The sequence below is a fragment of the Neofelis nebulosa genome, chromosome 15, assembly GCF_028018385.1.
Source record: "Neofelis nebulosa isolate mNeoNeb1 chromosome 15, mNeoNeb1.pri, whole genome shotgun sequence".
Lineage (NCBI taxonomy): Eukaryota > Metazoa > Chordata > Mammalia > Carnivora > Felidae > Neofelis > Neofelis nebulosa.
The window spans coordinates 17,841,394-17,913,087 of NC_080796.1; the positions used below are offsets into that span (position 1 = coordinate 17,841,394).

The 71,694-nt window shown below is 47.8% G+C and overlaps 1 protein-coding gene across 1 annotated transcript; it reads right to left on the bottom strand.

The window, feature by feature from the left end:
• Window positions 1–24,475: 24,475 nt before the first annotated feature.
• On the bottom strand, window positions 24,476–50,848 carry DPT (dermatopontin). Its single transcript, XM_058700034.1, has 4 exons — window positions 50,505–50,848; window positions 38,748–38,873; window positions 28,601–28,708; window positions 24,476–25,672 (listed from the first exon to the last, which is right to left on the bottom strand). Exons 1-4 carry the CDS (start codon window positions 50,807–50,809, stop codon window positions 25,606–25,608), a joined length of 606 nt encoding a protein of 201 aa, XP_058556017.1. The 5' UTR covers window positions 50,810–50,848; the 3' UTR covers window positions 24,476–25,605.
• Between the last annotated feature and the right edge of the window lie 20,846 nt (window positions 50,849–71,694).

Genomic DNA, 71,694 nt, shown 5'->3' on the forward strand with positions numbered 1-71,694 from the left:
TCTTGTCTAATGAGTGGGTCCTCTTGACATACACAGGGGACCATGAGATTTTGGAGAACCAGCAGAAACACTTCTAGGTTGGACCTAAATGGGCATAATTTACCCAGAAACACCCCCAAAAACCAGGTTGTCAGCTTTCCCAGATTCTACAGACAGGAAATGAGCCCATAGAGTTCTGAGGCCGCACACACGTGCTCCTCTTCCAGGAGGAGGAATGACCCGGAGGATGGAGATGTAACCCCGGGGGCTCAGGGTGATGGAGCAGCTGCTGAGGGCACAGGGTGGGGGCCATGGGGCTGCTGTGCAGGGGTAGGAGGTGATGGAGCCGTGCACCCAGACGGTGAAGCCTCGAGCCACAGAAGACTCTTCACAGGCCTTGTAACCTACAGGAATTGTTCTTGTTGGGTGTTGAACTCTACTGAGGCCAGTGACCCCTTAATTCCTTCCATTTTCTCCCTTTGGGAGTGAGAATACTTACCTGACACCTGTCCCACTGATGTATTTTGGAAGTAGATTTGCCTTGTAGTTCAGTCTATACCTAGAGTCTCTCGCTCATACCTGACTCAGATGACTTAGGTGATGAAACGGAGGCCCTTTTGAGCTGATGGTATTTAGTGAAGACCTTGGACGTAGAGTTGATGTCGTCATGGGTTAAGACTTTGGGGATGTTGGGATGGAGTGAATATATTTTTTCACAGGGAGTGGACATGAATTAAGAGACCAGAGGGCAGGGGCGCCTGGGTGGCTCAGTCGGTTAAGCGTCCGACTTCGGCTCAGGTCACGATCTCACGGTTTGTGAGTTCAAGCCCCACGTAGGGCTCTGTGCTGACAGCTCAGAGCCTGGACCCTGCTTTGGATTCTGTGTCTCCCTCTCTCTTTGCTCCTCCCCCACTCATGCTCTGCCTCTCTCTCAAAATAAATAAGCATTAAAAAAAATTAAAAATAAAAAAGAGACCAGAGGGCAGAATGTGGTGGGTTGAATAGGGGATCCTTCCCCCCCGCCCAAATTATGTCCACCCGGAACCTCGGAATGTGACTTTATTTGGAATAAGGGTATTTGAAGATGTAATGAAAACCTCTCTGGACCGCAGACTGGGGAGCGAGAAGTACTGAGTGTCCCAGTTCTTTTTTTGCAAACAGCTTTTGGAGCTCAAACTCCCAAGTGTGGGGAGTGTGCAGCTTTCTCTGGAGTGAAGCCATGGTGCGTGGTCTTGGCGAGCTGGCCCAGAGTGCGTCGCACGGTGTAGACATCTCTGGTGCACACCGGGAGAGAAGTCCCCTTCCTGGAGTACTTTTGGAAGAGGGTTTATTGCGTCCCCAGGGATTAAAAGATGCTGCAGGGGCCCACCAAAGGCTTTCCATCAGCAGGGTGGAGAGGGTCTACTCCAGAGGAGGGGAGCAGGTCCACACCGTGCCAGCTCCTTTAAGACGTTGGGTTTTGAATCCCAGCCATGCGCCAAAGAGAAGGCACAGAATACTTGTGGCACAGGGCGATCTGGCTGCCCTCGCTATTCTGTGAGGGCTGGTGGGAGTTGAGATCTTCGGTCTGGGAGTGAGAGGTTGGGGTGGCGCCATTCCCCCCACCCCCAGCACCAACGTGGTGGGACTTCAGAGAACAACATGGCAGCCCCCAGTGGAGGTGGGACCCGCTTCCACCAAACCCTGCCCCTCTGGGCCTGACAACTGCTTATGTCCTGGGGCAAGACTGATTCTGAGCCAACACAGCTGGCCTCCCCTTTAGACCACTATAGCCGCCACCCTCAGGGACCAACAGACAACTCATTTTTAATTTTTTTCCTCCTCCCCTTTCCTTTTGGAATCAGGCTCAGTTTCTCTCTCTCTCTCTCTTTTTTTTTTTTTTTGGCATTGTATCTTTTTTCTTGGATCAGAAGGCTTTTGTTTTTCCTTCTTTTTCATTTCTTTTTCCTTCTTTTTTCTTCTGCTTTTTTTTCTCTCTTTCCTTGGAATCCGCTTTATAGTTTCTTGACTCTCTGTTTTTGCGTGTGTGTTCCCTTTCCTTTTCTCTTTTTCTGGGATCAGGCTTCCCTCCCCCCTTCTTTTTCCAGGGTTACTTCAAACAAAAGCACATCTAGTTAAGGGTCCAAGCCAGGAGGAGCTCTGCAGAGGACTGGCCAGTGGGAAAGAGTGACCAAAATGCAACAGCAGATTGCATGCAACATACACCAGGAATGCTTCCCGAACTGCCAGGCCCTGGACAACGTATGGGCCCTTTTTAATAGAGCAGTACTCTCAGGTGTAGGAAACATAACAAGCTTTTAAAACGTGCAAAAGGTAGAAACTTAGCCAAAATGACAAGACGGAGGAATTCTCCCCAAAAGAAAGGTCAAGAAGAAGAAATCACAGCCAGAGACTTGCTCAAAACAGGTATAAGCAATATATCTGAGCAAAATTTAGAATCACAAGCATAAGACTACTAGCTGGGCTTGAAAAAAAGCGTCAAGGACACCAGAGAAACCCTTGCTGCAGAGCTCAAAGACCTAAAAACTGGTCAGGCTGAAATAAAAAAATGCTATAACCGAGGTGCAAAACCGACTGGATAGAGTCACGCCGAGGACTGAAGAAGCAGAGGAGAGAATAAGTGAAATAGAAGATAAAATGGAAAATAATGAAGCTGAAAACAAGAGGGAAAGGAAGTTACTACATCATGAGGAGAGACTTGGAGAACTAAGTGATGGAATGAAACGGAACAATATCCGTAACATAGGAATTCCAGAAGGGGAAGAGCGAGAGAAAGGGGCTGAAGGTGTACTTGAACAAATCATAGCTGAGAACTTCCCTGATCTGGAGAAGGACACAGGCATCCAAGTCCAAGAGGCACAGAGACCTCCCTTCAGACGTAACATGAATCGATCTTCTGCATGACGCATCATAGTGAAACTGGCAAAATACAAGGATACAGACAGAATTCTGAAAGCACCTAGGCACAAAATGTCCTTAACCTACAAGGGTAGACACATGAAGTTAGCAGCAGACCTGCCCACTGAAAGTTGGCAGGCCAGAAGAGAGTGGCAGGAAATGTTCAATGTGTTGGATAAGAAAAGTATGCAACTAAGAATCCTTTATCCAGCAAGGCTGTCATTCAGAATAGAAGGAGAGAGAAAAACTTTGCCAGAAAAACAAAAATTAAAGGGGTTCGTGATTACTACACCAGCCCTGCAAGAAATTTTAAGGGGGACTCTCTGAGGGGAGGAAAACAACAACAACAACAAAGCAGCAAAGACTACAAAGGACCAGATAACACCACCAGAAACATCAAATCTACAGATAACACAATGGCACTAAATTTGTATCTTTCAATAATCACTCTGAATGTAAACGGACTAAATGCTCTAATCAAAAGACATCCGGTATCAGAATGGACTAAAAAATAAGATCCATCTATACGCTGCCTACAAGAGACTCATTTTAGATGTCAGGATACCTGCAGACAGAAAGTGAGGGGATGTAGAACCATTTAATATGCTGACGGAAGTTGAAAGAAAGACGGAGTAGCCATACTTCAGCCATACTGAAGAAGGGTATTATATCATAACTATCCAGGAGATCAAACAGTTGTAAATACTTATGTCCCCAACTTGGAACACCCAAGTATATAAAGAAATTAATCACAAACATAAAGAAACTTATTGATAATAATAACATAATACTAAGAGACTTTAATACCCTACTTAAAGCCGTGGACAGATCGCAAAGCAGAAAATCAACAAGGAAACAATGGCTTTGAACGGCACGCTGGACCAGATGGACTTAACAGATATATTAAGATTTCATCCTAAAACAGCAGAATACACATCGTTCTTGAGTGTACATGGAACATTCTCCAGAATAGATACTGGGTCACAAATCAGCCCTCAACAGGTACAAAAATACTGGGACCATACCATGCATGGTCTCAGATCACAATGCTATGAAACGTGAAATCAACCACAAGAAAAAATTTGGAGGGCTCCCAATACATGGAGGTTAAGAAACATTCTACTAAAAGATGAATGGATTAACCGGGAAATTAAGGAAGAAGTGAAAAAAAATACATGGAAGCAAATGAAAATGAAAACACAACAGTCAAAACACTTTGGAATGCAGCAAAGACAGCCCTAAGAGGAAAGTACATTACAATTCAGGTCTATTTCAAGAAACAAGAAAGGTCCAAAATATACAACCTCACCTTACACCTAAAGGAGCTAAGAAAGGAGCAGGCAATAAAGCCCAAAGTGAGCAGAAGAAGAGAAATAATAAAATTGGAGCAGAAATAAATGATATAGAATAAAAAAAAAACAGTAGAAGAGATTAAACTAAGAGCTGTTTTTTTTTTTTTTTAATTTTTTTTTTCAATGTTTTTTATTTATTTTTGGGACAGAGAGAGACAGAGCATGAACGGGGGAGGGGCAGAGAGAGAGGGAGACACAGAATCGGAAACAGGCTCCAGGCTCCGAGCCACCAGCCCAGAGCCTGACGCGGGGCTCGAACTCACGGACCGCGAGATCGTGACCTGGCTGAAGTCGGACGCTTAACCGACTGCGCCACCCAGGTGCCCCTAAGAGCTGTTTTTTTTGAAAGAATAAACACAATTTATAAACCCTTAGCCAGACTTCTCAAAAGAGTGAGAGAGAGAGAGAGAGAGAGAGAGAGAGAGAGAACCCAAGTAGATAAAATCACAAATGAAAGAAGAGAGATCACAACCAACACCACAGAAACACAAACAATTACGAGAGAATACTATGAAGATTGTATGTCAACAAACTGGACAATCTGGAAAAGGTGAGCAAATTCTAGACACTTACACACTGCCAAAACTCAAACAGGAAGAAATAGAAAATTTGAACAGGTCCATAACCAAAAAGAAATGGAGTTGGTTATCAAAAATCTCCTGACAAATAAGAGTTCTGAGTCAGATGGCTTCCCAGGGGAATTCTACCAGACATTGTAAGAAGAGTTAATACATATTCTACTCAAACTGTTCCCCAAAAATGGAAATAAACCGTCCAAACTCATCCTATGAAGCTAGAATTACCTTGATTCCAAAACCAGACCACGACCCAACTAAAATGGAGAATCACAGGCCAATATCCCTGATGCATCTGTATGTGAGAATTTTCAAGAACCTACCAGCAAGTCAAATTTAACAATACATTAAAAGAATTATTCACCATGATCAGGTGGGATTATTCCTGGGCTTCCAGCCTGGTTCAATATTCACAAATCTATCAATGGAACACACCACATTAGTAAAAGAAAGGATAAGAACCATATGATTCTTTCAATAGATGCAGAAAAAGCATTTGACAAAATATAGCACCTTTCTTGATAAAAACCCTTGAGAAAGGAGTGATAGAAGGACTATACCTCAACATCATAAAAGCCATATGTGAAAGGCCCATAGCTAATATAATCCTCAATGGGGAAAAACTGAGAGCTTTCCCTAAGGTCAGGAACATGACAAGGATGTCCACTCTGTTGTTCAATATAGCACTGGAGGTCCTAGCCTCAGCAATCAGGCAACAAAAAGAAATAGAAGGCATATAGGTTGGCAAAAAAGAAGTCAAACTTTCACTCTTCACAGATGGAAAACCCAGAAAGACTCCACCAAAAACCTGCTAGAACTGACATGTGAATTTAGCAATGTCGCAGGATATAAAATCAATGTATGGAAGTCAGTTGCATTTCTATACACTAATAATGAAGCAGCAGAAAGAGAATTCAAGGAATTGGTATCATTTACGATCGAACCAGAAAACCATAAAATACTTAGGAATATACTTAACCAAAGAGGTAAAATATCTGTCCCCTGAAAACTATAGAAAGAAATTGAAGAAGATGCAAAGAAATGGAGAAACATTCCATGTTCGTGGATCAGAGCAAATATTGTTAAAATGTCGATACTACCAAAAGTAATCTACACATTCAATGGAATCTCTATCAAAATTTCACCAGCATTCTTCACAGAGCTACAACATACAATCCTAAAATTTGTATGAAACCAGAAAAGACCCCAAATAGCCAAAGTCATGTTGAAAACGAAAAGCAAACTGAGGCATGAAGATTCTGGACTTGAATCTGTATTACAAAGCTGTGATCATCAAGTCGGTATGGCACTGGCATAAAAATGCACACATAAATCAATGGCACAGAATAGAGACCCAGAAATAAACCCACAAACATATGGCCAACCAATCTTTGTCAAAGCAGGAAAGAGTATCCAATGGAAAAATGTCTCTCAGAAAATGGTGTGGGGCAACTGGACAGCAACATGGAGAAGAATGAATCTGGGCCACTTTTTAAAAAATATATAAATATATGTTTATATATTTATATATTTATTTATTTATTTATTTTTGCTGGACCACTTTCTTACACCATACACAAAAGCAAATTCAAAATGGATTAAAGACGTAAATGTGAGACAGGAAACCATCAAAATCCTAGAGGAGAAAATAGACAGCAACCTCTTGAGCCTTGGCCACAGCAACTTCTTACTTGACATGGCTCTGGAGACAAAGGAAATAAAAGTAAACATGAACTTTTGGGACCTCATCAAGATAAAAAGCTTCTGCACAGTGAAGGAAACAATCAACAAAGCTAAAAGGCAACCACCAGAATGGGAGAAGATATTTGCAAATGACATATCAGATAAAGGGTTGGTATCCAAAGTCTGCAAGAAATGTATCAAACTCAACACCCAAAATACAAGTGATCCAGTGAAGAAATGGGCAGACACTTTTCCAAAGAAGACATCCAGATGGCTGACAGACACATGAAAAGATGGTCAACATCACTCATCATCATGGAAATACAAATCCAAACCACAATGGGATACCACCTCACACCTGTCAGAATGGCTAACATCAACAACTCAGGCAACAACAGATGTTGGTGAAGATGCGGAGAGAGGGAATCCTTTTGCACTGCTGGTGGGAATGCAAACTGGTGCAGCCCTCTGGGAAACAGTATGGAGGTTCCTCAAAAAGTTAAAAATGGATATAGCCTACAACCTAGCAATTGCACTACTAGGTATTTATTCAAAGGATACAAAAATGCTGACCCAAAGGGGCACCCCAATGTTCATACAATTAACAGTGCTGTCAACAATAGGCAACTTGTGCAAAGAACCCAAATGTCCATCAACTGATGAATGGATAAAGGAGATGTGGATTATAAATATAATGGAATACTACTTGGTGATCAAAAAGAATGGACTCTTGCCATTTGCAACAGTGTGGATGGAACTAGAATGTATCACGCTAAACAAAACAACTCAGGCAGAGAAAGGCAAATATATGATTTCACTCATGTGTGGAATTTAAGAAACACAACAGATGAACATAGAGGGAGGGAGGGAAACATAAGATAAAACCAGAGAGGGAGGCAACCCATAAAAGACTCTTAAATACAGAGAACAAACTGGAGGTTTCTAGAGGGGAAGTGTGGGTGGGGGGTGGGTGGGCACAATGGGTGAAGGGCATGAAGGAGGGCACTTGTTGGGATGAGCACTGGGTGTTATATGTAAGTGATGCATCTGATGCATCGCCAAATTCTACTCCTGAAGCCAGTGCTACAATGTATATCAACAAACTTGGATTTAAATAATGCAAACACACACACACACACACACACACACACACACACGCACACTCAGAATAATGCAACAGTGAAGAATCCATTATTGTGAACTGTAAATAATGGTTGTCCACATCAGCCGTTGCTGTGGTCTGAATATTTGTGTCCGTCTTGAATTCATGTATTGAAACCTAACCCTCAAGGCAATGGAGTTAGGACGTGGTGCCATTCAGAGGTGACTGGGACGTGAGAGTGGCACCCTCCTGAATGGGCTTTGTGCCTTTACAAAAGAGGCCAAGAGAGCTCCCTTGCCTCTGGTGCCACACGGGGACAGTGGAAAGATGCCCTCCGCGAACTGGGAGTGGGCTCTCACCAAACACAGATTCCGCCAATGCCTTGATTTTGGACTCCTGGCCAGAAGAGGGAGAAAGAACTTTCTGTTGTTTCTAAGCTATTCAGTCTGTGGTGTTCTGTTACAGCAGCCCAGACTAAAGAAGTCATGGGGGGAAAAAAGCAGCAATAGCCACCCTAGAAGCTGGGTAATCTGTGTTACATGCATTTGGTACCAAAAACAGTGTTCTTTTGGCCCTGTTTTTTGGGCTGTACTTTCCCTGTGCTCTTCCATGTTGATGGCCATTGGGCTTTTATGCACCAGGTGGAGACAAGAGATTTTCAGTGCTAAAACACTTCTGGTGATAATCCTGGGCAAACTGGGATGGCTGGTCATCCTATGTTACAGAGGTCCCTACACTCCAAAAGGGTCGACGCTATTTAGCCAGTAGATAAATACAGGTTATGAGGCCCATCTTCTAAATTTGCCATAACTGTCTCTGCTCACCACGATCCTGCAATGGCTTTCCCTGGGGCTACCTTTCTGTCTCCGCTCTGTTCTTCCTTCTCCTCAGCACCCTTTTGCCTGGCCACTTATCTGAGAGGCGAAAGTAAAGCGACAGGGAGCTTCACCATGGAAAAAAAGAATTGAGGGGGTCGTCTGCACAATCGAGACAAAGAGGTTTATTATTGTTGGTAATCTGAAACCAGGGAGACGTGGGCATGGGGCGTGGGTAATCTGATCATTGCTCCCTTCTGTACATTTGGATACGTGCAAAGAAGGAGGCTGTGCATCTGAGCCAGATGCTCCAACTGAGGCCAGTAAGGAAGACAGGAAGTTTCTGAAACTCCCTGAGAAGTGTCATTGAATGGAAGAACCACTGGCTGGATCTCTAGGATTCATCTTTGATCTTCCCTTCTCTGCATCTTTTATGGAATTCTTTATTTCTGAAGGGTCCGTCTTCAACAAATGGTCCTCACCACTAATCTCCAGAAATGAACTTCCCCTTACTTCATCACTGATGATTCCCCAATCCTCCCCCTCCACTCCGGGGCCAGAGTCAGAAAGGAGTGTGGCCTGTGACCACCTGGTGGGCTATTTGAATTTGAGGTGTGGTTGGCTTACTCTACTGTTGTATGCATTCACTGTCTCTTCTAATCTTTTTCCTCCTCTGTTTTTCATTTATTTTTACTTATGGTGATTACTCACCCTCCGTCACTGCTCAGCTCCCTCCCTTTCTGCAGGTGGACAATCTAAGGAGGTATTTGGAGCTCTAGAATCTTTCGATCCAGTTGAGTGAGGGGCTAAATTTTGCCTAAGAGGTCCATTTTCCTGAGAGGCTTACACTGCAGAAAACAAACAAACAAAAAACCTGAATGGGGGAACTCTGGGAAGGATAGTTTTCTTTCAGGATTTAAGAAATTTAATATCTCTACTGATCTCGTCTTGGGAGGGGGGTAGACTTTGCCTTAATGACCTGTGGTCTGAATTTCCCCATTTTTCAATGTTGTTCATTTAGAACGTGTTCCCTAGCGAGATCAACAAGTTTCTGCAACTCTTCACATTTCCACAAAAACAAAACGAAGCAATCAAAACAAGAAGAAAAAAGTACATCTATCTCCTGAGTAATATTTCAGCTGCATCGAATTGCACCGTGACCTATGAGCACATTTCTGGAACACAGAAGTACCTCCAGGGAGGAGAAGCAGACTCTGGGTCAACTGGAAAGAGAAGATGTCTAGCAAGCCTCAGAGGTTGTGACCTTCCTCAGCCCCATTCTATGAGCTGCTCAGATCCCTGCAGCCTGCACACACGTTTTAGGGAGAGGAAGAGCTGCCGTGGGAAGGTCCAATGGTTTACCTTCAACACTGGGAGATTTTCAGTTGGGTGGTGTAAACAGAGGCAGAAATATCCAGAGCCACCAGCTGGAACTCAGGGCACCGTTTGAAAAACCACTGGGGTTGTCAAAACCATATTTTATCCGACTGTCTTTAATGGTGACTGAATCTCCCAAAGAGCCCAGCAGCTGTTTTCTTGGTGCCGCCTGGGATCCCAACCCTGAGCATTGCAAAATTGCTAGAGAAAGCCAATTAATTTGCTGCCAGAAGTGTTCTTGGTGCCAGACAAGGATCCTTGCTCTTGCGTTTCTCCAAGTTTTTAACTTGCTCAGCGGTGGTTTTCAAACCAAGATCCTACAGCAGAAACTCCACATTCCACGATTAAAACGTTTGGTGCTACCGGGTTCTGTCACTAAAATAGGACAATGGGGATGACGTCCCAATTCACAGAGAAAAACAAAATGACAGAATAGATATCCACTTGTAGCCATTTCTGCCATAAAAGTTTTGCAGCCCGTCAGCCCTTGAGCGAACAAGTAGCTCATGAAAATACAAAAGAAAACAATGACTGAATGCATGACTCTTGGAATCCTAACTCGGCCACTTATGTGGGCAAGTTAATCCACTGCTCTAATGCATTAATTTTATGATCTATAACATGGAAATTTAAAAACTTAGCTTATTTGGGGAGTTGTATGAAATTAGGGGAGATTTAGAAATCTTTATCTTGATAGTTATCTTTTTAAGTATACTTATCTTGGACATGTTACAGACTCTAGTAAGATATTTTTCCTCGTTTGTGGTCTGGAGTCACATGCATGAGTATCTCATTGTGTTTGGTTCCACTCCAAGGCCTCTTGACAGACCTTGTCAATCAAAACACTTAGAATTTTCTATTCTGCCTTGCAGCAAACTTCACTGAACAGGTTTCCTTATACATTTGCCAACACTTCCACCTTTGTCTAGGCAGACAGGAATCAATGGGCTAAGACCTAAATTTTGGATTCTGTCATTTGGTGTCCCTTCAATTACTTTGTCCTTCTTTTCTGGATAAACTCAAGACAACAGGCCCAAATGGAGTTGCATATGCTGAGCCCTGCGTCACCAAACTGAGGCTTAACTTGAGTACAGTTTCGGCTCTCCCAGAACTGGAATTTTAAACTGGGCGATGAAGAATCACCTGATCAGAGCGAGTGAAGTAATCTGCCTGATAGATCCCTCCCACACGCTACAGGAAAGTGACCTTTTCATACCAACTCACTTTTCGGCCTAGCATAACTTCCTTGTGCCCGCTCCTTTGTGGCTATGGAAGTCTTTCCTTTTGTACAGTTCCTTGGAGCTCCTTTCCATTTGCTAGAACAGATACTGGCCAATCCCATTTGATTTTTGCTCAAACTCTTAAAAATTTTAATATACCTCTGTTTCTTTTAGCGTTGGTCTCAGTTCAAGTGGCTTCATTAAGGGATGAGCATTTCCTTAGTTTAATCTCTCTAGGTGCTCAATCTTCACCTAGCTCGTGCATCTTTTCCCACAAAGACTTGTCTACCCTTCACCCCTGTTATGTTTGAATCCATCTGTTAGGTCTCGCTTAATTGGCCTTAAATCTACCTCATCTTGATTTTCTTCAGTATTTATTTCTTTTGCCTCCATATCATCTGCACGATTAGATTATGAGGTCCTTAAAGTCGGGATTCCCATACTTTTCCTTTATTTATTGTTAACCCTTGTAACTCCTGATGGAGTATGGGACACACACTTGGTGCTTAATGAATGCTTGCTTTACCAACTCTTTGAGGACATTTAGGGCATCCTAAAAGGGTTTACTCACGCCATCCCAAAGGGCAGGTAAGAATGTGGAACTACATAGGGAAGGGAAGGAAAAATAAGAGCAAGACAGAAAGGGGGGCAAACCATAAGGGACTCTTAATTACAGAGAACAAAACTCAGGGTTGTTGGAGGGGAGGTGGAGGGATGGGCTAAATGGGTGATGGGCATTAAGGGGGGCACTTGTTGGGATGAGCCGTGGATGTCATATGTAAGTGATGAATCACTAAATTCTACTCCTGAAACCAACACTACACTGTAGATTAAGTAACTTGAATTTAAGTAAATAATAATAATAAAAGAATGTGGAATTGATGCTCATAACGTATCAGCATATGGTTATGTATAGTATTTTTCACCATAACTAAATTGATCTTCACAGCAGCTCAGCGAGGAAGGGAGGAATTTGGACAGCTATCTTTATTTTACAGAGACAGACTCTGACTCATGAGAATTGACTTACTCGCCCAAAGTTGTGCAGACGGCACATTTTAGAGGCAGAATGAGGACCAGGAATCCTGAAGGTGTATTCCATACCCTCCCAATGGTGCCGCGCTGCTGCCTTCCCCGCTCAGTTGATGACATATTTCCCTACCAAACCTCCTCTGTATCTGTATGCATCTGAGCCAAGGCAGGAAGTGCCATACTTTGCCCTGGAAGCAAGAACTCTAGCGATAGATAAAGAAATTCCTTTCCAGCTTTTCTCATTGGAACTAAATTTACATAAGACTTGTGGTCCCGGTTGGGGGCAGATTGCTTGCATTTTAAGGTACAATGTCTTCCTTCAAGGAGGATGTTTGTCCTGGAATTTAGCAATTACAGTAGGTGACCAGGCTTGGAAGTCAGCTGACTAATCCTACTAGTTGCTGAAGGCAGAGAGGCTAATGTCCCTGGGCTGTACTTAGGCTCTCTCCTTGTGATATTTTAGGACTATTCTCATTCATGGTGGCACTCGGAGGAAGCAAGCCACCATCCCTGGCTTCTCGGAGTTTACCCCTGAGGACAAAAATTTACCATATAGGAGTTGCCTGACAGCTGCAAATTTGCCTCAAACATTGGACGCTGTCTTCCAGTCAAGGGGAAAAAAAAAAAGTAAAATTAGATGCTCCAAAAGATTCTCTTGCTAGTGATTCAGAGTCATAGTTTAAGGCATACCTTGAGTGTCCTACAAGAGTGGAGAATTCTGTGAACATTTAGTAAGTACATCATGCCCAAGTCGTAGCAATAACACATTCGTCAATTTAACAGAAATTGAAAAAATAAGCAAGGGGTATTGTGGAAGAGTATAGAGATCTGATGGAAGCCAGAAGGGACTAATTTGAGTACTTCTGGATGGCTAACATGAATTTTAACAGACTCTCTAATACCCAAAATACAGTTTAGTGAAGGTATAGTGCTGTTGACAAACAGGGATCCAGCATATTACATTGTACAATACTGAAGGAATGAGATAATATTAATCTTGGACATGACCATGGCTGTGTTTCACTCTTAAGTGGCTTAATCATGGTGCTTAAATCACTTGGCTAGATAAATCAGATACATTGCTTCTTCATTGCCCTGATCAGTTGCCTGATGGAACAATCCAACATATGTAATGGCTGAATCATGACAACATTGATGGTGTCTATAAATATAGTCCAGTGAGAATTATGTACTTTTCAGATTAGAAGACACATTATAGATTTCCTAGCCCAACACGTGTAAGCAAATCTGCCCTAACAGATCACATCCATAAAATCTCACGCTGGAAGGAATTTGGAAGGATGAATGATCCTGTTTGGCAATATTTGACATCTGTCCCTTGCGCGATACTAGGAAGACGTTGGGCTTCGGGGTCAGAAGATGTGAGTTTGAATTTTCGTCTGGTCTCCTATAGCTACAGAAACCTGGAAAAGTCCCAATTTCAGGGTGGCCACCTGCTCATTTGCAAAACAGGGGTAGTGAAACCCACCACACAGGTCTGTAGAAGAGGTATATGGTTATTTGTTACGTTTGTGTTGTCGACTGAAAAAGAAGTCCCTGAAAATTCAAGCTAACGGGCATTTATTTGGGCGATGAGAATTCCAATTTCAGGAGACACAGAATCAGGTAGAAACCTGACCGGTGTTCCGAGGAACGCAGAGGGCGGAGTTCTTGTCATTTAGTTCCTCTACGTAAAACAGGTCCTCTATGAAACTGGGTTAACCGGGATTGGCTGGGTTAATACACAAATGAGGATTGAAACTTGTCAAATCCCAGCGTCTCCTTTCTAAGTGAGGAATGCAAACGATTCCCATGCGGGGTGAGGAGGGAGGTAAGGCCAGGCCGAGGGCCTGCAGCTGGCAAAAAGTTTCATAGTTCCTCTGATGAAAACCTGCATGGTTTCTCCTCCCTTATGGCCTCACGACACTATTTCAAAAGAGACTTTCCTAGCTAAGCTTGCTGGCTTTGTTGTGCAATCTCCTACAGTGCTCGTGGTAATAATCATGAATCGAACATGTATGACGGCGACCAAAGCTGCCCTCCGAGATGGGGATCAATTGGTTCGGCATCTTCAATTTTAATGCATGTCTGGTAAATGAATGAAGAGACAGACAAATGTAGTGGGTGTGTCCCCTCACAGCTTGTAAGAAACTTCTTTTTTTTTTTTAACGTTTATTTATTTTTGAGACAGAGAGAGACAGAGCATGAACGGGGGAGGGGCAGAGAGAGAGGGAGACACAGAATCCGAAACAGGCTCCAGGCTCTGAGCTGTCAGCCCAGAGCTCGACGCGGGGTTCGAACCCACGGACCGCGAGATCATGACCTGAGCCGAAGTCAGACGCTTAACCGACTGAGCCACCCAGGTGCCCCCTCACAAGAAGTTTTTGATAAATGCTTTGTTGGCCAGTTGACTGAAACCTTGCCTGTTGATGGGGATTATCATGCATTGGCAAACAGTGAGACGGAACATATAACAGAATGCAATCAGCCATGTATATACTACCAATAAATGCAATGATGTTAATGTTATGTATCATTAGTTATGACAATGCATATTAAAAACTCGCTTTATGCAATTCACTGCATTTTATGAAGATTATCTGCGATTTTGTTTTCTACTTATTTTTATGATCTAATCAGATTTCGATTTGTACCAAAGGGTATTTACGAAATGGCGTCCTCGGTTGAAGACATTGGATGAAAAATGTAAGTCCCCTAGCCCTTCTGGAATATATGAAGTTTCAAGTCTGTTAAGAGGCCTGTTCTTTGTCCAAAAGATGCTTCTCTTTGCAACACTTCTCTTCCCAACCCAGATACGATTAATTCAGTACCCATGATTGAGCACCAGCTATAGGTCAATAACCATGCTAGCTACTAGGGACCCAGCAATGAATATGACACAGCCCCTGTCCTCGAGGAATTTACTGTCTGGCGATAGGAACATCATTTAAATAGTTGCCATAAAGCATTGTGGCAGAGGTGATGGTGTTCTGCACACAGTATTGTGGGACTCTCCACAAAAGCTTTCTAACCCAGCCCGCGAGGGATGAAGGCAGGCAGGGAATGGGGCAGGGAGAGTGTTGATGCTCTATGAGGAAGTAGGACTTAAACCCACGCCCTATGGGGAGCATGGAAAGTGTAAGATTAGAGGGAGAGATCACTGCCTGCTCACTCTGGCAGCCAAGTGTGCGTGGGATTTGAAGGTGATGAGGAAGGATGGACCCAAAAAGCCTGGGTAAAAAGCTATTGCTTTTTGGGAAAGATGATGGGCTTTGTGTGTATTTTTCTTTTCTTTAAAAAGAAAATTTTTTTAATGTTTATTTGTTTTTGAGAGCGGCAGAGACAGAAGGCGAGTGTAGGTTAGGGGCCGAGAGAGAGGGAGACACAGAATCCGAAGTAGGCTCCAAGCTCCACGCAGTCAGCACAGAGCCTCACTCGGGGCTTGAACCCACGAACCGTGAGATCATGACCTGAGCCGAAGTCGGACGCTCAACCGGCCGAGCCACCCAGGCGCCCCTATGTGTGTTTTTCATGGAACCATAGACACTCAGATGTTACAAGGCACTTCTCTCACCGTTTGAATACTTACATAGTTAGTAGGTAATAAATACGCACTGATGCTGGGTGCAAAAAGAAAAACAAAAACCATTTAGTCTCTGTCAAAACAGGCCGAGGCACAAGTATGACACGGGCTATGAGGTACGTGTATAATTAGGTGTTATGGCAGCACCGGCCAGGGACCTCTAACTTGCCCTGGGAACCAGAAAACACAGCACTTCAAGTCAGCCTGGGAAAGAACGTTCAGGTACAGAGTCCTCTGGGTATGGGAAATAATACAAGACAGACACGATCGCTGCAGGGAAATGGGAAAATTCTGCATGGCCAGAGCACAGGCACTTGGGGGCCAGCGTGTAACAGATATCATGTCATTGAAAGGCATGTATGTTCTGCTCGGAACGCATTTAGGAATCACAAAAGAATTTTTTTTCCAGCTTTTATTTAAATTCCAGTTCGTTAACGGACGGTGTAAGATTAGTTTCAGGGGCACGCTTTCTATGCACTACCTGGGGCTCATCACAAGCGACCTCCTTAATCCCCATCACCCACTCCACCCATCTCTACCCCTCCTCCCCTCTGGGAACCCTCGATTTGTTCTCTCTAATTAGGAATCTGTTTCTTGGTTTGCCTCTCTCTCTTTTCTTCCCCTGTGGTTATTTGCTTTGTTTCTTAAATTCTACCTGAGTGAAATCATATGGTATTTGTCTTTTTCTGACTGGCTTCTTTTACTTAGCGTTATACCCTCTATCTAGCTCCAACCATGTCCTTGCAACTGGTAACATTTCATTCCTTTTTATTCCATATATATCTATATGTCCATGGACACTTGGGCTGTTTCCGTAATTTGGCTATTGTAGATAGTGACGCTCTATACGTTGGATGCATACCTCCCTTTGAAATGGGTTGTTTGTATTCTTTGGGTGAATGCCTGGAATTGCAACTGTTGCATCATAGGGTGGTTCTACTTTTAACGTTTTGAGGAACTTCCGTCGTATTTTCCACAGTGGCTGCTCCCCTCTGCGTTCCCGCCAACAGAGCAGGAGGGTTGCCTGTCCCCACAGCCTTGCCAACACGCGTTGTTTCTTAATGTTGTTGTCAGCCATTCTGACAGGTGCGAGGTGACATCTCCTTGTAGCTTTGATTTGTATTGCCCTGATGATCAATGACATCGGGCATCTTTTCACATGTGTCTCTTGGCTGTCTTCTTTGGGGAAATGTCTACTCATGTCTCCTGCCCTTTTTTAAGTTGGATTATTTGGGGTTTGGGTGTGGAGTTTTGTAAGTGCCTTATATTTTTGGATGCTAACCCTTTATCCGATCTGTCATGTGCAAGTATCTTCTTCCATCCTGTAGGTTGACTTTTAGTTTTGTGGATTGTTTCCTTTGCCGTGCAGAAGCCTTTTTTTTTCCTTTTAAGTTTATTTATTTATTTATTTTGAGAGAGACAGATCTCTCGTGAGTGCAAGTCAGGGCAGGGCAGAGAGGGAGAGAATCCCAAGCAGACCCTGTGCTGTCAGCGCAGAGCCCTATGTGGGGCTTGATCCCGTGACCCGTGAGATTACGACCTGAGCTGAAATCAAGAGTTGGACCCTTAACTGACGGAGCCACCCCGGTGCCCCAAAGATTTTTTTATTTTTGCTTTTGTTTCCCTTGCCTCAGGCGACATATCTAAAAGGAAGTTGTTATGGCCAATGTCAAAGAAGTTACTGCCTGTATTCCCTTCTAGGATTTTTCTGGTTTCAGGTCTTTAATCCATTTTGAATTTATTTTTGTGTATGGCAAAAGAAAGTGGTCCAGTTTCCTTCTTTTGCATGTCGCTGTCCAGCTTTCCCAACACCACTTGTTGAAGAGACTGGCTGTCTTTTTTCCACTGGAGATTCTTTCCTGCTTTGTTGAAGGTTAATTGACCGTATTAGTTGTGGGTTATGAAACGATTTTAAGTAGGGCTGCAGCTTCTTGCCTTTATGTTCAGAAAGATCGTCTCCTAAGATGGCTGCATTTCCTGAAGAAAAGACTTCTTTTCTTCTTCTTCTTCTTCTTTTTAGAAGACTTCTTCTTCTTTTCCCAGGCTAAGGAGATGGGGTAGCAGTGATAAGGGTCTGGAAAAAGGTGGTAGTGGGGGAATAAATAAAACAGGTGAAGATCAAGAATTGCTTACGGGGCAAAAATTATGACCGATGAGTCCATAGTACTCAGAGCATATGTGAACGCATGGCCAAGAAAGCTGTGGGGGATGAAGGGGGGGACAAGATTCATGTAAAACCAGAAGGTGAGGCATGAGTCTGTGAAAAGAAGGAAGCTGGATGATTAGGATTAGGATTATTTTGAGGTGTGTGATAGAGGTTCCCGGAGCTTAGATGAGGTGAATGTTTGGGGATGTGAGGATGAGAACAGGGGATATAATCAAAAGAATGTGAATTAATAGTATGGGAGAGAAGGTGGATAAAGTGGCTGCCACTTAGAGCATTAGCCAAGAATGATCAACCAAGTAAGTCATTCATTCACTCCACAAATATGTATTAATCTCCAACGATGTACCAGGTATTCCTCTAGGTAAAGGGAATACAATCATTCCCTTCTGCTCCATGGGTCCCAGGGAGGAATTGACTGGCCCTGCGATTTCAGATAAGCTTGACTTTAAGTTGATCTGGTGCCCGTGCTGGCCCCAGATAGTGAAAGAAAGGGTGCCATTGGCATCCACGGCATTGACCATGGAAGGCAGCATAGCAACGTCTATATTGGAATATCGATGTTCTGGACTCAGCCAAGCCGGAGTCTGCTCTGATGTGTAGGATGTGTGCCTTGAGAAGACAATCCAACTGATGAGTCTCAGTTTTTTCATTGTAATATTAAGATAATGACAGCCACCTTGTACGTCTGCTATGAGTATTCAAATGGGGTGCTTTAAGTGCTGAGTAAGGACCTTGCTCTGAGTACGCACAAAAATAATTTTCGTCATCATCAGTATCTGGTGCATGTATCTATAGCCACAGGTAAATAAAAAACCCGGCTACCTCAGGAAATGGAGACCTCCTCTGAATTCACTGAGGCCAGTGTGGGTCAAAGCTGCACCTAATGTCAGAAACAGCGTCCGTAATGGCCGTAGAGATTGGTTTCGTGTGGAAGGACCTCAACGTGGCCACTACCGTAAACTTGCTTACTTCTCTGCTTTCGGCAGGTGAACTCTCTACAATGTCTCCCAAAACGGCAACACAATATTCTCTTGTTTTGGATTAGGCGTCCAAATTTACAGCTAGCGAAACATCATGTATATATCTAACGAATTGGTTGTAACTACCAGGTGCCAGTGACTGGTTTGGTTTACGATGCGGGTCATTGCACGCTCCAAAACAACCCTGGAGGAAAGCCTCGTGCGATGAGACGGGTTAGAGTTTTGAAGTCAGCCCAACACATTTCTGCTAACAGACAGGGTGTCCTGGGGCTTAATCCACCGGGGAGAATGTGGTGCTCGTCGAGCTAGCTGATTCTCCAGGCAGAAAGCTTCTCGGAGCCCGCGTGGGAGGAGGAACAAGGCCGTGACCCTGCGTGGACAGCCAAAACCGTCGTGGAGGCTGGAAGACCGAGCAAAGACGTTAATGTCTCAAGTCTTCCTTGGGTTAGACTGAGTTTGCGGAATTGAGGGTTTGCGGTGTATGAGTCATTGTCTTCAAGGGTAGACAACAGACGTTACTGTAATTGCAGGAGATGTTGAGTCTGCTCCAGATTTTACCATGATGGGTGAAGCCCATTGAAAGGCAGCACTGTGCTTTTCTAGATCCAACTCTGCCACTAACACGTGAGGTGTCCTTGGGTAAGTCATTGACCTCAGTGGGCTCCAGCCTCCTATGGGTAAGATGTAAGAATTGGACTCCTAACCCCCAAGGTTCCCCTGGGTTCCTGGAGGAACAACCTCTCTGGCTCAGGTTTGCTCAGAAGTTTCCACCACTGGCGTGAACCTTAGTGTTCTTGTACCTGTCCTACGGGCTTCGGTCTCATCAAGCCCGTGGCGATCCTCCTATGTCTGTAGGAGCATAAGATTTCCTGCGTCACTCATCATGACTTGATTGTGAGCAGCCTCATTTTCTGTATTAACCTCTCCAGATTTTAGCTCTCATCTCCCTATCTCGAGCGAACGTCTCCCTGGGTAAAGGAGTGTGTTTCATATGCTTGGCCTCGGTCGGTATGTGCCAGGAGCAAAGCAGGTGGTTAATGGCACCTTGTTGAAGTAACAGTCAACCTGATGTGGAGAAAAGCACAGATGTGCGAGGTTTTGGATTTGAGAACAAGAAATGGTGTCATTCTGAGAAGAGCCAAGCCTGGTCCCTCTGCTCCAAACAATCCACTTGTGTAGCTCTTCTCGTTTTTGTTTTTTTTAACCCCTTGGCAGAAACTTGCGAATTTTATCAAGGCTTACCTACGCATGCAGTGAACTAAAAGCCTGCCTTCTCTCCGAGTGAGTTTGCCTCCCGCGGAGGGAAGCCCTTCTCCAACTGGGGCTGCGCTGTTTTGTGCTGTGAGAGGTTTGCCGTTCCTGTCTCCTGGAAGCCTGTGGGCAGAGCCGATCTGCATGACATTGCACCATCTGGGTAGGGGACAGGCAGATGTGACTCAGAGCGAGTTTGATTTCCAGGAACATCTTTCCTGGGGGGGATGGCGAATGAGCTCACCTTTGAGTCTGCCAACAAATGAGACCCATGGAAACACGCAGATCGGTGGAAATCCAGCCGTGGAGGGGGAAACCGCGGGACACCAGAGTGGTCTCTGAATGCCTGCCAGGCAAGCCTATAAACAGGAAACCACCTAACTCTGAGAAACCGGTTTTACTGCTTGGGTCCAGCTAACCAGCAGCTAGTTCCACAAGTGAACCCTCAGTGGGAGTAAGAACAAAGAGAAAGGGTCAGGCGTGAAGCAAGTCTCCATTCGTGAAGTCATAATCCAGGTTAGGATTTGTCTTCGGGCTCTACTTTTATTTATTCATTAAATATTTGCTGTGCAGGGGGTACAATCAAACAAAACTCACGGCTCTACCTCCCCTGGACTCAGATGCGTCTCGATTCATACAGGATTGCCCCTATTTTCCCAGCCCGAACCCCTTTGTTCCTTAGTCCCCCAGCCTCCGCCTGGGGCTCGTTAGCAAAGCACTATGGTCACAGCACGTGCAGAGTCCTGTGCTGGCTGCTCAGATGTTGATTTCACTACAGTTCAGAGGTCACCACCACAACAAAATTGGCATTCGGGTACCTAGTGTGGTGACATACGCTTTCTGAACGTGTAAGTGACAATTGTGACTGATTGGTGTGTTTTTCCAACACACCCGCCGTTAGTGAGTAAGTAGCTCTTTAAAGGCTAAAATTAATGGTCACCCACAGAGCTGGAGGGCATTAACCCTCACGGAGGACTTCGGGGAGTGAAGGAGTTTGAAGTGTCAGTTTCCCATTGGCCACCTGACAGAGTGAACACCTGTTCCACTGTCTCTGGGGATGGTGAACAGCACGGGAAGAAGCAGGAATTTCTGCATATGAAATCATGAGCCACCAGTCAACTGGTTGGATGAAAGGGTTTGGTTCTATAATCTCCTTCCATGAAGTCGCCATATGCTTTTACCTTTAGACTGGAACGCGGTCCTAGGGCCGAACTGCTTGGCAGCTGGTGACTATTTTTGTTCCAGAAGATTAGAATTACTTTTCTTCTTCTTTTTTTTTTTTTTTTTTGGATTATCAACAGTCAATGGTAATCATTTTTTAAAGCCGAGGAAGATAGAAAAGGAAAGAAGAACAAAGAAATAAAGAGTGATGTCACGGCACAAATGATATAATGTGGGGGCTAAGATTAGGAATCCCTCGGGCCTGTACCAATGGGTTAATAAGGCGTAAAGAAACACAAAGTCATAAAATGCTTACACCCGAGTTCGGGAAAAACAGATTGGCATGCCAAGAATAGGGAGGCACAAAGGTGCCAAGCATAGGGGGGTGCAAAGGCACCCCAAAATAGGGAGGGGTTACTATACCGCCCAAGATAGAGAGGGAAAGGCAAAGGCCCAAAATTGAACCAATGCAAAGCTGCCCGATGCATGGGAATAACGAGATTAGATATTCAGGGTGAAAGCACCCCAAATTTAGTACTACAGCAGAAAGCTGCTTTCATAGGAGAATAGGGCCAGGGCAGGTAAATTGGTGTATTGGACTTTGGACCACTGCCCTGCAGGCAAAACTGCCCCGAGCAGAGATGGTTAACGAAAGGAAAGGTGTCTTGTTAACCCTGAGGTCACTCCTCCTATCTGTCTCATCCCCTAGGCTGGTGAAGATAAACAGGCATGGCACCTCCTCTCTGCTGTTAACAACCATCTACCCATCTGCCCGGCACCTGGATTTTGTTTTATATTGACCCAAACCCCAAACACTGTATCTTCAAGACCCCCTTTTCCCCCTCACGTCCTCAAGTTAATGTTCACAGTTTCTTTGTCTCTTTGTACATGCCCATCACGTTTGTAAGCCTTCTGATCTGAATAAATACGAGGCAAGGACCCTTATTTGGGGCTCTTGTCTTTTTCCTGGATATTAGCTATCTCTAGTTTTAATCCTTTCTCTGCTCTTTTGCTGAGAAGAAAGAGAACTTTAGACTTAGAGTCTACGACAATATAATGATTTGCATTTTCCAAAATTTCCAATTTCAAACATTTCCTAATAAATAGGTTTACAGAACATGGGGAGTTTTGGTTGTTTTTTAGTTTTTAGGAGACAATGGACATTCCATTCTGTTGAGAAGTTGTAAGCTCCATGAAAATCTGAGTTGTGTGTGAATGTATTATTATTAATCATTAAAATGACTTTTGAAGGAGGTGTGTTTTTTCTCCTGGCTTTACAAAAGAATGAACTGATAAAAGGAACTTAGCAGTTCGATAACTAGAGGGTAACACAGCCACGTAGGCTTACGCACCATTTTGCAAAGGGTTTCCCTTACCTCACTGACTCCGGAACCCAGAATGTTAACCAGGTTCCGTTATCGCTCCTTAGCAGTGCATTTTGATTTAACAGAACTAAACAGAAGTGGTTTAATTGAAATCGATTGAGGTTTTTTTGAGACTGGATGCTATTGACTATACGACCTTGGTTGTGTTGGCGTACCTGTTTGGGCGTGGGCTGTGTGAAGCAACATTCTCCCTTGTTAATAGGGGGAGAACGACTGGGAGGGCAAGGAGAGAGCCTAGCAGGCTGGGGGTTAGATGGAGGACCGGGTACAGAAAGGTCATGAGGTTGGTAAGTGACAGAGCCAGGATCTGTGCCTGGATAGTCTGAACAAGATCTCCCATGTTTTTCCACTCACCTCAGGGGTTCTTGTTGTCCCTCGGGGCCAGGCAGAGACTTGGCTTCCTCAGGAATCTTTCCTCCACTTGTGTCTTCATTGTCCATGTTCTCATCTCTCCCTGTTAGGACTATAGGCCCTAGGAGGCATGAATACTCTCCCTTTTTCCCATTTTGTGTGCCCACCATCTTATGAAGTTGTCAGGAGAGCGGTTTCTGTCCCTATCAGGTGGCTGAGGAAAATGGCGGCCTGGGGATTTGCGGAATACTACAAGGCCACCCTCTGTCAGAGCCAGGGGTCGTACTTAGCTTTTCAGCTCTCGTGCTGGGCTTCTAATCTGGAAGAAAATGCCTTAGCAAGGCTCCTTACAAGCAATTGGGGGCCGGTGATGGAGTTCACAGAATTCTAGAATTGCAAGAACCCGCAATGGTTACCTGAAATAAATGTCCTCATAGAATGGGGAGGTGGCGTAGCCAAGGCTGTGATCCATGTTAGCAGAAAGATTGGAGTAGTGAGAACACGGAATTAGCCTGTGTTCTTACTGATGGACGTACGTTATCGAGTATAAATTATTCAGATTTGAACCAAGTGGGTAATGCCTTTACTATCATTGTCCTTGGCCTGCATGCAAAGACTAGTTTTAGTCTTAGTGAAACCTATTTATTCTGCTTGGTGCAGGCCCTTATGGGATTGCTTTATCAGGTTTTGTTGTTGTTGTTTTTAAATCAACTTTGCTCCCTTGCAGTCCCCTGGACCTCCCCTCCCCGCCACAGGCGTCCCTCCAGCCCCCCAGCCCCTGTACCCCCCACGCTGTCACCAGCCCTTTGTTTTCCTCATGGCTGCCTTCCAGCTGGGCTCCACACACCCCATTTCCTGGCTGCGTCCCGAACCAGTGCAGCAGTTGCTAAAATATTAATGGCTCCCTGTGTGAAAAATAACACAGTGAAGCCTGCTGTAAATTAAAATTGCCAGGGAGGTGGAAACGAAGAAATGGAAGACGTTACGCAAAGTCAGAACACGAGAAATGGCCTTATAGGGCAACGGAGGCAAAGGAGGGTATCTTAGCTCTGCTTCCCTTTCACGGTACCAGGCGTCACCACGGGAAATGGCAGGTGCGTTGGCTGGGATTCACCATCTTGGGCACCTTTGGTTTTGCCCGGCTGCCTGCTCTCCTGGGTCCACTGGGGGAGAGGAGGAGGGAAGGGCGGCACAGGTTTGAAAACAAAAGGTAAACTGTGTGGATAAGAGGAATAGGGGCTCCCAGAGTTACAAGTGCATGTGGCCAGCTGGTGGGAGGGGGGCTGAAGGAGGCTGATGGCAAATCAGGTTAAGTTCAAAGGCAAAAACGTGGTTCTACCCTCGGTCCGGTCCTTCGTGAAGGCACTTGGTGCTTTATGTTTTAATTATTAGATTCGCCAGCCAGACTCTGTCCTTGCCATCGTTGTCGTCCCGGTGCCTCGCACGGTGCTTGGTGCTTGACATAAATCACAACGCTAAGTGACATTTGCTGAACGGCTGGCGTGAGTAATTGGAAAGGAGAGGGGCAGACAGCAAAAATCGACCCTTAACATTTGCAGCGCAGTGAATGTTAACATTTTTATTTCTTTTATGATGAAGAGAGTACAGAGGGCTGGGGGCAGAGACATCAGAGGAAGAGGAAAGACAGTGTCACCTCTGCAGAAAACACCCCTAAACTGTACATAGAAGAGAAATGGAGTCCCAGGGCCGCCTTTCCCAGCTGGAAAATCGGGACCAATCCAGGTGAGTTTTCCAGTAACTCCCATGGCTACAGGGCATATGCCAGCCTTCCCAGGAGTCCTGGCCATATCTCCAGGTGCCAGGGGCTCAAACCCTCTCTTCTATTCCCAAAGCAACCTGGCCACTCTTTCTTTTTCCTCTCAAGTTCCTGACTCGAGTCCCGTGCTCTGGTCTCTGTCTCCTACCTCGTACTTGTCTGACTCGAGCCAGATTTGCACGCGTGCCTCTGGTGTCTGCGTCATTGTCATTACCATTGTCATACCTCAGAGGTATGCCAACAACCTTCCTCCCACTCAGAAGATTCTTCCAACGCCAGGCCTTTTAGCTCTGCTCCAGACCCTCTTATCTCCCCATTTTACCTCCCTGTCTCCTCCCTCCTGGAGCACAGAGCCCTGCACTTGGACTTCCAGACAAGCCTGGTTTATGTGGAGGGGGAGAGTGGAAGCATATCCCCTCAAGGCTTGCTGAGGACCCTGGGTTTTATCCAAACAGACTGAGCTGCCAAGACCTTCCCTGCCACCCTCTTCAGTTTCTGTCATTCACTCCCCTCCACTGAACCCCGTCATAGACAGCACTCAGCCCCGGGCCTGCCTGCAGCTCATTTGGTAGTAAAAGCCGTAGGGAGGCGGTGACAGGTGCTCCTGGAACCAGGCATTTTTCCGGCTGTGAGCATGCCCACTGTATACGCAGTGTGCAAGAAAGCCATTGTCAGTCACGTGAAACGGTTGCTATGGAACGTGCGGAAAGTGAGAACACGATTTAATTGTGGATTTTATTAGAAGTGTGATACTAGTCAGGAAGGCCCAGAAAGCTGGTGCTGTGGCCACTAACCAGCTCAGGGAGAAGAAAAGAGCAGCAGAAACCGCTTTGGAGCTCCAGCTGACGTGGACCTGTGTGGGCATCCTCCGGTCTCCTGGCCCTGTTCCCCTCGCCCAGATTTGGTAGGTGGAAGCTCTAAACATTCGCAAATTCACAGTCATAGTCGGTCATTCTGCACATTATGAACTTCCACTGGCGATCCCTGTGGGGAGAGAGTCAAAAGGCAAGCCAGTGAGGACAATCGCTGCTGAGGGAGAAGCAGTGAACGACTTTTGGAGGATTTAGGAACCGAAGGGGCACCTAATCTCATGTCGATCTCTACGAAGTCTCTAGAAAACCATCAGGTAATCCATCTGTGAGGTCAGGAGTTCTAGACACCTCCTTGGTCAGGGCAGGTCGCACCTTGCGGGTGACTGACAGGTTCCTGGCCACGTGGAGGTCCCGTTTGTCACTTGGGGTCTGCTGGTCACTGCTCTGTCCCATGAGTACCTCCAGGACAAATAGGTTCGCAGTTTGGAATAAAAGCATTTATTTAGCATCGTCTCCTTTCCACTGTAAAGAATCTTCTCTTCCATGGGCCATCCATTTGCTCATTTATTCCTTTACTAAGTGCTTCCCGAGTTCTAGGCTCCACACCATACACTATGTGTTTCCATTCAGAAAACACCATGATGGGGAAATGGAGCGGGGGGCCCACAACCCTAAACCCCCATAAAGCGAACAAGAAAATGCCTGCCATCCACGCAGGCAGAAATTGAATCGCGTATTCGTCCTAGAGGTCAGGCATATGGATGAAAGGCCATAGCATTCGATTGGGGAAAATGAGGTGTGGTGGGTATATTTCAATGGATGTTCTTTGCTAAGGGCAAGGCTACGTTCTTCGTTCACCCATTTAACTGTGCATTTAACTGCGTATATATACGTATATACTGCGTATATTTTTGAGAACCTGCGTGGCGCTCTTCTGGCATAATAATACCGCCTAACAGTGATATGACAATTATACCCGCTATTTGCAGAGTAACTTTGGTACACCCAGCGTCACACTGTTGCACAGGTTTGCTTGTTTAATCTTGACAGTGATTCATGGGTTTAAGTGAAGAAGCAGACTCCGAGAAATACGTGCCTTTCCTTAAGATAACTAGGTGGCGATTTCAGATTCCAAGAGTGTTGAACTCAAATCTTGCCCTTTCTCCTGTCCCACGATACCAACTGTAACTACGTGCCCATAACCCCACCGGAGGACATGGCTGTCACATCCTTCGCAAAGTCCCAACGAAGGGCAAAAATAAAAACCCATCCCATCCGTGGTCACGCAGATCCTTCCAAAGTGCAGCCTGTCATTTAATCTTAGAATTATCCTTCTCCCCTTTCAACCTGCCAGGCTACTTCCCAGTTATCGTGAACAATAACCGATCCCGAGAAGGTCTCCATCCAGCCTCTGATCTGGAAGGTAGCTCTGGGAGATACCTCTGGCCAGCAGCTCTGGGACGTGCTGCTCAGTCTGAGTCCGGATTTGGAACTCTGAGTCTGTTGTTCCAAGTCATTTGCTTAAAATCATTGGCAGGAGGGTCTCCCAGTTGCTCCCCAAGGGGTTTTTTTTGTTGTCACAACTATGGGGGAGGGGAGGTTGCTAGTGCCATCTAGTGATAGGGGTCAGGGATGCCACTAAACATCTGGAATGCCTGGACCAGCGCCTGCAACAGAGAATCATCTGGCCCCAGATATCTACAGCACTCAGGCTGAGCAACTCCATACCAAGAAGAACCCACTATGATTTGCATATGGAAGGAAAGCCCCTGCCCAGTCGGTCGGTCCTGCCCTGACAATATTTCTCCAACAAGGTGGCCTTAGCATCTTTCAACAGAGCTGAAGGAACCCACATTGTGGATCTTTAAGCCACTGACTGTTAGCGACAGCAGCAAAATCTCACGGGCACGTTCATAGTAAACAAACGCGTGACACGGTATCTCAGTTTTCCAAGGTCCTGGGTGAATCCCCATAACTGATACATTTCAAGCCAATGGGAATTGGGTATTTTAACCACCAACATATATGTCTTTTGTAGTGATTTTGGATGGTATTCTTTCCATATTGTAGTCTTTCCTGCCTTCTTAAACAGGCAATGCAGAGCTAATTTTCCTGTTGATATGGAGACATCACAAGAATACTGAAAGCCCTGCTACACTGTTACCCAGTCTGCCCTCTGGGACGGCACAGCCACTGATTTTCACCAGGCTCCCCTGGTTTTTGAGTTCTCAGCTCTTTCCTTTTCTTAAAAATAGTGTGTGTGTGTGTGTGTGTGTGTGTGTGTGTGTGTGTGTGCGTGATGCCATTTGGCGATTTCTTCTCCCTGGTGAAGAGTTTCATTCTAAGCACTATTTTCCCTGATCATTTTTAGACTTTGTGCTTCTAGAAAATAGACAACTAAGCTAGTTTAAAATGCGTCTAAAATAAGAACGATTAATGTGTGAGAAATGAAGGGTTCCCTTATGAATAAACATAAAGGTTCTTTGATGATGGAGCCTGGACCACGTAGTGGAACTTTTCAGAGCTGCTTAATGTTTGTTCTTTTGTTTTTTTTGGTTTTTTGTCTGTCAAATCCTGGGCCATGTTAAATACGATCACTTCAGTTAGGTGAGATGTCGTTTCATTTAAAAGCATAAATTTCCCCGAAAGGTAAGCCACACTCACATTCATCATAGTCCATTATTGAATGAGTCAATGTAAGTTTTGTTCTGTTTACAAAACACGTTTGGGTGACTTTTTGGGAATTCATATGCTGTGTGAGGCGATTATCACCTGACAGAAAGTCCCTGAATTTGTAGGGAAAGCGCTCTCTGAAATCGAGTGAAAGGCAGAGCTTAGAACATCATGGGAGACCTAGCTGGGGTTTTCCTTCTCTGGAGCGGCCTGGAACCCATCATTATTTCCAAGGGTGAGCTGCTCCATGAAATGGTTGATGAGAATATCTCCATTCCCACGGCTGTCCATCGCCCTGGCAACCTCTCCCTTAATTCTAGACCAAGGAGGAAATAAACTAGAGAAAACCCCGGATGGAAGTTCCTGCTGACATGGTCCTTGCTGGGGTCCCCAGTTCCTTGGACTCCTAGCCCCTGGGCAGGCTCACCTTTCCACCGCAGAGAAGGTGGTGGTCGCTCCTCGCATATAGTAGTCGTAATTGTAGGAAATCATGTCCATTTCTTCCCCATAGTGGCCTGGATATTCTGTGGTCAGCCTATGCGGGAAGAAGAAAAGTTTAGAGGAAAAAGCACTGTCATTACAAAGAAGAGAGGGCGTCTGAACATCACGGGAAAGCCAAGCCAGAGTTTGACGGCCTCCAGTAAACCTTTCCAGGCTGCAGAAAGGCGATGGGCAGTTGCCTCCCACTTCTCATCTTCCTTCTTCTTGCCATTAAACTACACACTGAAAAAGATGTAGATAACTCCTCGGGCCTTGAGGAAGTATTAATTAATATCACTAGTAGTCCGTTCCAGACAAGTCCACTGGAATCGTGTTTCCAAACTGTGGATTGTGACCTCTTAGTGGATCGTGAAATCAACTCACCTGGTTATTTCCGAGTGAGGTTTAAAACATAGGGGCGCTTGGGTGGCTCAGTCGGTTAAGCGTCCCACTTCAGCTCAGGTCATGATCTCGCGGTTGGTGGGTTCGAACCCCGTGTCGGGGCTCAGAGCCCAGAGCCTGTTTCAGATTCTGTGTCTCCCTCTCTCTCTCGGCCCCTCCCCCGGCTCGCGCCCTGACTCTCCCTCTCCCTCGAAAATAAATAAACATTGAGAAATAAAAATAAAAAGTAGAATAGGAACTATCCGAACCCATGCTGAAGGTTGTGTACGTGTGTGTAAGAACTTTGTTTCAAATATACTGTATAGGTGTGTGTAATTATGATGTATGCCTGGTGTGATACTTTAGTGTGTACTTTTTTACTGTGAGTCATGATTAAAGGGTTTGAAAAATATTAAAATAATATTTAATCCCCACAAAGGTAGTCTTTTCCTTGTCCACTATTGTTTTGTGGCACCTGGAACAGTTCCTTCTATGTAATAGGTATTTGCTGAATAAATAAATGGCCTTGGGAGAGTCACTTAATCTCAATTTCCCGGTGTAGAGAAGAATGAAAACTACCTTATGAGCTTGTTATTGGAACTAATACTCGTATGTGTGATGTGCAAATGGTAGCAGTTGAGCCACAAGGAGCAATTTGTTTCTTCTTCCTCCTCCTTTTTCTTCCTTCTCCTCCAAGATTAAGTTGATCCCAGGCCTCCCTAAAAGTAGGTTTGCTGTGGTCCACCCTGGAATAAACCTAGAACCTCCCGAGGCTCGTAAGGGGAACTTCAGGACCAAAAAGGGCCCTTTCGGTGTGAAATGGGTGTGCCAAAGTCTTTATCTGCATCTCCAAGGCAGTTCGTGAGTGTCAATAATTTCATCCGATTTGGATTCACCAGGTCATTGTGCGTTATTGTATATCTGTTGATGACACAAAGACCTTCCGTTATGTGGACTTAGTATTGCAATGATTGGCATGAAATCTTGAAAAGATTGATTTATAAACTGGAAGGGCTCGGAGGAGGATCTCAGAGTTTGGCTGCAGCAAGATCAATGGTTAGCTCAGGATAACGTGGGGTTAGCTAGAGCCCCAAAAGCCCGTTCTCGAGGCTCACAATTCGTCTTCACATTATATAGTTGCCCTCCTTCTGAGACTTTTCTCAAGACATAATTATGCTCCATTAGGATGCCAAGCCCAACCCAGGGGGGGTTATATGTGTTTTTGCCTAATGTATTCATGAAGGAAAATTAGAGTCTGCTAATTCGGAAATCTATTCAGTGCTTCTAAAGGGACCCAGAACAGGAACTTCCCTTTCTAATGAAAGTGTTAAATGACTCTTAAACGGACTTAATAGGGCCTCACTTGGATCCCATTGGTTTCTGATCCACGAGGATTCTAACATGTGCTAGACTAAAGTTTATCCAAAAAAAAAAAAAAAAAAAAAAAAAAAGAGGCATTGGTTGAGAATTAATGATGCAAATTAGGATTAAAAGAAATGGGGTAGGAGGTGTTTTCCTTACTTCAGGGAACGTAAAATATTTTCCGGAACTTTGAAACACTCCTTGGATACAATGCATGAAAGCTAAGTGCCAAACAGTTTTATATGTGTGAAGGCAGAATCTACATATGGCAATACTCTATTGAGCTAAATCCAATTACTGAAATTATTTGGAAATGACCAGGCTAGATATTTATTTGTTTTTAAATTTTTACTGATCTGACCTCAGATTACTTGGTTAGTTAAACAAATTTGGACTAACGTGGAAAAGAGAGGCTTGCATTAAAAAAAATCATGAAGTTCTAAGCTTCGAAGGGGAAAAATGTATCCAATACTTTAACTAGCATTTTCTATTGCTTTATTTTTGGTAGTGATCAGATACAGGTCCCCTGATCAACTGGACAGTTGGTCTCTGTGGGGGACTGCGATCCAGTAAATTTCTAGATTGCCTGCGATCCAGTAAATTTCTAGATTGCCCCAGAGAAGGCGTGCATGCTCATTAGTACATTTCTGTCTCCGTCCCGCCGGGTTTTTGTTTTATTTGATGTTTGGTTCTTGTTGTCATTTTGTTACAAAACTGTGAGATCAAGTTTGGACTCTCTTACCGGACCCTGGATTAACAGGGCCAGGGAAGGAATTTACATATTGATGGAAATTATGCCTGCTCTCTGACGCTAAAAATGTAGAGAAAGAAATGGCCTGAGTCATGAGTGGGAAGTGAACAACCCAAAGACCATCCATAGAGGGAACTACTGTTTCAGTACGATCCAGGATCCTGAGTTTTAGAACCAAATAGATGTGTCGCCGTTTTAGTTCTTGATCGTGTTGGGCACACACAACACGTCTTAATAGAGGAAAGCCCCAGCAATAGAGAGAAAAGAAAGAATGTAAACTTTCATAGCTGGACACTGAAACACGGGCGTGGGGACTTGTCAGGACATCAAAAGAGCCTATAGGAAGCAGAAAAACACTGAAATGGGTAGATTATTGAAGGTCTCTATTGGGATCCTCACATACTCCCTTACACAGAACTGTGTGTGTGTGCGTGTGTGTGTGTATGTGTGTGTGCGTTCCTCCTATCACTTTGGATGAATGACTACTGGGGTACACTTTCTCACCCCATGATACCTACCTACATACATAACTACATACATAAATGATACCCCATTTATGCCATCTGCAAGCAAGACAAAGAACTTGACCGAGAACTTGCAAAGTGAGGGAAACTAAGTGAGAACTCGATAACGTAGAACCCCTTTACAACTTCCTGTGTTAGATGGGGTCGAGCGAGATGGAAAGAAATTAAATAACGTCTCACGTACGAGCCGAAGAAAACTCAAACTGAAGGGATTTTTAAGATTGATAGAGGATATTCTCATCTAAGACTCTCATCTAAGATTAAAGCCCTGAAATTATCAACAGGCCCAACTAGAGTCAAAACAGGGCTGCCGCCTGTGTCCGTTACCACTGATGGAGCCACAGCCGACAGATGTCCCCGCTCCTTTTGCTGTGAGAATGAGGCGTATCACAGAGCCAGGCCCAGATATATGTTATCACAGCCATTTCAAAAGAAGGAGTAGAGCTACGATTTAGTTGGATAAAGAGGCCGGTCTTACTGGTTGTTAGAGGTTTGGCTGAGGACTGGGTTTAATAAAGGAAAGGGTTTTAAATCTATTCTTCGGCAGGGAGTGACTCAGTGTGAAACCGTAACAAAATCCACCTCTATCATCGATTACGGGGCAGTTGAACCTACAGTCAAACGTCACAGCCCCGGGATCGGTTTCCCACCCGCCTGATCTGCTGGCGGTGGGGACAACTGGATTATACGACGGCCTCCTGCAGGCTGCTGTCAGGCCGTGTGCCCCACCGATGTGCACACGGACAACGGGGCCTTGTCTCGTGGCCCCAAGTCAGCGAGGACCACGTCCCCAACCTTATCCCGCCGCATGGGACAGCAGGGGAGCACACACCACAGCCTCCCGAAGGTAAAAGCTGGAAGAACAACCCAACTTTTACAAATTAAAAGTAATGGATGGGAGCTTCAGCTTCTGTCTAAACAGGAATAAACTGAGGATGTTTTCTGACCCGTTCTTTGGTGAGTAGCCCACGTTCAATCGACATTTTAGAGAAGCTGTTTCTGGTCAGTCCAGCCTCTAATCCTGTTTTCCTCCTGTTTCCTCCACGTCCCAATCAGCACCTTATTATTTTATTTTATTTTATTTTATTTATTTATTTTTATTTCATAGTTTGAGAGGGAGGGGAGAGAGAGAGAGAGAGAGAGAGAGAGAGAGAGAGAGAGAGAGAGAGAAGGGGAGGGACAGAAAAAGAGGGAGACAGAGAATCCCAAGCAGTCTCCACGCTGTTAGCTCAGAGCCTAATGCTGCGTTCGAACCCGCGATCATGGGATCATGATCCCGTGGGATCATGACCTGAGCTGAAATCAAGAGTTGGACGCTTAACCAATGGAGCGACCCAGGTGCCTTGTGCACCTTATTTTAAATACCCTCTTCTAATGTCCTATTACTTGTCGGCCCCACATACGTAGCATTTAATTACAAAAACAGGATCCCATAAATATGTCTTTTTTTCACGATGATGACCAATGCGGTGAACTCCTTAAGGGGACAGTGGCCCCCACAGTGGCGTGAAGGAGAAATTCAGCATTTGTAGAACTGATGTGTTGAGGTTGGCCTACGTTCTACATTCGGCTACAAAGAGGTTGTCCTTCTCCGGCAGGCAAATCACGGAGAAGTTTGTTTTTGTTTTTGTTTTTTTTTTTTAAATATACAATCTGCTCACGATCAATCCTCTTGCACAAAGCTATTCCAGGCAAGCCAGCAGGCATGAGGATATTTCAGGTTGGACTAATTTGCTAATGGCCTGGCATCTCCAACAGGAGCTGCATCAGAACCTGTCTGAATTATTTGCGCAAAGATGTGCAAAGACCCAAATGCAGTTATGCATGAAGGAAAGCACCTGCGAAGGGACAGCCACCTGGCTTCTCCCCCAGAGAGCTGGGGAACTGGCCCCGTGGGGCTGAAGGCCCAGGTGTCTGCCGTCACCCAAGTGCCATCCTCTGTGGAGAGACCTTAGACCCTGAAGGGAGGGAAGAAAAGAACCTCGGATGCTCATGTCGACCTTCTCATGGCGTTTTGGAGATTTAGATCGCAAAAGCTTCAAATACGTATCACAGCACATGGAAATGCGGTTCCAGAGACATCTCTGACTTCAATCAGAAGAGGAGAACCTCTAAATATTTTCCCAATTGCTCTCTTGGAACTGAATTTCCAGCTCACTGGCCACGCCCAGGGCTGCTCAGCCAACACATTGATTTCCACGCTTCCTGGCTCTCATCAGCCACATTGCATCACGGTCGCCCCGGTCTTCAACACTGAGGGGAACAACTCCGCGTCCCACATCTCTGCCCCAGCTCACATCACCCCCTTCTCTGCTGTTTTCCCTTCTAGAGGCCCCGCTGCCTTACTCCCTGGTACTTCGCCCCTGTGGGTCTTAGTTTCTCCTCTGGATTGAGAGAGCTCAGCACTGCATGCGGAGCCTAGGGCTGGGAGGCAGCTGGACCTGCTTGAAGTAAACAGCAGGCGCACGCTAGGTGCTCAAGACATAAAGGGTACCATCGACATCCTTCCTGGGAACTGAATCCAAGTCTCTAAATGGTAACCTATTTTATATCCATTCACATTCACTGGCTGCTGAGGCAAAATTAATGGAATGAGCGATGGTCTCTAGACTCCAGTAAAGGCAAGCGGACTAGCTAGAATGATGCAACAGATTACGTCTATCGCTGCGAGGCTTGCCTTGTTCTGAGGAGCTACGGGGCCTGGCCTTGGGGTGGCCGACGCTCACTCGCCAACAAGCCACACCTCTGAAATTGCTGCTTTTGAACTTTGAGCCTAGGGTGGGGGTGGTCGGGGGAAACGCATCACTGCCATGCAGGCAGCACATACAATGTCTCAAGTGCAAAACACTGTGAACAGCCGCTCGGGCTGATGAAAAGTGTGACTGATTCTGCTCGGGCTCAGAGCGGCTGTCGTCCCCCAAAAGGAGCGCTTTGGGCCTCAGGCAATGCGAGGCAGCCACTGTTCATAGAGGAAGTGACTACACTCAATGCGAGTTGCTTTAAAATGGGAGCGGAAGGGAAAAAAAGTGGTTAGAGAGGGAGGGAGCCAAAACATAAGAGACTCTTAAAAACTGAGAACAAACTGAGGGTTGATGGGGGGTGGGAGGGAGGGGTGGGTGGGTGATGGGTATTGAGGAGGGCACCTGTTGGGATGAGCACTGGGTGTTGTATGGAAACCAATTTGAGAATAAATTTTGTATTAAAAAAAAATGCAACATCCCGTCCTATTGTCTCAAAGTGTGGGTGTCGCCACCTCTCTGATACTGACTCCCAATGGCTCGGAGGAACCAGTGTAGAAGCCGCCTTTCTTCCCAAGACTCTGGGCACAGCGCTGAGCAGGGGCGGGAGTGACAGACACAGCAGTGGAGGTGCCTGTGACGTCATTCTTGTCCCTGCCATGACTTCAGGCAAACACCACCCATCTTGTATTGAAATCTGAACCATGAGACCCAGAGTCGAAGGTTAGTTTGATCGAGTGTTCTAGAGTGGGGCCGGGGGAGGGGGGGGGCGGAGAAGAGTGTTCTGGTAAGCTGATTTCGTTGTTGTGGACTCGAGCTATCTGGGCATTCAGGAAAATGTTCTCTGGCGTCAGACTCGAGCTTCAGGGAGAGGGGAGCTGGGCAGCAGAGAGTATAACGTGCGAGAGTCATGGGACGTCTGGGTTGGAGGAGAACTGAACATGTCGCCTATATTGATTCTGAGGAAGAACATTATTCTTTGCCAATCCAAACATACTATGCAATGAACGTAATGAAAGGCCACAGGTCTGGAGAAGAACCATGAGAAAAAGGAAATAGATGCTCAATTCAAAACGGTTTGTTCCCGGGACCCATCGTCTACACGTGGCCGGCGTCCCCTGCCGATGGGGGACGTTCTGGTACATGGCAGGCAGCAGCTGTAGCTGCTGGGAGCCTGGGGATCATTAACACACAGGCTCTGAAGGGTTGTGGCTCCGTCAGCGACATGTGTTTGTGGTTTGCAGACAACCGGACAAAGATTTTGAATTCTCACATGTAAATAAAGACATGTAAAATGTACATATGGAACCCATCCAGTGGGGACTGTTTAGTGACAGCGTGTCTGAATCTATCAGAAATTCTCTCTTTTGCCAGAGTTCGGTGAGGTTCTACTCTCTAATGAGAAACTTCAGTCTGAAGCGAGAGCAGCACCTCGGTCCGAACTAAACAAACGAATCTCTCGCTCATCTGGGGGGTGGTGGGGTGATTTGTGGTTTTTTTTTTTTTTCTCTCCCTGCAAGAGCGGTGCTATTTCCGAATCCTTGAAGGCCTGCACGCACAAAGAGGATAGATGCTCATTTAGCGAGTTCCAAACAGTGTCGGGCTCAGTGCAGCAGATCGGCTTTCAAAGTGGGAGAGTAAAAACGTCCCCCCAACACATGCGTCTAGTTTCCGGGGAGGTAATTCAAGCCAGTTTAAGTGACAGAAGGGGAGGCTACAGATTGGAAGGTTATCAGCGGTTTTCACCGTGGGAAGGTGTGTGAAAACACTCCTCACCCCGACAGGCTGTTAAAAGGATCAAAGAAAACAATGCGCGTGGAAAAATCCTTTTCAACTAGAAAACGTCATCCTAACAGTGTCAGGTTTCACCACAGTTCCTGTTCCTATGGGCTTGCAACGTTCATCCTAGAAATTGATGAAGGGCCTGTTTTGTGCCAGGCAGTCCTTGGCGAACGAGACCTAATTTTTGCCCTAGAGACTTCATTCAGTTTAGAAAGACATATAATAGAAGGAACGTCATGACTCAGGCAATTTAAAGACATATGATATAAGGAACGTCATGACTCAGGCAATTTAAAGACATATGATATAAGGAATGTCATGACTCAGGCAATTCAAAGATGCCACTAAGATGTCTAGACAGCCCAGTGGGATAGTGAGTGCGTGTGGCAATCTCACTTTGCAGCTTCTCCAAGTTTTCCTTGGGACAGCCATGGTGGCTCTCGGCTCTGACACCATGCAGTCGGAATAGATGCAGCTAAGCAAAGCATTCTTCGGAGGGGCTTGCCTCCAAGTTGACTTGCCGTGTCTTTCTGAGTCATTGTCTCCTCTTTCCCCCCCACTGGTTCTGTCAACCCTCTAGGGTGGGGGGGCGAGAGGGAGGCACCGCAGGCAAGGCTCGGGGTGAGTTTTGCCATGGAGCCCTGAACGTCTCCGGCAACTGAAGAAAAGTTGCTCATCTCCCTTTTCCCATCTTTAACCCAAGGCGTTTGTTCCTTCGTATCTACGTCCCCATTCATGAAATTCTTCACATCCTAGCAAGTCGTGGGTTGCATCTAAGGGAACTCAAAGAGTCATTTCTAAAGTGCGTGAGAGGAAGGACATCCAGCCCTTGTGAGGAGCAGGACAGAGGCTGGAACCAGCACTCCAGTGATCAAGGGAAGTCCGGGGCATCATGAGAAAATTAATGGAATTTTGAGATATAACGATCTGGATGCCTCTGGGGTCTCAGCATTTATTAGTTGGCCAGGAGGCTGGGTCTACACGGCAGCTGGGAGTGTTGAAGGGGACAGATCATAGCCGGTGGCAATACCGGGTATATATTATCTCAGTCCTCACAAAATTAGGGCGGGTGTCCATCCTGCCCAGGGAAGCCCGCTCTGGGCTGACTCCTGTTTACCCCCTCTCTCCAGAACATGCTCCTCTGGGCCACCCGGTATCCTGCAACCCTGATGCCTCCTTTGGAGCCTAAGGGGAAGTCTTGCCAATGTGGTGATGGATTAACTGGCTATTAGTTTGTGGCTTGCTCTTTCAGATAATTTATTTGCGATGTAACTGGCTCTGAATGCCTTGCCACAAGGGAGGCGGATTTCATGGTGGGGGTGGCCTCTGTCGGCCGACTCGGGCCGGGAAGATTGGGGAAAGCCCCATTTCTCAGGTCACAGTGGGCAGACTCCTACCTCCTTCTGTCTCTCAGTGGGGCCCAGTCATCTTTCGGACCCTCATCCTCTCTTTGGAAACAATTCTGGGCATCTGGTTGCCCTTTGCAAAAGCACCTTTGGAGTCAAGGAATTTTTAGGGCTCAAAACAACCTCAAAGATCTTTTGGTGGCTTTCGGGAGTTTAAGGACTCCTGGAAATTCTCTGTAAACTTTTGTTTAAACACGCTGAAGACAGGATCTATAGCTTTCATGAGATTCTTAAAAACCTCAGAGATCCAGAAAAGATGGCTAGACTTGAGACCCCGTAGAGAAGGAAAGTGACTTTCTAGAGATGTCACAGTGGACGAGGAGGAAGGCTGGGGGAGGAGGGGAGGGAGGGAGAGGACACGTCAACACAGAGACACAACCTCAAGCTTCTTGTTGCCCCATCAGGGTTTCCACGCTGTGCCACCACGCACGGGCTTTAGGTCCTTGCCTTTGGGACCTGTCACAGTTCTAGCCTATGTCCTAGTCATGCCTGTGCACCTGCCACGGTGGGGTAAGAACTGCTTTATGGAGGCAGCTGTGGAGAGTTGGAGGAGGCCCCTGCTCCACCATATGGAATCTGAATTTTCTAGTCACCATTACTTTGGACAGAAAAATGTTAAGCCTTTGGAACTGCCTTCCTTAGAGCCACACAGGCATCTGTGGAGGAACTCTGGTTGCAGAAGACAGCATAACCCGCAAGGCTGCCCTTTCTGGCATCACACCGCAGAGAGATAAATCACTTGAGTGAGCCACCCTTCAAATGTTGCCACTTTGGGGATCCATTTGTGCAAGGCGGAAATGCCTGGCTCGTCTGCACACCCAGGAACTTGGGACAAGTTCTAGAGGAGACATCCCCATGAAACAGCTGGGTGACTTTGGACAAGTGACTTCCTTGTCCTATCGTTCTGTCTGTTTTCTTTCCTGCCAAAAGAGGGGTGTAGGCGCATTGGGTTGGCGACCTGTAAGGTCCCTCCCTGCTAGGATATTATTCTAGCCTTTTCCTTAATTTTATTTGTTCATTTCCTTCTATATGCTGGCTGTCACATTCTAAGCTTGTCTGTGACCGCTCAGGCTTATCTGAAGCCAGAAACATGGACCAGAGCACCCCCCAAGCTCCCCTCTGGACTCCAGGCTCCTTCCGCCAGGCTCACCAGCAGGAATATGGACATCTCTTGCTGTAACGACAGCAGTAAAACTGCCATTCCCGATCCAGCACGGACTCAAAATAGCGGCTCTGGAACCCCGCCACCAGCCCATTGTTGGAGCACGTCTGGTACCTGAAGAGAAGAGAACAATCCAAAGTGAACTAACGACAGAGACACCCAAGACCCCGGCTGCCACCGTGACCAAGCCAGGCCATGCTTTGACTGACCTAGATTCCCAACAACGTATTCCATTTTTATGCAAACAGTCAAGACTTCGTTATATTTGTAGAAATCACATTACGCTCACCGTTAAAATTCACATGATTCAGAATCTTTCAGCTGAAGGAAACTTGGGGAAACACTGTTCCCGACAGACTCCTACGAATGTAGAGTTGGATAGAAGAGAGTGTGAATGGATGGAGGCACTTACCCAGGAGTCTTCCTACCTCCCGATAAACCATAAGCTCTACCTGGTCAGAGCATATTTGGGTCAGATTTATCCCCAGTGCCCACGGTGGGTCCTGGTATATGGAGGCACCGCCACAGGGTGGTGACAGGCCAACTGGGCCTCAAACTGGGCCTCAAACTCCCTGGACGAGCATTTTTCCTGCCTGAGATGCTGCGTTCTAATTCTTCACAGAAGGTATCCCCTCCTTTCTGGTCCACAGACCCTCCCCTCGACCACGGGCGTGGTCACCCTTTCCTTGTCGCTGGGCACTCACTCTGGGGATCGGCCCCTTTTCCCTTCACAGCGCCTTCCTCACTAAGCGTTGGTTTTGGACGGTGTGTGATCATTTCTTCCTTTGTCCCACCTCCTTTGCCCCACTTCCTCTCTCCCACCCCCCTCCCCCAAATCACACTGGGGCCTGAAGGTTGCCACCTCCAGCTGATATTGAGGACGCTGTTCTCCGCCTGGCCACAGAGGGCTCCCCCCCCAAGGGGGGTGGGGGTTGCTCACAAGTCCTTCCAAAATAAGTCTTTAGCTCCTTCGGATTCTCTGCATTCCCCACCCATCCGGCCACGGAGCCCGATCCCTCTCTCGAGTGAGCGGAGCAGGTGGTTGTCTCCGCGTCCTGGCCCAACAGCTGCCGGAACACATCCCCGTTTTCCCAAGTACCGGTACATTTCCAGAAACGATCACAGATAAAGAATAAGTACCCCGTGCTGACAGGTGGGAGGGGCTGTGCTGACACACAAACTAGAAAACCATCGGTGGTGACGGGTTTCACGTGATTCTTTGGAAGTGCTAGAAACGATCTTGTGGATCTGACGATACTAGCAATTAAATATATTTCATGGCTCTGATTGGAAGGCTTTACTCTTGCATCCCTCTCTGTGCTTCCGTGTGGAGAGAACTGAGACCTGGGCTTGGTGCTTGGCCAGCCGTGCAGATTAGCCTGGGTTGCTGTCCCTGGAACTTGCAACAGGTGCCGGGACCCTAGAGACCTCAGCTCCAGGAGCTCAGGAACGCAGATGAAAATGCCCTTGACGCGCTAGCCTTCTCTGCCCTACCGTTGCCCACATCTTATCGGAAGCAGTACCCCCTTGGGAAGACGCCTGGCACGTGTTGGAAGCCACGTGATTGGAATGGGCTGCCAGGCTCTGGGGCAGTGGAGTGTCCAAGATGGTCTATGATAGCCTCATTCTAGCAGCGTGAGTGAGAGCTTTTCAATAGAAAGCACTAAAAGTTGTCCACGAAGCTTCTGGTGTCTTCTTTCTTACCATCACTACAATTCTGGCTTCCTCTATAAAAAAACAAAAAATGTTCCTTCTCAGAACTGAGCCAGGCTGTGGTTTCCCTGTGGCTGTTGTTCCATTGTTCTGGTTTGTCAGAGGCACTCGGATCACCACGGGGACAGGGTTCCCAGGGTGATCATTTCCCTCAAGTAAAAATTAGTGCGGCAAGAGAAGCTGACCTGAGCCCGTGGAGTCCCGGTGCTGAAGGCATTCCGCGTCCTGTGAATTCTCCGCCGGCGGTCAGCCGGGCGGCTGGCCCCACCGTCCCGTAGGGCAAGTGTGACTGTCACTCCCTCATTCGCCACCTCAGGAAGGCTGCCCTGTGAAGATCATTTGGACACGACAGGCGCGGGGCGTAAGACCGTGTGGTAAAAGTTAGAGAACCACACAGGGCTCGCCTCTCCTACCTTCTGTCCCATCACCTACACGTGTTGCTAGAGCGAGCCTGCACCGGGGTTTTGGTAGTGCGTGTGGCCAAGCCATGAAATTATTCCTCCCTGAAGTGGATTTTTGTCGGCGGCCATTTTCACTCTCACTTGGCGATCGGCGGAGCAGAAAGGCTAACAGCATGGGATATGCTGCCGGACCAAGTGCTCCAACCACCCCCAGCTATGTCACCTTAGGCGGGTTTCGTAGCCTCCAACAGCCTCGGTTTTCTCATTTGCAAAACGGGCATAATAATCGCACATACTTATGTAGGTTATCGTGAAGGCCAAATAACACCACGCAGATAAAATCCTGGCGCTTACTAAATGACTTATTATTGACGCTTTCGACGCTTGCTCGCTCATTTCTTATTGCCATCATACTTTCATTTCGTCCACTTGACGACTGTTGAGCATACTTGACGAAAGTAGCCTCGGCTCCCCAGTCTCCGGTCAGAGGAAAGCTGGTGGACCCCAGTGCATTCTCTGAGGGTCTGTTTCCCTAAAACAAAGCTCACGGGGGTTGGATGCCTTGGTTGCAGACACACACCCACTTTGGGGTTTTTTTTTTTTTTAATTTTTTTAAATGTTTATTTGATTTTTGACACAGAGAGACAGAGACTGCACGGGGGAGGCGCAGAGGGAGAGGGAGACGCAGAATCCGAAGCAGGCTCCGGGCTCCGAGCTGTCGGCACAGAGCCCGACGCGGGGCCCGAACTCACGGACCGTGAGACCGTGACCCGAGCCGAAGTCGGTCGCTCAACTGACTGAGCCACCCAGGTGCCCCGACACACACACCACTTTGTAGTATAGATACTTAGGTCTCACTTATCACCCCCAGTAGAAGGTAAAATCCTTAAGGGACAGCTTGATCTTTAGTTTGAAGTCCCCACAGTGCCTGACACAATGGGTCTAGCAGATGTTTAACAGAAGAACGAACAAACGGATGACTGATGACGGAGTTGACTTGGGAGAGCCCATCGCTTAGACCCAGAAAGGACCCTGAAACTCCTCCCCACCCCCATGAAGTTTCCAGAACCCAAGTGAGTGATCATCTCCCCACATCCACCTTCGCCCTCAGGAACCAAGCCTCTTCAGGCTGAGGGTGTCAACTGAATAGAGCTTTGGGCATTCCTTCCCTCCCTTCTGGCAACTTTCGATCTTTTCTGAAAGCACCTTATTTGACAAGAGTCACTTAAACATTTGGCCACAAGCTGCAGAATCACAAACACGGAGCAGGCAGGGGAGAAGAAGGGTGAGGGTGGCTGTAGAGGGGAGGGGTGCGGGGGAGCAGGGGAGGGCTGGCATGGCTCGAGTGATTCAAACCAGTCGTTAACAATGGTTAGTGATGGGGGCGCCTGGGTGGCTCAGTCAGTTGAGCGTCCTGCTCTTGACTTTGGCTCCAGCCACGATTCCAGGGTCATGGGGTTGAGCCCTGCATCAGGCTCTGTGTGGACAGCGGGGAGCCTTGTTGGGATTCTCTCTTCCCTCTCTCTGCCCCTCACCTGCTCGTGTGCTCTCTCTCTTGCAAAATAAATAAACATTAAGAAAAAGAAGTGGTTGGTGATGAAAAGACACAACAGAGGCTCTGCTCCCCTTTCCGGCACCTGTGCGATGCTCCTGAAGGGGCCTACAGGAGGATAAGGACCCAAGCCCATAGGCTTCTGGGTGGCTTATGACAGGACCCCATGGAAGCCCTGGGCCCAGATTCCCTGAGAACCTCGGGGTGCCCTGCTTCAGAGGCTGTCTACTCCCCACGTCGGAAGGCAGCCTTGCCTTCTCACCAACCCCGTGAAGGCCGGAGGCTCGGTTTTGTCTCACAACCTGGATCATCGTTGGCCCGGCTCCCCCTGACGGGAGAAACTTTCCAGAAGGTAGACTAGGAGGCAGTTACTTCGTCCCCCCCTTACGATCCTCAGGGAGGGACCTTCTCTGAGAAGTGGCCTTTGGAAAATGGCTTGTCTTGGGCCTGTTGCCCCGAAAGCAGAGACAGAAAACGTTCTCCTGTATCTGCCGCCATCCAGCAAAGAAGCATTCAGGGGAAGAGCTTTTGTTGAGGTCTGTGCCTGTCCTGTCCTTACCAGGCCGTGCGGAGCCTCACCCAAGTCACCGTGAGGACTGAATGAAAGAACGCCTGCAAAAGTCTTGGCCAAGACAGAAACCGGAAAAGCCGGTGTTGGGAAGACGGTGTGAGACACGGTGACCTGGCCTCCTTCACTCCGCCAAACTTCTCCCCCAACCCGGCTTGAGGAGGGCTCAAGTCCCCCCAAGAGAGACTCGTTATTTTGGAGTGAAGCCTCGATTCCTGCTAATTCTCTTTTCCCCAGAATAATCCTTCGGGTTCCTCTAAGGCATTTATAACAGAGTTCACAGGGTTTTAGAATGTTTCTTAAGTCTTTCAACAGACCCTCATCAGAACTTCCTCTGTGCCTGGTGCTATCCTCGGTCTTTCCAGAGGGCTGTGCTGGGAAGCACTCACTGTGGAAATTCAGACACTGGGGAGAAGAAGGGGTTGACACTAAAGGCAGAGAAGAAAAATGAGAGACCAGGTGGGGACCTTGGGACAGGGAAGCGGCCAGGGGCAGAGACGAACCCAGTTTAGGGGCAAAGTGTGACAGTGCAGAGTTTTTGGAGGTCAGTGCTGCACCGCTGAGTACTGGGCCTCCTGCCACAATGGTGGAGACGCGAACTACCTACTTAAATAATGTCGAGCTGTCCGCAGGCTGTTCTCTGCCTGCTCGCATCTGGGGAAGAGTTCTGCCGTCTTCTCTGTCCCGGTTTCATGTCTGCCGGCCTGTCTGCCAGGTTTCCAGATGGGGAAGCACGAATGGCCTGCTGAACAGCTTTTCTGGATAAAAAGACACAGGCCAGGACCGAGGGAGAAAGACAAATTCTCCCCACAATACAAACTCCTGCCCCGTTTTGGAAAAACACAAGAAGTCAAGGCTACCCCGAACGCCTCTGAGAAGATGCAGATGAGCTTCTATGATGGATTTATGGCCTGAGATCAGCTATGGCCTGGGAACCATTTCAGGTCACGTGGGGGACTGCAGGCTCAGCCCCGGGAGACCTTGAACATCAATTATCGCAATGTTTGTTGACCAGGAGATCTAACGCTACCTCCAGGTCTAACTGAAAATGTGACAAATATTCATAGATCAGAACCGAATTGCGTGTTCCTAAAACAAAATGGTACGTACCCATCAGGGGTCTTTGTAAGCCAGAGATTTATATTTCAGCGCCGGCTTTCCAATTCACTGTGAAACTTGAGTTTCGGTTTCTAAGTAAAAAGAAGCGACCTTTGCCGGGGACTTTCCATGTGCCAGCCGTTGTGCTCAGCACTGTCTCTGTGTTCGTTATTTCAATCATCCAAACAATCCTGTGAAATGGCTTGAATAACCGGCCCCCCCCTTCCCCCCCACCCCTCGCATTTGGTACACAAGGATACTCAGGTTGGGAGAGGTTAAGTGATTCCCCCAAGGACACACAGCCAGGAATGCCTACAATATTATCGAAGGTGCTTATCACAACAATTCCAGGGGATTGTCTTTGTATAAGTAGAAACTGGGTCTTGGAACGTGGACATGATTTGCGTCAGCAGTTGGGGGGGGGGCAGTGTTTTTAAGAATGGTCCTGTTGGACTCCAAAAATTACCTCTCCACTGCTTCAAAGAAACACACACACGGACGCACAGAAGAAGCAATCCTAAGTCTGTGGGTCAGACCTATTTACTGGGAAAATTATGTCTGACAAGTGCCCCGGCAGGAGCAAACCCCCTACCGGAGGAGGGAAGCTTTGCCATCCTGATCAGCCCAACCAAGAGCCAAGTTCACAGAACTCAAGGTTTCCCCCAGACGATTGATTCCTAGTACTTAGAGGCGCGACCTTGATGGAAAGTTGGCAAGAATCCTGGATCTGCCATAACCCTCCTCCCACACTTGCCTCCTTGCCTCCAGAAGTCATTCTTCGGTGGATGGGATATCATCGCCAGCCCAGCACTCACCACGGCTCCATCCGAGCACAAAAACAATGCCGACCTTTCACATCCGCCGTCAGCGCTGTGGCATCAGACTGTCTGGCTTGGCTCCCCCCCCCCCCCCCGCTACTCATCAGCTCGGAGCCGGCAAGTCTCCCAACGCTCTGAGCTACAGTCTCTCATCTGCGAAACTGGGAAATAGTAAGGCCTGCCTCCCAGTATTACCGTGAGGAACAAGTAAGATTAGATAGACCATGAGGAAGCCAAGGGCGTAGACTGTATATCATTTGTCTTCAGGTTCCCGGAGTCTGGCAAAGTTTGTGATGATGAGCATTTGGTAGTGAATGAATGAGCAAAGGAACGTATAAATGGGGGATGTTTATAAACTCCAAAGCGTCACATAAATTAGGCCAAGGGTAATAGCTCCTATGCCGAATGTATTTCTGGCTCTCTTGGCCTTTATTCCTCTCATACAGAGCAAGGAGACTGCTGTGGATTATTCTCCAGATCCCTCCCAGCTCCGAGCTTCTTCGACTCTGTTGCCGTTTCCTCATAAACTCCCGGTACATGCCCTACTAGCCTGCATCGTTGTTTTCAAATATCTTTTTAGTTTGAAATAGATGCAGATTTACGGAGGACTCGTTCCCTTGACCTTATCTCTCAGAACTCTGGTGCCTTGATGAACACCAAGGAAGTGACATCAGTACGGCCCTAACGTCCGGACTTCACTTGGAATTTCGCCGGTTGTCACGCTAATGCCCTTTTGCTGTTCCGAGATCCAGCCCGGAATCCATATGGCACTGGGGCTCTGTGGCTTTTGAGATAAAGAGTTCACTACTGTATTTTCTTTTTTCTTTTTTTTGAAGTTTATGGGGACGTTAACATTTGGGGGGGCGGTGGGAGAGTGGAAGCTAGGAAAGAATTTATCTTAAGGTAAGTGTGTCAGCCATCCTTTGTATGTTTTAGAGAACTTTGGGAAATCTCAAAAGACCATCCTGCAGGGCCGCAAAGGCAACTCGTCACAGTGAGATGTGAACAATAAAGTTGGGCCCTATATTACGGACAGTGGAATACCGAGACTCAAAAATGGAAACCAAACGGCGTCCCCTGCGGAAAAATCCGCAGGCTTCTTTGGTGAGGGCAGTGGGAACACCGGCTGGGATTGGGACTGCCCAAGCCACGAACGAGTCAGATTTAGTCTTGCATACATATTTAGTGGGCCTGCTTTGCACAAGCCTTATCCACGGCACTGGAGAATATTCTACGCAGCACTGAATAAGACGAAGTCCCTACATTTGCGAAGCCTGTTTTCAAGGAGACGAGCAATATACAACTACACATTGGCTAATGACAGGTGCACCACTGCAAACATAAAGCGGGTTGGGGAGTGGAGGGTGAGAAACATGAGTTTAGAGACGGTGGTCTGAGGAAGAGTCTCTGAGGAGGCGGGCGCTGTGTGTCCTGAGTGCTCAGAACCACAGATCAGGAGGGCTTGCCCCGTACTACCAAGAGCCCTGGTCTCCATTAGAATTGGAACACTGAGATTATGGAAAAAACTGAGTTTCTGCCCACTATTCTCAGGTTCAGACTGACGTGGGTGCTCCCACAGCTCTGTGGGAGAGTTTTCCTTTCTCCTCTTCTCCATCACATGGCTTGTTGTTCAGGAACGGTTCGTTTTGCTTTTAATTCCCTTGCCTTTGGAGGCGCGTTGAGTAAGAAATTGACCTTGAATACGTTGAAATTGTCAGCTCTGATGGAAGCGGCCATTGCAAAAGGTCTTCCTGAGGTCCTTTGAAGTCCAGGGGAGGGGAGTGGAGGAAGAAAGCAGGTGCCAATAAACACAATGCTGTTCCTCTGAATGCAGGCTCCACGCAACGGTGGCTTGTCCAAACCCAGCCTCAGCAGATTCCAGAATCTCTGAACCTTTACTGACCGCCCAGGATGTGCTGGGCATTTGTTTACATTTAGATTTGGAGTTCCCGTATACACGTAGGGCTCCTCTACACATTTTTCCTTGCACCCCTATTGCGAAGCGGGTGTTACACCTTTCTTTCTTTCTAGAATGAATGCGCAGGACCACAGGGCCGGCAGATGATAGAAACAGGAGCTGTGAATCAGGGGTTTCCTGACTCTAAGACCAAAGCTCTTTCCACCGCATGACAGCTCAGCCTGACTAGAAAATTCCAACTTCATCTTGTTCCGCCCAGGACCGACATGTCCTACAGCTTGTGCTGTGTCAATTTAGAGAAGATTCCCTGGGAACAACAGAGCCATGCCCTGAAACAGCAAAATGCCACGCTTGGGACCTAGGTAGAGCCTCCTGGTGGTCATTAGTTGGGGAGCCAGGATCCACACACCAGAATCTGGCACGGAAACCATAGCAAACAGCAGTGTTACGAGCCGCTCAGCCACGGTTGGAGCACCTTTCAAATCTGTGCTCTTATTAGCAAGCGTCTTTATTTTTATTTATTTATTTTATTATTATTATTATTTTTTTTTTTTTTAGCAAGCGTCTTTAGTAGACCCTATGTATTGTTGTCATACCTGTGCTCGAGATTCCTCCTGCCTCTTAAAATAAACCGGCAAGCTGAGTCAGTTATACAAGGCGGCCAAATTGCTTTTGGATACTAGCCCTTTATCCGATATGTCATTTGCAAATATCTTCTCCCGTTCCGTCGGTTGCCTTTTAGTTTCGTTGATTGTTTCCTTTGCAGTGCGGAAGCTTTTTATCTTGGTGAGGTCCCAACAGTTCATTTTTGGTTTTCATTCCCTTGCCTTTGGAGACGTGTCGAGTTAAGAAATTGCTATGGTTTCTATATACAATGGAATACTACTTGGCAACGAGAAAGAATGAAATCTGGCCATTTGTAGCAACGTGGATGGAACTGGAAAGTATTACGCTAAGTGAAATAAGTCAGGCAGAGAAAGACAGATACCATATGTTTTCACTCATAGGTGGATCCCGAGAAACTTAACGGAAGACCATGGGGGAGGGGAAGGAGGGGGGGGAAAAGTTACAGAGAGGGAGGGAGGCAAACCACAAGAGACTCTTAAATGGCTGAGAACAAACTGAGGGTGGATGGGGGGGGCGGGGGAGGGGGGAAGTGGGTGATGGGCATTGAGGGCATCTGTTGGGATGAGCAATGGGTGTTGTATGGAAACCATTCTGACAATAAGTTATATTTTATATATATATATATATATATATATATATATATATATATATAAAAGGCAGCCAAATTGTGCAAAACCATCAACGACTCTTTCCCCAGAGCAGATTACAAGCTTGCAGCCCGTGGGAAGACGTAACTGCCCCTCAGCCTACAAACAAATCCCTTCCTTTCAGAGTTTTCACTGACAATGAAGTCTCAACTCGAGGCAATAATCATCTAAAAACATGCCTCTGGGGTAATTGGTGTTGGTCCTGGGGCAGCTGAGGTTTACCGTAAAGGGGCTGTTTTTCATGGTTGTGCATTTTTAACTCTGTGATTAGCTGAGTAGCAAGCTGGCAAGTTAAAAACTAAACATCATTTGCTTCCTCTGCCTAGCAGCGATAAACACAAGGATCAACAGAATGCCAGAAAAATCCAAGTGCGTTTTCAGGGCCAAACGGAGCGTGGGGTGCTGGAGATGTGAATTCTTCTGGGATCATGTAGTGGGGCCACTCATTTTCCAGATGAGGTGGGAACCCAGAGAGTTGAACCACTGGTCCAAGGTCACATGGTCTTTAGAACCCGGATCCAAACCCAAGCCTTCTGACTCAGAGCCCAGGGCTTTTCCTTTGGGGTGAAGAAATCATCTCCGAGTGCCGTTTTACTCTGTCTCTAAAAAGGGGGATTAGAAAGGGGACCCGTCCATATCATGGCCCCCCAGATGGAAGGACCAGGTGGGAGTATAACTGGGTTGGTCCTGAGCTCCAGGCCAGGCACTGGGACCTGCTTCAGGTCTTTGAGGTGAGGCTACATTCTGAGTTGGCTGCCTACCAGAAGGAGTTTGGGCTAATTAAATCTGCTCACCGGAGGCAGTGGGGTAGACGGGGAAGGCCGGATGAAGGGCCCCACTTGCAGCTGCTTGTGGGACCCTCTCCCCATCCCTTCCACAGGCTGGCGGAACCCCTCGTCAGTCATGGGTACGGAGCTGGTCCCCCGTCCTCCAGGGCCGGGCTTGTGCTCTGACTTTTGCAGATCCCATCCTCCCAGGATGAAGAACTGCCTTGAGTCTAGCCCTGGCCCCCCAGCTGAGCCAATGGCCCCCACTGGGCGGGGGCAGCGGGCTCTCAAATAGCTCATCACCGGGACCATGCACATCCACTTTGGAGTTAAGATCCAAATCCTGGCTCTAGCACTTTCCGGCTGAGGAAACACCTGGGCCTCTAGACCACAGTTTGTCTGCCTATAAAATGACTTAGAGATTTGTTTTGAGCACTAATGAGATAATCCATACAAAGCACTCAGTATGGTGCCAGCCCAGCGGAAGCACTCGATAAACGGTGGCTGTTTTTACCACTCAGAGGTCCCTTCTCTTGCCTGGCTCCTCCGCGGGTCACTGTCTTTGCCTCTTGGCCTCTCATCATGGTTCTGTCTGTTGACCGAGCGATCCCCCAGAGTTTGACCACCCCAACCCCCTCTATGCCACATGCCTGCTGGAACCTTCATAGAGCCCTGCCTTACAGCAGCCTCCCAGCTGGGCATCCTCCTCCCTGGACCTGCCTCTCCTAGGGCTGCCCTCCCCTCCCAACTTCCCAGGGCTCCCCTCCCCTTTCCCAACCCCCCCCCCCCACCCCCAGGGTTCCTGCCCCCAATCCAGGCTGAATGAATAACCAGCCTAGCCGTCAGTAGTACTGGGATGGGCTCCTGACCAAGTACTGGGGCTGGGACGGTCACACCCCACAGCGAATCACAGACTTGGACCGTGTCCATGCCATTGACTGTGGCGGAGCCCTGTCAGGCAAAGAGCAGCCCTTCTCCCCCAACAGTTTTCCGTAAACTATTTTACGGCGGTGAAACCCACTTTCGGGTCAGGCAGAGAGAAGGGGCTCAGTATTTATAACTGAGAGAGCACATCTTCTCAGGGCGGCGGAGAGGTTTTTCATTTCGCTTCTCTTTGCCTACATTTCTCTGCACCCCCCCCCCATTCGCTTGCTCTCAGTTCATGTTTCTCAAACGGTCTGTGGGGAGGGGCCAGTCATTTCTTGTCCCCTGACAACCGTGCACCAGTATTTGGTGAAACACTAAAAATAAATTGCTGCGAAATGAAAACGCCATCCGGACACCACAACGACGATGGTTGTGGGCTCTAAAGTGTCTTAAAGACTGCCAATTTCCGTACTCCTCTGGTCTGCAGGCCGGGAACCTTCTCGCAGACCCAAAGCAGTCCCTGGACCAGATTACGAGGAGGGCGGCCTCTGGAAGGAACAGAGGCGCGGGGGAGCCCGTCTGCACTCCCCATCCTGGGTCTCTGTCGTCTAATGTCGCCGCTGGGCAGCGGCCTGGCCCCCCCCCCCCCCCCCGCCCCAGAGAAAGCTACAGTGCACTCCTGGCCTAGTCCTTGGAGGCTGTGGTCAAGCCGATGCCGGAGGACAGATGTGCCACCAAGCCCCCGCCCGAGAGCCCAGGCCGCCCTTACCACTCCATTCCAGCTCTGTTGATTTCCTCCCACCAGCACTCCGTGGGCTCCCCGAGGTTCTGGGGCGTGGGCATGCAGGCATAGTTCCACTGTCTGTCCGAGCCTTCTTTCTTGTTGAAGATGCTCCTCACGGCCACCACCACCTGCCCGTGGGGACACTGGTAGCTGAAGCCTTGCCGGTTCAGGTTGACCCACCCGTCATCGCTGTAGTCATGGTACTGTTGGTAGGGGTACCCGTAGTCACCGTACTGGCCCCAGGCCACGGTGACCAGGGCCAGCAGCACCCACAGCCGAGTGAGGTCCATGCCGCCCGGGCTTCTGGCAAAAAACGTCACCCTAGGTCTGCAGGGCTGACCGTTTTATACAGCTGCCGCCGACATGTGGCTTCCAGATGTGGGAGAGCAGGTTCCAAGTGCACTGTGTCATTGCTGAAGCAAAACCTCAGCGTGGAGAGCCCGGGCCATGAGTCCGTCCAGCTCGTTTTAAGGTGGAATGCTAGGGAAATGTAAGGAACATACAAATGAAAGGAACTCCCTGGACAAAGACCCACCCTGCGGGGAGATTATAAAGGCAAATGGCTTCACGCCCCTTAGAGGCGGTCACCTGAGACCGCAGGCTGTCTGCCCCTCGTCTCTCAGGACCTCACCTCCCTCTGCTCCCCTCCCCCAGCAAACCCCCCCTCGATTCGTTCCCCCCACTAGCCTTCCAGGACCCCCCGGGTACCCGGAGTGATTTCAAAACACCAAAATAGTAGGGATGAAGGGACGGAGTCATTTAGATTTCTGCAAGGCCAGATGCCCGGTTTCTTTGACGTTCCCAGCCCAATGTCTTTCGACCTTGAGTGGGTGCATGTCGTGTCAGTTTGCAAGGCTGCTCTGTGAAGTAGTAAGTCGCAAATGGAAGAGCTGTGGGCCCCGGGAAGCGAAGGTAGGCATCATCTCTGCACTTGAGCAACCCCCTGAGCTGCTGAAATTGGACCCCCCCCCCCCCCCCCATCTACAAGCTGTGCTCTGCTCTCCAGTCTTAAAGAATTTAATCCGAATCATCTGAAGTCATCCTTCAGTGTTTTTCCTCCACGTTGGGGGTTTTCTTTGTATTGAAGTATAATGTACATACAATAAAATTCATCTTTTAAAATGTTTAGCATACGGTCATTTAACCCCCACTATAACTGAGATGTAGGACGGGTGCATCAGCCCCCGAATCCCTTTTAGACCCCGTCGGTGATCAAATCTTCCCCCATACCCTGTTCCTGGTAATCCCTGATCTACTTTCTGTCACTATAGCGTTGCGATTTCCAGAGTGTCCAGTAAATGGAATCATACGTAGTCTTTTGTGTCTGACTCCTTTGCCTTAGAATAATGCTTTCTAGATTAATCCATGTGGTTGCGTGTGTCAATAATTCAGCTCCTTGTACTGTTGAGTGGCGTTCTATGTTATGGCTGTACCACAGGTACAGCTGAAAGACATTTGGAGGGTTTTTTTCCCCCAACTTTTTGGTAATTGTGAAAAAAGCTGCTATAAATATTCACGTACAGATGTTTTGTGTGAACTTTGGTTACAAAATTTGTGTGAACACAATTTTTTTATTTTTTTAAAGTTTATTCATTTTTGAGAGACTGAGAGCGTGAGCGGGGGGGGGGGGGGGGTGGCAGAGAGAGAGGGAGACACAGAATCCAAAGCAGGTTCCGGGCTCTGAGCTGTCAGCACAGAGCCCGACGTGGGGCTCGAGCTCACAAATTTCAATATCATGACCTGAGCTGAAGCCGGACGCTCAACCGACTGAGCCACCCAGGTGCCCCTGTGTGAACACATTTTTATTTCATTTGGGCAAATACCTAGGAGTGGGGTTGCTGGACCATAAGGCAAGTGAATGTTTAAGTTTATAAGAAACTATCTGATTTATAAAACAGCTGAGTCATTGTGCATTTCTCCCAGAAAACTGCCATTTCTTTCTTTCTTTCTTTTAACCATTTTAATTGGGTCATAGGCATCTAGAGGTATTTCAGTGGGGTCTTGATTGGCATGTCCCTAATGACTAATGATTTTGAGCATTTTGTCATGTGTTTATCGGCACTGTATGCCTTGTTGGGTGATTTAACTGTTCAAATCTGTTGAGCCTTCTGGGTGTCTCCTAAGTGGATAGTATTTCCCATTTTCCATCTTCTTCGGGGTTGACCGTAAGGAAGTTGCCTTAAACTGTGGTTGTAGACCAATGATCTCTTAGCTTGTTAAAATGCAGACTCCTGGCCTCCACTCCAGAAAGTACCAAATCACAACCTCACGTGGGGTGCACAGGTCTCTACAGTTAAAAGTTTTCCACGTGGTTCCTATCCACACCAAGGTGAAGAACCACTTTCCTAGAGGAAAGTGGAACTGGGGAAAAAGGAAATCCCACTAGAAATCCCACGCCTTGTGCCACCTATGGCCCATACACCAGCTGGCATTCGGGCTCGATTAAACATCAAGGTAACCTTGAAGGAGAAAGACAGTTGCACAAGGACAGAAAGCAAGTGTGTGCGTGTGTGTGTGTGTGTGCGTGTGTTGGGCATGCAATTTGCTCTGAGATTGTGGTTACCAAAGGGAGGGGAGGAGGCCGTGGGCTGGACGGAGGCTTAGTTTTGTTTTTACCATTACCTTCTCCTACCACTTTGCCCTTAGGTAATTCCCCACGGCTGGCAACTGGCGTCCTTCAAGCTTAGGGCAGCTGCTCTGATTTATAATATGCCGGAATAATCATTCTCACCCCCTGTCAAAAATTACCACTCAAGACCTACCTGGGAGATTTTGAAAAACACCTGTGTCTGCGCCTCCTCCCAGACCCACCAGACCAGACGCTTCTGAGCAGGGGTCAGACGACAGTACTCTTTTAAACCTTCCTGTATGATTCTCCTGTGTGGAACAGGTTCCTAATGTCCACTCCGGGACACCCTTCTCGGTGAAGCCCCCGGCAACTCGCTTCAAAGCCCGCAGCAGTTTCTCGGATCCCCCGAGACATTGCATAAGCTGGGATGCTTTCGGCTCTAAGTAAGAGGAAGCTACACCCACACTGGCCTTACGTTATCAAGATGCTCACTCTTGCACACTGGGATTCCAGCCCTGGTATCTCTAAGCTGTAAGGCCAGAGAGGTCTGCCCAGAACAGGGGACAGGCGGGGCCTGGAAATGGTTGGAAAACGAAGGTGCAACAGAGTGAAGTGCTTACAGTCATTTGCATCGTCTCTCTCTGGGAGTTAAGGTTTCAGATGACTCATACGTCGTACCCAGAATGCAGGATAACTCACGAGCATCTGCATACTAGCACTTAAAACCCTTAGGGGAAAGGGATGGAAGAAAATCAGTAAGTCAATCAATCAATCAGTCGTCTACAGCAGTGGTTCTCCACAGTGGCTGCCCATGAGAATCATACAGGAAGGTCCATTTCTAGACCACTAGAAATCAACACTCAGGATGGATCGCCACGTAAAATATTTATGAGGTTATGTATCTCAGAGCGCACACGTACGACTCATTTGCACTATGGATTTCTGCGGCTCTCGGCAACATGTGCTCAATAATCTGAGGACTTTCGAGAACTGAGTTTTCAAAGTGTGGTTCTAGAACCCGCAGCCTCAGCACCGCCTGGAAACTTGTGAGAAATGCAAATCCTCTGGCCCCACCCCAGACCCAATGAATCAGACACGTGGGGGCCCAGCAGTCTGTGTTTTAGCTTTTTTCTCTTTTGCATGTTTTTTTTTTAAATCTCCGGATTTTTTTTTTTTTAACGTTTATTTATTTTTTTTTTTTGAGACGGAGATAGAGCATGAACAGGGGAGGGGCAGAGAGAGAGGGAGACACAGAATCGGAAACAGGCTCCAGGCTCTGAGCTGTCAGCACAGAGCCCGACGCGGGGCTCGAACTCACGGACCGTGAGATCATGACCTGAGCCGAAGTCGGACGCTTAACCGACCAAGCCACCCAGGCGCCCCGGATCTCCGGATTTTTTAAACTTATTTTTTACTTAAATCTAAGTTAGTTAACAGAGAGTGTAATAATGATTTCAGGAATAGAATTTAGCGATTCCCAGGGCTCATCCCAACAAGTGCCCTCCTGAATGCCCCTTGTCCTTTGGATACTATGCCATTTGTCCGTTTAACCCCATCCCCCTACCCAATACCCCACCAGCAACCCTCAGTTTGTAGTCTGTATTTAAGAGTCTCTTTTTTAAAGTTTGTTTGTTTATTTATTTATTTATTGGAGACAGAGAGATCGAATGGGGGAGAGGCAGAGATAGAAGATAGCGATAGAAGGAGAGGGAGAATCCCAAGCAGGGATTGGAGCTCATTGAGGGGCTCGAACTCATGACCTGAGCTGAAACCAAGAGTCGGAGGCTTAACCGACGGGCGCCCAGGCGCCCCATGTATTTAAGAGTCTCTTATGGTTTGTCGCCCTCTCTGTGTTTATCTTATTTTTCCTTCCCTTCCACTACGTCCATCTGTTATGTTTCTTAAATTCCACATATGAGTGAAAGCATGTGATTTTGTCTTTCCCTGAGTGACTTGTTTCACTCAGCATAATACACTCTAGTTCTCTCCACATGGTTGCAAATGGTAGGATTCCATTCTTTTTCATTGCCGAGTAACACTCCATTGCATATATATACCACATATTCTTTATCCATTCATCAGTTGGTGGACATTTGGGCTCTTTCCATACTTTGGCTATTGTCGATAGCGCTGCTATAAACATGGGGGTGCATGTGTCTCTTCGAATCAGCATTTTTGTATCCTTTGGATAAATACCAAGTAATGCAATTGCTGGGTCATAGGGTAATTCTAGTTTTAATTTTTTGAGGAGCCTCCATACTGTTTTCCAGGGTGGCTGCACCGGTTTGCATTCCCACCAACAGTGCAAAAGGGATCCTCTCTCTCCGCATCCTCGCCAACATCTGTTGCTGCCCGAGTTGTTAATGTTAGCCATTCTGACAGGTATGAGGTGGTATCTCATTGTGGTTTGGATCTGTATTTCCCTGATGATGAGTGATGGCGAGCGTTTTTTTCATGAGTCTGTTACCCATCTGGATGTCTTCTTTGGAAAACTGTCTATTCACGTCCTTTGCCCGTGTCTTCGCTGGGTTATTGTTATTATTTTATTTTTATTTTTTGGTGTTGAGTTTGACAAATTCCTCATAGATTTTGGATGCTCGCCCTTTGGATACTATGCCATTTGTAAATATCTTCTCCAGCAGTCTGTGTTTCAACAGGCCCTCTGGGTAATCTGATTCACGCCGAAATGAGAGCCACTATACGGAAAACATCTCGGAAAACTCTCCCCAAGTTCCAGGAGTCACTTGGTAAGGGGCAATTGAGTGCTACCAAAGCCTATCAGATGCCAAAGCATTCATTTCATTCCAGAGACCGCACAGTGATCACCGGACTATCCCACTTCCTAGTAGTAATGAACTTGAGATCTTTTGGACAGACTCAGCCAATGGGCATTCCAAAGCCTGAATGATTCTTCTTTTTCCTTCTTCCTCTCTTCCTCTTCTTCCTCCTCCTTCTCCGTTTAACAGCTCTGTTGAGATATAACTCATATGCCCCATGATTCACTGTTGAAGGCACACCATTCAGTGGCTTTTAGGGTATTCTCAGGTGACACGGTACCTCTGTCACCACAGCCGATTTTATTTTATCATTTTTTTTTTTTAATTTTTTTTTCAACGTTTTTTATTTATTTTTGGGACAGAGAGAGACAGAGCATGAACGGGGGAGGGGCAGAGAGAGAGGGAGACACAGAATCGGAAACAGGCTCCAGGCTCCGAGCCATCAGCCCAGAGCCTGACGCGGGGCTCGAACTCACGGACCGCGAGATCGTGACCTGGCTGAAGTCGGACGCTTAACCGACTGCGCCACCCAGGCGCCCCACCACAGCCGATTTTAGAACATTTTTGTCACTCAGCAAGAAATCCTGTACCCATTAGCAGAAATCCTGTACCCATTACCCTGTCCCATTTCTCCCCTGCCTTTGGCCCTGGGTCATCACAAATCTATAGTCTGTCTCTACAGATTGGGCTGTTACGTTAAATGTTTGGGTTGCACCTTGTGGCCATTATGAACAACGTGGTTATGAACATTCACGGGCAAGTTCTTGTGCGGCCATAGGTTTTCCTTTCCTTTCTCTACCCAGAGGTAGAATCGCAAAAGCTGTGGAAAGCCACAGCCATTCCGGGGACCCTTTTTGGGGTCTGGACCCACTCTAGTCGGGTAGCTTCCTCAGGCATAGAATTCCTTCTTGAGACATTCTGCATATACACTCTTTCGGCCCAAAAGAACGTTTCTCAGCCGGGGAAGGTCTTACTTAAATAGCCTCGGCAATATCCCTGTCGGTCCTCCCATCCCTCCAGCCTGCCACTCTTGGCATGACCCACTGTTTTCCTCGGATCTCTTTTCGCACCCACTGTGGTGCCAGCCGAGGTTAACCCTGAGAGCTAACCAGCCAATCAGTCTTAGGATAACCCTTTCAGCACCGGGGAAAATGGGGTGGACAGAGGATGGGTAACTCACCCCACTTTTTACAGCTGGCACGAGACCCAAAGGGGGACTTGAATTCATCAGCCCGTTTATTTTAGTGAGGCGACGGCCTTACCCCAGGGGGCCAAGTGGTGATGGCAGGGCACGAGAGCAGATTGTAACCCTTGACACGAAGGTAGGTGGTCATTAGCAGCTCGGAGAACCCCTGGGCACTGGGGCAGTGGGCTCATCCTGCAAATCCGGGTAAGGAGCAATCCCGGTGCACCCTGGGCTCAGGACTCCAGGGGACCTGCCTTGCGTGGACGCGAGGGGACCCATCCTAGAGTGCTTCGGAAGATCCAGTTACACCCGTTCACCGAGCCCTTCCCGCTGACCATTCTGAGGGCTGTGGGACTGGGGGTTCAGCAGGGGCAGTAGCCTCCCTGAGGGGCCCTTCCCCTGCAGGGCGGGTGGCGTCTACACCGTCTGGCATCGATCAGTCGCTTCGCCTCTGAGGCTGCGGGGGCTGGATGTGGACACCGAGGAGGCCTCCTGCCTTTCCCAGGCTTACAGGCCCCCCCCCCCCCCCCAAAATCGGCCTTTCCCAGGGAGGTCCGCAGCCGGCAGCATCGCAGTCAGGGAGGGACATGCTAGTGACTCCTGCTGAAGCCGAGTCCCGGGAGACAGGGGGAGCCTGGAATCGGTGGTCCCAACGAGCTCTCCCCTCACTCCAACTCGGTGCATGCGAGAGCCTGGAACCGTAGGCGAAGGTGCATTTTCATTCCCGGAGGATGCTTCCGAGTTTTGTGTTCTTCCGGAGCGTGAGGCCGAACGGGGCAAGTCGCCTCTGCCCCGTCCCCCCACTGCTGGTCCAGGCCCAGGGCAAACTGAGGGCTCTGCGTTGTAATCCTGCTTTTGTGGAGCCCCAGCTGCCTCCTGCCCACACGCCACTGTGCAGACAGTGACAGGGCAGAACAGAATGGCGGCTCAGCCCTCCTCCTGTCCCCGTCGCCGGCCTGCGGCTGAGCTAATGACTCTCATTTTCTCTGGCAGCTTTTTAAAGGCTGCGATATTAACACCTCCGGGAAGAATTCGTCTCTTTCGCGGTGGGCTTGCACGAACAGAGCCGCAGCATTTCTGCTGTTGTCAAAGCGCTGCAGTGTGTGTGTGTGTGTGTGTGTGTGTGTGTGTGCATGCATGCGTGCGCACGTGTTTGCGTGCGTGTGCGCGCGCGTGGGCACGCACCCGCACGCACGCGCGCACACACACATGCGCATACCTTACTTTTCCTCCTTCGTGAAAATTAAACGAGACAATATGTGGAAAGGGCTTGAACAGAGTCAGGTATTCAAAAAAAAAAAGAGTTCTCATTTCACAAGGTGTTGTGCTCCACATTCTCTGTTGCACTTTCTGGAACTCTTCTCATTTAGCTGCATGAATGTGCCTCTTGCGCTCTGGCTCCTGGGGGGGGCGGCGGGGGAGGGCTTGGCCAACGGCAGGCATCAGGGGACTATTGAAGGATGGGAGGAGAGGGTCAGATTATTAATTTCCCTGGTTCCCTGCCTGCCAAGCCCTGGCTGCCAGTGGCTGGGTTTCCCTCCATGAAGCCTTGGCTTCTGCTGGCCGATCCCTCCAGGAACATCACCGCCCCACCCCCCCCAACCCTGCCACTTCAGGCCTGGAGAGGTGTTTCAGCAGTTTCTAGCCACAGCTGGCCCTGGAATGTTCCACCTTAACCCTGCTCTTACCTTAGTCGACAGTTCCTTCACTAATTCTCCCCAGTAATTCTCCCTCTAATTCTCTCCACACCCCTCTCGAGTGTGCACCTGCTTCCTGCCGGGACCTGATTGATAGGAGCGATGACTGGCTGAATTCAATACAAGGAAAATCCTGAAACGACGTGACTGTCCCAGGCACTGAACATCCGTCTCCAGCTGCTGTGGACGTTAGCTATTCACAGGAGAAGAAAGTTCTCACCCTCTGGGTGATGTCAGGCAGTATCGGCATGGCTCCCTCTTCAGTGTGAGGCCAGACTGACGTCCACCCGCTGTTTCTCCGTCTTCAGCCCTAACATCACTCCGTCCTAATGCCCACCTTTGCAACCTGTTCCCCTCAGGACGTCAAAAATAAATCTTGTCCCGACAACACATTGTTGGACAGAAACCACAGTGATGCATCACAAGCCCAGGAACACCCAAGATCGCCGGGAGCCTGATACTTGCCTGGATCCTTCAAGGGCGTTGGCTCTGAGGACACCTTGCCTTCAGACTCATAGCCTCCAGAATGGTGGGAGAATCAGTTTCCATTATTTGAAGCCACCAGGTTTGTGGTTACTTATTGGGGGCAGTCCTGGGAAAAAAGTACCTCCGGGTTCCAGGGGTTCTGCTACCGGGCTGACAACTGCCCTCTTCGAATGAGACACGATCCCCACCGGCCTTCTCAGTCTCCCTCCAGCACTCCCTCGTCCTCTCTTTCTGACCCCATCCTACCCGTTCCAAGTGGCCCTTCCGCATTGTAACTCGGACGGAGCCTCACAGCGTTGACTTCCGGAGCAGCTGCTGAGCTGGGGACTGCGCGGGGTAACGAATGAGCCTTGGAGGCAAGAATGGAGCTCCTGGGGGGTGGGGGGAAAGGGGCACCTCCATCCAAGGGCATCCCTGGAGGGATGGAGGGAATGGGTCCTCCCTTCCGCCCACTGCTCCCAGGTGTACTTTCTCCTTGTAAACATTCCAGAGAGGTCCAGACTCCCAGGGAACATGCCTGCCCGTGCTTCGACTCTTTCCCCTTCTCTTGCATTCAGGTTTGCATCCCCCAAATGGAGCCTGAACATTTCAGTGCTGGCCTCCGGTGCTGAGTTTTAGCTGACCCTGGGAAGACACAGAGGCATCACCTGAGTGAATTAATGAATGGCTCTGGGCTTCAGTTTCCTCCTCTGTCAAGCGGGAAAATTAACAGTCCCTACTTCATACAATGAGTGGGAGAATCAAGTGAGCCGACACATGTGAAGCAAGGTGTATTCGCAGCAAAGGACCCAAGAGAGGGGTCCACACCCAAGAGTATTAGCCCGATACCGTTAATACCGTTTTGGCAAGGTCTCAGTTCGTAGGTTTTTTAAAACACCCTGATTATCATAACAGAGAAAAACTATCTCCTGGTCCCTTTCTACAAGAACAAAGGGTCCCTGGCTTAACTGGAAGCAAGTCCAACAGCAAAAACCACCTTGTGACAGAAACCTTGTGACAGGAAGCCGCCATATGCATGGCTCCATGCTGGGTGCCCGGCTAAGCTCTTTGTGCACATTTAATCCTCACAACGACCCTCTGAGGTGGGCCTGGATCCACGTGGAACGTGAGAATCGCTGATTCATAAGCAGATTCAGCCCCAGGTCACACAGCCTGGTCAGAGAGCACGTGGGACTCGAACTCCAGAATTCCGACTTCGACGTCCACAGTCTCCACACCAAAGCCAGGTGCCGACTCCAGTGATGGGAGTGGAGTTTTTCCCGGAAAAAACGAGAGCTGACGTTTTCCCATGGCTAATCAGAAAGGAGCTAAGCACTGTGATGCTAGTAAATCCCTAGGATAAAAGACGTTATATAAGCATCCATTATTATTATGGTTGGAAGCTAGAACGTACTGTGGAATAGACAGCTACCATTGGAATGACTGGAAGAGTTCCGTATCACTGATTTCTAGAATGATTTTGGGGGGATGTTTCTACGTAGTCCTTTCACCAGCTGAATGGGGGTTGTATGAACATTGTACCTGGATCTGGAAAAAGTATTCACTTTGGCGATACATATTCTTGCCATCCAGGAATGTAAGATAGTCATGCATTTACTAAAAGAGAAGCTTGATTAAAGCTTGTTGGGGACTTTAGGGGTGCCTGGGTGGCTCAGTCGGTTGAGTGTCCGACTTCAGCTTGGGTCACGATCTCACAGCTTGTGGGTTCAAGCCCCGCGTCGGGCTCTGTGCTGACAGCTTGGGGCCTGGAGCCTGCTTTGGATTCTGTGTCTCCCTCTCTCTCTGTCCCTAACCCACTCGCATTCTGTCTCTGTCTCTCTCAAAAATAAATAAACATTAAAAAAAAAAAGCGCTTGTTGGGGACTTTGGATAAGTCACCAAACCTCCCTGAGCCTCAGTTTCCTCCCTTGTCAAACAAAGGGTGTGCATTAGACGAGAGGCCCTTTCCGACTCTGGAAATACATTTAAAATATAATCTTGAAAAAATAAATACTTTGTTTAGTGTTGACAAAGCTTCTGTCTCTAAAACTTCAAAGTCACCATTGTATTATTGGTTAGGGAGAAGAATCGGTTATTGAGAAGATAGGAGATGTCCTCTGACGATCTGCCCCCTGCCTCTTCCCCCCCCGAACTGTACGATTCGGCCACACAAATTACTACTAGATTTTTTAAAACACCATGATCATTCTTACGTCCTGACCCTTGCACGATCTTTCAACGGCACGGGACACTCTCCATCTCCCCTTTCCATTCGCCTGGCTCTCCTAATTCACCCTGCAGACTCCAGCTGAGCTGGCACCTCTCTGGAGAAGGCTTCCTTGACTCTCCCAGGTGGATAGTGCCCGGCTGGGCATTCTTGTTTGTTTCAAGTGCCACTATTATATACTTTCCAAACTCTAGTGTTCTTGCTTCTTTAGTTTTTAGACACTTCTAGATGGTAAGGTAGAAATCTTATGTTATTCACCCTTGCATCCCATTTCTAAACGGAGTATCTGGCCCATAGTAGGTGCTCAATAAATACATAGTGTGGCTCTTGTAGAACTTTAAGCTCTGAGCAGTTTTCAATCACTAATAATTGCGTGAGAGTTTAGTGCCTTGGAATAAGATTTTCACCCCTGTGGTTGTCAGTTGGTTCCTCTGAGTGCCACTGTCATTAGAGAGCCGCTCCATGTATCACCGGCATGGTGAGGCTACCCAAAGGGCGTTTGGGCATTTACTCTATGACCAGCTGAGCAACACGCTGTTTTCACTTTTCTGGAATGGAGAAGGAAGCACATTTTTGCAAAGTCTCCCCGAGGGCCATGGAACCACGGGGATTTTCCTTGCCTCCTATGTAGAGATGATCCAGATCTGTGAAAGTGGCCTCAGAATGGATCTACTTCCAACATTTCAGGAACGAACTGCAAAGGACCACTTGTCACCGTTTAAGGTGGGTCCAAGGCAAAACTCCCCAAACCACACAAGGAATAGAACACCCCTAATCCAAACTATGAGGAAAGAGATCCATCTACAAATTCTGACTTTGAATCCCTTAAAAGAATAGTCCAGAGGAGGCCAGGGATAAATATCTGAGCGTCCTGAGTGTCTTACGTGTTCCTAATTTCTATAACCAGTACTGCCTCTATATAGAGGCTCTCTGATTTTGATCAAGGCTCTACACTGAGTATAAGTTCCTTCATGTGTAAAATGGAGAACATAATACTCATTAACCTACTCCCTTTTCTTTTGAGTTGTCCGTCGATAATCCAACCAATAACGTTCCGACTGACAACAGGAAGACAATTTGATAGAAGGGATCTAGGATTTTTTAAATTTGCCTTCTGCGTCGGGGTTGAAGAAGGGACGGAGGTAAAGGTATAGTCACGGTTTAAAGACCGGAGGTCTGCGGAAACTCCTCTTCCTCTAATGGATTCCGGGAGGTTGGAAAGGAGTGACCGGGGCTCCAGGTCAAAGCCCCGCTCTTCGACACTCTTTGATGCCTCAGGTAAGTAATTTCAACTCTCTGGGTCCCTTCAGTTGTGAAAATTGCGATAATAATATTCAGTTGTCAAGATCGTTATGAGGATGAGATTATAATCGTGTCTGCGGGGTGCTCAGGCAAGCCGGGCACAGAGTGACAGTGCGGGGGTTGAGAAACATTCCTATCCTATTTTCTAGGCTGCAGCAGTCCTGCCCTCTGAGACTGCATTTCTGCCGTCCGCCCCATGAACATGGAAGCACAGCCTGGGATGCTTTCCGTCTTCTGCCAGTCGCCAAGCCTTCTGAACTAAGCAGGTGCGTGGTGGAGGGGTGAGGACACCGGTGCTGGAATCAGCAAAAAGTGCCTTGGGTAGCTGGAGCGATTCCCGGTTGTGTCTCCTTCATAGGATGTTGTGAGTACGAGATGGGAACATTCCCGGTGCTCGGTGGTAAGCACCCCATAAATGATACCTGTTAACCATCATAGGCAATGCGGGCTCAGCTCCAACGCGTCCTCCGCTCTGCGGATTCTCCCGATCACACAACGAAGAGACAGTTGATCTCTGAGCTGCCCTAACACATGGCCCGCATGTCTTTCCAGTGTGAAAGGGTCAGGCGGCCACGTGGCCAGACTTAGCAGCGTGCCAGAGACTTCCATAGCACGTCACATTTAACAGTCGCCTGCCCTGGGCCGTCAGGAAATTGACAGCAAGTGAGAAGCGACTGAAGCAGGCGGGTGAAAGTTGCAGTTTTAATAAGACCACATAAAGAGACGACTCTTTATGTGTCGGAGAGAAAGGACTTCATCAACTCCTGGAGTCCGTGGCGGGAACCAGGCTGTTCTGGGCGCCCCAAGACGGATGCACGGGGCGGTGCTCTCCAGGTTTGCGGGAAAAGGGAACTGAGGTCACTCGAAGGCCGACAGGCCGTTTAGCCTTTCAAATCCAACTTTGCTTAGTCCCGACCGGCTAGAGACAGAGCAGTTTGCACCTTATGCCCGCAGAGGAAGAATGAACTCAGTGGATCACTCACAAGTAGGACGTGCGGGCTCGGCTGTGTGCAGTACGCGTGCAGACAGGTGTCCCGGGGCCAGACCCTGGCAGCGGTGGAGACAAGGGGAGGCGGGGAGCAGAGCGGGCAAATTAACTAACCTCTGTAGGTTTCCACTCGCACCACTTCCTCCCTCTCTGTGAAATTTATCTTCTCTGTTATTATCCCAGGGGCCCCTTTGCAGAGGCCTCACACCCGAAAGACCTGTTGGACGAGAAGCGCGCTATGAGGTTTCAGGTGTCAGGGCAGGCACGGGAGTGCTTTTCCACGAAACCAAAGCGGATGGCGCCTCCCCGCTTCATCAAAGGAGACCAGACACTTGCCAAGGCACCAAACACGTGCGCAGGAGGCATTTCGGGAGAAGGGAAGGGGAGAGTGTTTGTTCAAGGGTAAGGTCCCAGCTCCCCGTCAGTGTGAATGGGCCATTTACAAGCTACTTACGGTGGAAAGGATGTATTTAAAGACTCAATTTAGCCTCTATTGTTTGGCTGAAAGGCAAACTGTGCTAGGGGGCATGGTTTCAATTCTTGTGTTCCTGGGCTCTTCCTCACACTCTTGGCGAACGTTGGGCAGATTGCTAACACATTCAGATTTTAGAAGGAGGGAGCAGTGGTCCAACTGGTTGAAGGAGGATTGATGTGGCTTATCTCTGAGACACTGATTTTTTTTTAAATGTTTGTCTATTTATTTATTGGAGAGAGAGAGAGAGAGGACAAGCGGCTGAGGGATAGAGAGACAGGGAGAGAGAGAATCCCAAGCAGGGTCTGCACCCCAAGACAGTGATTCTTAACATTTGGGAAATCATAGACAAGTTTGAGACTCTGATAAAAATGTAAACTTTCTTTCCAGAAGAAAACATGCTCATTAGACTTTTAGCATACGTCTCTGGGAGAATTTGTGGACACTTGGAATCAATCTGCAGACCGTGGGTCCCTGCTCTAAAGGATTCTGTCCTCATATTTTTTTTTCCTCTCTTCGTATTTTATGACTACGAATTCATTCCAAGAGGGAGTAAACCACAGGGACATCAATTCTGCCCTCAAGACACTAATTTCAAATTCAGTATTCCAGAGAGTGTCAGGTTCAAAAATGTTAAATCTGTTATTTCCTGATCTTTAATCCATATCATACAGTAGTATAAAATTTTAACCAAAATGTCACCAAATTATAAGCCATAGTTTTCTTTCTGTACATTTGTAAATGAACATTTCCCAATGAATCAATCTTTCTTTCCACTTGCATTGTGATTTGAAAGATTGCTGCCCCCCCTGCCCCAGGAAGATATTTTGACCCCAGCCTGTGAATATAAACAAATAAAATAATCACATTGTGATGAAAATGAATATCCCCCTGCAAAACCCCTTTGGCCTCATTTGGTTTGGGAAATCACTCCATATGATCATTGTTTTAAAATGTCAGCAAAACAGACTTAAGGACTGACCATTTCACAGAAGCGCTGGGTTCACACAATCCTTGTAAAAATCTGCTTAGCTAACGGGGCATTTTAAGGATCCATCCAATGGGTCAAACAGGAGATGAGTCAGGTGGGAGGGGAGAGAGGTCTAGCCCTAGAGATTGCGAAGGAGGGGAAAATGTCAAAAAGCGTCACAGCCAGAACACGGCTAACGTCCCTATTTGGAGAAAAAAAGTATATTCCAAGGCACATCCTTCTTTCGTTCTTCTTCTTTTTTTTTTTTTTTTTCATTTTTTATTTATTTTTGGGACAGAGAGAGACAGAGCATGAACGGGGGAGGGGCAGAGAGAGAGGGAGACACAGAATCGGAAACAGGCTCCAGGCTCCGAGCCATCAGCCCAGAGCCCGACGCGGGGCTCGAACTCACGGACCGCGAGATCGTGACCTGGCTGAAGTCGGACGCTTAACCGACTGCGCCACCCAGGCGCCCCACATCCTTCTTTCGTTCTTAAGCATTTGTTCAGACCGTCTTATTCATTTATTTGTTTCCAAAGCCCACATCAGCATCTGGCCCATTTTCTTCCCGCAAATTCTTCCTCCTCTCCCATCTTCCGGCACAATTGTCAGAGTGGGAGGCAAAACTATCTGCTTGTACCTCATCCTTTGCTGGAGGGCCTGCGGTCCTATTAGACTCCGCTCCTTAGGCCAAGGTGTTTCGTGCCCAGCCTGTTCCACTTTATTATTATTTTTTAAATTCATCATGGTTTATTGGCTGATAATGATGATAATTCCTGTGGATTACATACCTACTATAGACACGTAAGGCACTGTGCTTTTTTCATCTGTCACCAATTTTGACAACAGTTCTGCCAATAGTAATAAAGATCTAGACGATGGTAATGAATAAATAAATCGGAACACATTTATAAGTGACAAAGGTAATTGTAATGGAATCGGGAGAATTATCTGACATCCTTCTGGGCTCATATATCGAAAAGGCCTGTTCCACTTTACACTGGGGATGTTGCTGGAATGATCGAGGCTTCAATGGGATTATAATCATTACTCTAATGTGAAATATGCTCTCTCTGTTTAATTTCTCAGAACTGGCCGGGACTGGGGCATGGGGGGAACCAAAGACAGGATTTATATCAGGGAGGGAGGGGGTCCCAGGGAACAAGTGAGGACCTTCATGCTGAGATGGGGTGTGCTGGCGGAGAGGGTTCCCGGAGCGAGGAGGATGCTGGGAACACCGATGCACCCGGAACTGGCCACCCTGCCCTCTTTTCAGCGTCACCCCCACTGGATTCCGACCGGTTAGCAAGAAATCGCGTGTACCGCTGTCGTCTAAATGTGGTAGTTGTTTTATTTTGAAAACTCTGCCCATGGTAGGCAGGAGAAATACTTGTGGAATGAATGAAATGATCACCAGCACCCCTGAGCCAGATGATAACTAAGTTAAAAATCCTTCTCATTAAAATGCGGTTCTAAAGCTGAGGCCCCCTTAGAGCTGACTGCCTTTTATCGGAACCAGGGTGGCCATCTGTCAGAAATCAATGCCTTTGAGGTCATTCTCCATAATTCTGCCTCTCTGAATTTATCAGTCACGGAATCTCTGAATTTATCCCCCTCCCTCCACACACACATGCACACGCACACACTTTTTTTTTTTTTTTTTTTTTTTTGCTTTTCGCGATGATCATCTCGATGATGACGCTATTCTACTACTCGTCGTATTCGTGGCTTTCGTGGAGCACGGACCGAGCCCCGCGTGTCCGTGAACCGTATCCCCGCTTTACAGACGGAGCAACTGAAGTTCAAGGAGCCGAGGGCCCAGCTGGTAAGCAGGTGCGCGGGTTTCTGTTCCATGTTGTGCGCTTCCAAGCCAGGGCCCTGGAGCCCGGGGCGGGGGCATGCCGTCAAGGTGGCTGACAAGTGGGGGGCAGGGACCGTGGGAAGTGCAACCTCACTGGCCCTCTTCCCACAGCAACTCAGTGACATTTGTGACGCTAGGAACACGAGGTTTTGCAGCAGCCTTCACCCGAGGCGAAATTCACCTGTAATCACGTCCCTGGCTCTCTTTTCTGAAACTCCTTTGCTTTGCTCACGAATCAAAGGCTAGAGCTAGTTCCCTACCTCGCAGAATGCTAAGCCACAGACCAGAACGCCTGGGCATAAGGTAGTGCAAAGAACCTGGGCTCCGTTATAAGATAAGCTGGTTCCCAATCCTGTCATTTAGTTGCTGTGTGATCTCGGCAAGTCGCTTAACCCCTCTGAACCTCAGTTCGCTCATAGTTAGCTCCCAGGGTAAATGTAAAAAAAAAAAAAAAAAAAAGTAAATGTAACAGTAAATGGAAGCATAGCAGTGTAGGGTCTAACAGGGAAGGAAAGCAGTAGATTCTTGCTTGATAACTTGGAGCTGTTTTTATCATTTCCAGCACTTCATGGGTTTGTGGTTTAAGGGGAAGCCTGTGCCTATGCCACACCTCAGTTTCTTCCTCTGTAGAATGGAAATAATCTGAGTCCCCTGCGTGTCTCATCCATTCTTACAAAAGCTTTATAAGAGATTGTACCTGATTACTGGAAAAGACTGGGCTCCATCAATGGCTAAGGGAGAAAACTTCCCATCACCTAGATAAACATCCACGGCCCTTATAGAGTTACATAACTTCTTTTCCTCCAGAGGTTATTGTGCTTGATAAGCATTAATTTATTCATTTTCTCATCTTCCATTTTAACATGATACACGGAGGACTTTAAAAACTTTTTTTAATGTTTATTTATTTTTGAGAGGGAGAGAGAGAGAGCACGTGAGCGAGTGAGCAGGGGAGGGGAAGAGAGAGAGAGGGAGACACAGAATCCGAAGCAGGCTCCAGGCTCCGAGCCGTCAGCACAGAGCCCGATGCGGGGCTCGAACTCGCGGACCGTGAGATCATGACCTGAGCCGAAGCCGGACGCTTAACCGGCTGAGCCACCCAGGAGCCCCCACTGAGGACTACAATAAGCCGGAACCCCGGGGAACACAGCACTGAGCCAATAGAACGCTTTTCTCCAGCTGGAGGAAGCCCGGTGCTGACCCAAACCCAATTATGATCACAATTGTCTCCACAGTCCGTGGGGGGAAAGGAAGCGGGACTAAGAGAGAGCGAGGACGGGGCCACCAGGGACAAGATGAATGGTGATGTCAAGACAAAGGAAGCTGAGAAAAACCGTGAATATCTGCTAGACTGTGAGCTCCATGAGGCCAGGAGCTGTGTTTGATTTTGCTCATGGACGTAGGGTAGGTGTGAACGGGAAGCTGTGAGGCATCCCCCCGGCCCGGCCCAGGACGGGGGCACACGTTCCCCCCCAGCCGCTCAGAGTGTTGGCTGCTGCTGTTCACAGCTCTGTGCCTCGCAAGAAGAAAGTTCCTGGCCCCAAGATTTGTTCCCTCCACAGGCTTAGCCCAGTGAGTGGTCGATACGTGGTGCAGAGGACGGGCCCGTTGCCTCAGCTCAGGACGACTCTGAGGGGCCGTCCTCTGCTCCAGAACACTCTGTGGGACCGGGTGAGGCCTTGGTCGACACCACATCACAATTCAACTGCTCCCTCTGCCCAGCTCTGTTTTCCACACTTACCGACAGATCTCGAACCCGAAAGCACTTCTCAGGAAACCTGCCAGCAAATCTACATTTCACTGTTTGTTTCCGGGGGAGCTCAAGCCGAGACCCTCACTGTCTGTGGAGGTCCAAATGGGCATCGCAAAGAGGTCAAGTGGCCCGCAAAGTCAACTCCATGTCGTCGAAACATCCCTTCGGGGAGGACAGCCACCCATGAATGATGCCGCCCTGGCGTATCATTTCTTTGACGGACAGATTCTTGAATGATTCCCGCAGGGCACAGTAAGCAAGAAAATCCGAGGTGATCACAACCCCCTAACCATCAGTTAACCGACTTTTACAAAAAAACCTTCACCATCCCCAAGGCTTCGCCACGTGTGAAATCCAATAGACGTAACACTTCTCAAAGGGACATTAAGCCCTCACTAATTTTCATCTGGACGAGTGAACCGAAAGGAGAGAGGGCAGGCTGTGCATCGCTCAGTGTCTCTCAGGCCGGGTTCAAATTACGCTAGTGTAAGTGGGTCAGGAATACGGGAATTAAATTACCCTTCGGATGTTGTGGATGTAATCCTTAGGACCGTCACCCTGGCCGACGGAGAATGCCTGCTTCGCAGCCCAAATACGGCTGAGCTCATACCCTTGGTACTTTCTAAGATTCTCCTTAATAACCATAGTTGGCTTTTTGGCTGAGATTCTCTCTACCTTATTTATTATTTTCTTTTCAGAGGCAATCATTTGTACATCAGACAGAGTGTTGTTTTTGCCCCTGGGTCATTTCTGGTTAGGACAGAGAATGATGGAGACCAAGATAAATCCCCTTTACCACGATCCTTGCCCTTAGGGTAATAGTCTTGTGGACTCCAAACCCTGCCTCTGCTATGTTATTATCACTCTGGGCTAAGCGGACAGCAGGCCCGCCTGGAAATGGCCACTTGGTAGTTTTTAAAGATTCCAGGACATTTATCCCCAGAGGATCTACTAACGAAACTTGTTGTAACTGTCAGCGGTTACAGGCCAGGCAAGATCTCTTTGTTCTAGGCTCTTTGCGTTCGGTATTCTTGAGTCTGCACGAGAGCCCAGTAGGTACATACGTATTATTTGTTTATATTTTACACATGCCAAAACAACTTCAGAAAAGCAAAAAGATGACCCGAGGTCGCATAGTCCTAATTGGGATAGCCAGACCTGGGATTCAAACCCAGGAATAGACTAACCGGCACCATTAGGACATTCCGCCCCTTTATTTTTTATTTTTTAATGTTTGTTTATTTTTGACAGAGAGAGAGAGAGAGACAGAGCATGAGCGGGGGGAGGGGCAGAGAGAGAGAGACACACACAGAATCCAAAGCAGGCTCCAGGCTCCGAGATGTCAGCACAGAGCCTGACGCGGGGCTCGAACTCACAGCCCGCTAGTTCAGGACCCGAGCCCAAGTCGGACAGTCAACTGACTGAGCCACCCAGGTGTCCCTCCTTTATTTTTTAAAAGCAATTTTAGCCTGATGAAAACAAACTAAATACAGGAATCCGAAAGGAAGGGAAGCTTTTAACCCACCAGCGATCCCGGAGCAACCGGCTCATTCCCGGTGGCCTTGGGACCTCCCGTGTGGTAGGAGCCCCCTCGACTAAGGAGGGAAAGGAAAGCCGGAATGATACAGAGTCGTCTACTTTTCACAAAAGAATAGACTAGGTTGAAAGGGGGGAAAAAAGAAAGAAAAGAACTTCACGAAGCGGGTCCACAAGGAAAATTATCTGCCTTGAGCTTAGCCGTGGGTGGAGAAGGAAAAAATAGTGTTCCTGAACGTACCTCCCGCTCGTCTGCGTGCTGGTGCGTCTGGAGGACGACCCTCCCTGCCTCCTGGCCGTGCCAGCCCTGGACTGCGTGGCTGGTTGTCACCTGCTCTTAGGCCCACCCTGGGGCTCAGGTTGCCGGGGTGCGCCTTTCTCTCTGGTCCTTCTCCGCCCCCGGCTGAAGGTGCTTCTGCTGATGTGGCCCCTGGACGCTTCCTCCTCCTTCACCCAGGGTGGGGGGCGGGTGGAGTTGTTCCCTCCTCCCAGCCCTAATGGCTTTTCGCTTTTGATCCGGGGGTGACGGGGATAGCTGCCCTCCCACAGGCGACTTGAGGCTTCTGCTCTTTAAGGGAAAGGGTCTGAGCAACGTGTCAAGCTTTACCTGCAGCTGGCCTCCGCCGGTGGGGGATGCTGTCTGGCCCCTGGCCCTGCCTCCGGTCCCGCTCATGAGCATCCAGTGGGTGTTCTTACTGAAGAATCCCAAGTGGCTGGAAACTCGCAGTGTGTGCGCCTCCCAGAGCCTCCGTCTGTCATGGTAGCCTACCCTTGACCTCCAAAGGTTTGTGAAAGAAACACAGCTGCTTTCTTCCACACGCATTCGGTAGCCCGGTCTTCCCCCTGTGTTCTGCCACAAGGTGACTCTATGCTCATGTCCCATCTCTCCCCCCCCGGGGTGGGGGGGCCCTCTCACCAGCTCCCGTCAGTCCGGGATGGGTGAGAACAGAGCTAGCTCCTTCCCCGAAATGCCCTCCCCAGGCCTCTTTGTCATAAAGCAAAGTGACTCTACTCCCTGAAGGAACACTGGGGGGTTAAAGAACGAATGCACCCGAGGGAACAGGTAAAACGTTAGGACTTTTCTAAACCCAAGTCCTGGGCACGCCGTAGCAAAACTTCTACGTGGATGAGCCAAATGAACCAAGAGGAGTCTGCTGTGCCTGTCTAAGCTTTCGGACGATGGAGTAGCCGAAGGGCTGAGAATTCCCATCTCTGAAGACAGAAACGCTTGGATGGTGACCAAGCGGTCACCCCCTTGGGTAAATCACTTAACGTCTCCAGGCCTCAGTTTCCCCTCCTGTGCAATAGGGCTCACGGGCGGTTAAAAAGATCAAAAGAGTCACGGTGTGCGAGAGCGTTGAGCGCGGTGCCT

Coding starts and splice junctions, on each gene's coding strand:
- DPT (XM_058700034.1), bottom strand. CDS start 50,809: ATGGACCTCACTCGGCTGTGGGTGCTGCTGGCCCTGGTCACCGTGGCC. Junction 38,874..50,504: donor AACAGAGCTGGAATGGAGTG/GTAAGGGCGGCC, acceptor TCTTCTCTTCAG/GTACCAGACGTGCTCCAACA. Junction 25,673..28,600: donor ACCTTCTCTGCGGTGGAAAG/GTGAGCCTGCCC, acceptor CTCTCCCCACAG/GGATCGCCAGTGGAAGTTCA.